General features: G+C 59.9%; 1 protein-coding gene and 1 non-coding gene across 4 annotated transcripts; both read left to right on the top strand.

Moving 5' to 3' along the window:
- The first annotated feature begins 21118 nt into the window (after positions 1–21118).
- On the top strand, positions 21119–69327 carry LOC119106194 (neural-cadherin). Of its 3 annotated transcripts, none has more exons than XM_037229801.1 (33): positions 21119–22279; positions 37452–37475; positions 38264–38455; positions 42535–42781; positions 43727–43943; positions 44648–44924; positions 46629–46912; positions 48067–48239; positions 48867–49005; positions 50158–50304; positions 50700–50891; positions 53579–53769; positions 55014–55203; positions 55795–55977; positions 56436–56625; positions 57575–57718; positions 58215–58330; positions 58818–58982; positions 60232–60369; positions 60783–60969; positions 61355–61588; positions 62130–62302; positions 62749–62886; positions 63273–63389; positions 63833–63994; positions 64579–64719; positions 65291–65459; positions 65959–66167; positions 66538–66756; positions 67298–67453; positions 67827–67991; positions 68728–68889; positions 69199–69327. In XM_037229801.1, the coding sequence occupies exons 1-33, from the start codon at positions 21223–21225 to the stop codon at positions 69265–69267; spliced, it is 6567 nt and encodes a 2188-aa protein (XP_037085696.1). In that variant the 5' UTR covers positions 21119–21222; the 3' UTR covers positions 69268–69327. The 3 variants fall into 3 exon arrangements, with proteins under 3 accessions (XP_037085696.1, XP_037085695.1, XP_037085697.1); XM_037229800.1 differs by lacking the exon at positions 53579–53769 and adding an exon at positions 53300–53490 and having other exon boundaries at positions 21142–22279; XM_037229802.1 differs by lacking the exons at positions 37452–37475; positions 53579–53769 and adding an exon at positions 53300–53490 and having other exon boundaries at positions 21143–22279.
- Positions 63449–63530, top strand: TRNAS-CGA (transfer RNA serine (anticodon CGA)). Its single transcript has one exon. It is a non-coding gene; the product is annotated as a tRNA-Ser (tRNA).
- Positions 69328–70031: the final 704 nt, after the last annotated feature.

The following is a 70031-nucleotide window of genomic DNA, read 5'->3' as shown; positions in this document are numbered from 1 at the left end:
ACCTTTATGTGCACCAGTTTTTATTTCGTTCAAGATCGCACAAAACCGTGACCAGTGCAAAACTGTACGGCATGCCAGGTTAGAGGGCTTCACTTCGGAAAGTTCTAAACGTTATTCTCATTAGCCTTTTCCTGTCATTTAGATTAACGTGTGTTCATGGTAACAGCAGGGCCAGCTTAAAAAGATGAATGTAGCTTTTCATCTCGTTCCGACATTTCCTTTGGGTCAAGGGCGCAACCAGGGCTTTGCTAAAGAGATATCATTTGCCAGTCTGTGGCGCCGCAAGCGGACGGAGTCTCCAACGGGCTCCGACAAGACTTCGTACCCGAAACGCTGAAGGGTGCTGATTATGGTAAAAAGCCGCACCCATGGAGATTATGGCACCGTTTCCTTTTAAACCTGGTCTGCATGTCCGTTTATTGCATACGGATGTAAATCTAGTACTTGAACCGAATCATGTTTGCCAAATCCATTTACTTGTTCTTCTCTAACACAATAGATATCAAGAAACCAAGTGCACAGAAGGCGAAGTCTGCCATTAAAAGATTCCGTCTCCGCGCCCGCAAAACCACAGGGTACCGCATTACAGGCTTCACGTAATCCCAGGCCCAAGCATGCGGCGCACCGAGGCACAGGCTGGAGCGTCAAAATGAGTTAATCTTCTCGTGTCCCCAAAGTCATTATGTTTCTTGTGTTGATGCTCCCGTTGGTGTCAGTATCTCCGCCGCTGTTTTGTCATAAGTGTAAAATGGACGACGGATGTTGAAATGCACTTCTTGTTGTTTATTGGACTTATCTGTGAGCATGTGTCTTCAAAGTACCCCCAGAACCTAGATATCTGTGCTGAGAAAAAGGTCGCACGACCATTTAAGGTCAGTGGCTGTTTGACTTTTCGAAGGTCATGGTGACCAAAATCATACTAGACTACTCTGAGTTTTGCATTTGAATAAGCAGCAACGACCACGCTAAGCAGTATGTTCCTGAAAAAAGGCTTTGGTTATTTTGGGTCAATGACCTTTTCTGATCTTTGGAAAGTGCATGAAAGATATATGATGCGGTTTCTGTTACCAATAAATTCTAAATTAGCACCAGAAGCTACCCCCACAGCAAGCCCTGAATAAAAAGACAGGCTGGTTTTTACCTTGTTCTGACCTTCAAAAGACTCAATGGAATTCGTTCACTCAATTGTTGCGTTACCTAAGAAAGTATCTCAGAGATGCATGGTCTCGTCTAACACTCCGTTGTTGCATCAGATTGAACGATTCCCGAGACATTGACTTCGCAGAATCCATGGCCTGACTTTTACCTAGGTCAGTAACCCCCACCCGAGCGCGTATTAATACCGACGACTGCAAAAAGAAGTGACACACGCCTCTCTAAAAAATGTTGAGGTACTCGGCCACTGAGATGCCTTCATATATCATTCAAAATAACCGATTAAAATTTTTGAGTAACGACCCAGTCGGCATGTTCAACCGGGACCCATTAGGGTTCGAGATGGACAGCGATATGGTGTCATCTGGGGTGCCCACTTCGGTCCCCATGTGGGTGTGCCATGGTAAACCGACATGGGCACGCAATGGGGAACACGTTGCGTCCCCGGCACGAAATCCGTTCTTGCGGACGGGTCTGCAGCTTTCCATAAAGCTCTAGATTGGCATAATTCACCGTATCTGGCAACCGGTTTTTAAAGGTAAGGCTAGTGCTGCCATCAGTCGGAAACAAGCGCAATGAAACCCGGAAAATGGCGGAATAGAAAGAAGCACGGCTACTAAATTTACACGTGCCGGCAGAATCGCCAAGCCAAGTTGATTGGTAGTTCGGGAGACCTCTGCCACATTTAAACCTTCACGTTTAAAGCCTCATAATGATCTCAATACATATTTGAGAAGGAAACGCAATGCCCACGGGGTTTTGCAACCACTGCAGTCACTAAAGAAGTCATTTTTTTCATGTTCCGGTAAATGCTGTCCAACGGGGTGTAGGTATAGGTCACATGCTAAAATGCCTACATTTGGGCGCATTCATGGCTCGCACCCGAGATCATGTGACTGACTGGATGCATTGATCGGCAATTTTTTGGATGCAAAGGTGAGTTTTTTCCCTCATTAGTGCTTAGTCTCGTGTTGCGACTCGAACCCATTGTTAAAAGTAGGAAATGAAACTGATTCCTTATGTGCAATACATGTTCGTCATTGAGGGCATCTCCAGAACACCGTTTGTTAAAAAGAGTTGTCCCGATTTGTTTGGAGTTTTGAAATGGAAAAGTCATCTTAAAGCTCATTCAATGCGGTGCGCAGCCGTACCCTTCTTAAGATCTAAGCTCCTTTAATTTCTGAGCTACACGCCCTCAAAGATGTGTAGAGTATTTCGCACGGACTATTTTAAGGTCAACCAGGTATCCATGATATCATAATAACATCAGTCAAATCCTGCCACTTCATTGGTCATCCGGTGATCAAGGCCAAAAAAATTATAATTCTCAAGTCGTCCACATTTGACGTTTGTGAGCACGATTTCCAGATATAACGGCAGTCAGTCAGCTCTCAATCAATGTTGTGCTAGCTATGATGACGCAATTAAGCAATGACGTATTGAGAAGCATATTTATTTAACAGAGAAATTGTGTTCCTTTGAGCAGTCTTTTCCACTTAAAGTACGCCAAGAGTTAAGTGAGTTGATTTCATCATATCTGATGCTTGCTTCAAAACCTTTAATCGTGAAGCATTTCCGATGTCCTACAGCTGTTCTCTGTTGAGTGCATGTTCAGTACGTAATAGGAAGAAACATTCGAACCACCGGAAAATAAGAAACGCTTCGGCCAAAATGGCGCATCGTAGTGATACATTAGTGCGTGCATTCAGCAAAATCCGCCGCATTTATGCGGATCAATACTTCAGTGAAGCATGTACCAGTTGTACCACTGGTTTAAAGAGCTGCTGATATGGACGAAAAATGCAGTTTCGAGCTACAGCCAAATTCATTCCAAGATTTAAGGTTGACGGCGTCACACATGCCTGAACTTAAACAACAAAACATCAAAACGTCGAAAAATTTAAATGGACATAATCGCTTTTTATTTCGATCATGCTGCCTGGACGCCGGCGTGTCGTTCGTATGCCAACCGCCAGCTGATCCGGTGCAGCTTTGGTTCTTATATTACCTAATCCCATTGCAATGATAAGAAAAAGTGGACTAGCTTTGTGCTCCGTTACGCTTTCCATTAGCAAATGTTAAGCACATGACGCAGCAGCGCAGCAAAACCAGACAGAACTTTCGCGCTCGAAACAAACATTCAGCAGTGAAATCTGACTGCTAGCCAATTCGAGGAGCGCCACCTTCCGAGGACCTTTTGTACCGCATCAGTACGAACACGAATGCATGAGCGGTCATGCTGTTCTACGACAATAAACAGGAAACAGCATGAGAGACGACGGCGTTCGTGTGACTTTTCTATGGCGTCATGCATGCCCAGGTGACCCTGGAATAGTCTGCAGAAAATCGTCTGCGCATCTTTGCGTCTTTCAAGGTCAGGAACCAGGGAGTTTCAGGTATTAAAGGGAGTATTTTTGGGAGTGCCTTTGGTGCATATTTCAAAACAACTTAAGTTAAACTCCAGACCAGTTAGTCTATTAACAGCACTGAGAAATGCCACTGCAGCACCTTCGAGACCAAATAAGGAAATTAATTTAATCATTTTCGAGTCCAAATTACTCTGTCTGCGCTGTGTAACAGCATTTCGCTTCTTTCATGTGCTCGTCGTAATCCCCGTTGTCACGAAAACCGCCGTGGTATCTCTGCCGGTGTGAATAGCAGAATGTTTGTGTTAAGCCCGGCGGGCGGCGAGAGCCTGTTACCGAGGAGCGCATCGTTTGAGGTTTGAACCAGTGCGTCACTGTGGAAAATGTGCCACTTTTGTTCCCAAAGTCAAAGTGCGCCTCAAAAAGAGTCACCGTGGTAAACACCGAAGGAGATCAAAACATAGTGTAACGTTTTGTTGAATTCGTGATAAAAATACTCGCCTTTTTTGTTTAGACAGAGTGTTTCAAGCTTTTTTAAAACACAAAAAATTTGTCAACTGGTGTGCTGGAAACATTACAAGACACATCCTACATTGGAAAAGCAATGCAAATGAAATGTTTTTGCTTCCATTGTGTTGAGCAGGGAGTCCAATAAGATTTCTCCCGCATGAGCGGCTACTTCAGATATAAATCCTGAGCTTTTTAGAAAATTTTCAGAAATCCGGTCTTTCTGATCAAACCGCACGTGTCTGATCTAAAAGTCAGTGGAAAGTACGGAACAGGTGGCACGCTCCCTTTGAAAAGTGCATGGCCGTGAACTGCATCGCGTAATATGCGTTATGGCTACTTCTTTTCAAAACCCCACACAATTGTAGAACACTCTCTTTCGTGAATATTTATTGGACGTCTGTTGGTATGTCTGATGAAACCACATTGAATGAAACGAATCCATGGATCGATACAAAAGAGAGTGCCGGAGGAAACCTGGGCACTTCTCGTATGAAATGCAGAGCTCATGAATTTTGACGCCACCTTGTGTCGTTAGCAGCAACTATCGCTTTAAATCAGGGGTCAGATGGCGCCACATATCTGCATTGGGCTTTTGGCGAACTGCCTCCAAGGGGAGCAGTCGCCCCCCCCCCCCCCCCCTCGTGCGTTCCACCCGCTAAATCGTGAAATTCCGTGTTAACCACAATTGATTACCTGTGGAACCTTTACGTACCGCATTACTCGGCACGGTCTGTCCCACCCTCTGACGTCAAATCACCTTGAAATACATCGCTATCGGTGCTTGGAGTGTGCAGCCAAATACATTTGATCCCGCTTTGGTGGGACCGTTAACTGACACCGCAACGTCGTGCTCGGCCGAGGGCATTTGTGCTTTTAGGGTGACGCCATTGCAGAGCATAAATGAATGCGAGTGGAGCTTGGTAGCGACATTGCGACAGACAATCAGACTATGTTTATGCGTGTGCGGATTGTAGGACGGCATCGTGTTCGTACCATTCTATAGATATGGTCCTCTGACAGCGCATTGCTGAATGGGGCGACATGCCGAAACGTGCTAGGGACACCGTCCGTGCAATCCACCTCTGGCACACGATACAGATAATTATACAGATGTTTTGATGTCTGCCGTATTTTCGCCACTTTGCAGCAGGGGTTCATGCCAATAAAAATATGTGCAAAGGTGCCTCTGGCTGAGCAATTTGTTACGAGGGCAGTTGAGGGCCCTCCCACAGTTTCCTTTTTTGCACACAGTCGCACCTACCTTGTGCGACAACACATAACACACATCCCTTTTTTAACAGCTGACATAATTTCACACCATGCTCCTGCCGGCCACCCACACGGAGTAATGCGCTTTCACCGTATCATGACAATCAAATTACAAATGCGACCGCGTGACATTTTACGGCGCCAGTTGATGGTCCCCCGCAGTACTGTCAAATGCACCCTCCTTGCACAAGTTAAAGATGCAACTTACCCTCGCCCTCATGGGGGAAGGTGTGGGAGCGATTTTCTGAGGATATCTCTCAAAATCTCGTGAAATCGCTCCCAAATTTCCATTAGCCAACAGGGCATTCACGACACATGCTTTGACACCACAACCGTGTCTCTAGTATATTATTTTAGCGTCTGAGAGGCGATGGTTTATTTCAGAACACTTCACGACCATCCACGGCCGGCACGGGCGACGTCCAACAACCGACGAATCCTCCGCGCACGAGCGACGGGGACGACAGTGGCAGGCTAACGAAGCACTCCAAAATAAATACTTGCTCAAAGCACACAAGAACTATTAATGTGCTCAAAATTGCCGAGTTTGATATCGATATAAATAGAAATAAACTACAGCAGTATTTCATACAACATGAAGACCTAAACAATACACATGACGTACTTGTAAGTTTCATACTGTTACGTAGCGATGCTTCGTATACAGTGATATGCTCCGCGGCGATAGCACCTTTATTAATGGTAGACACATTGACGCCGCATTACTGAATGAGGTCTTCCGGGCGGTGTTCGGCGGCGAAGTTATGACAGCTTTTTACAAATGGCAGCTTGTACTGAGTGCTTTGCCTGCTGTTTGCTCTTTGCTGATGTAGGTGTAGTGTTTTTTTTTATTCCTATGTGTGCGAAGATATGAGCCAGTCTGCTGGTGCAAAATGAACTGCATCATTCTTTTCATCGAAATAGTCATAATCGTGCACGGAGGATGTGACTGCGTGCATTTCATACCACCATAGGATAGCTGTTCACTTGCTTCGTGAAGTGACCCTCGCCTGACGCTACCCCCACCTCACCCCCCCCCCCCCTCCCACTTTATTGACACATGATCCGCTGACGGCGCATCACCAAGTGCAGGTGGCCGACTAGGACGTGTGTTTGCTAGCTTGAGCCTGCATTAAAAAACACAAATATTGATCAGTGTGCACGGAGAGTTTAACCATGCGGATTCAAAAGCATTTTGGAAGATCTTTCATTTGGCCCCGTAGCATCCTCCTCCACCCAGAGCACCGTTCCATTGTTATGGTTCCCAGAAAGCACACCACGGAATGCGAGCGGCCGTCCAAAGCGTGTATTGGCTAAGCTGCGGTCGATTTTAAGAAAATTATAGTAATCGTGCGGGGACGGTGTGCCCACCTGCATTTGATGACATTGTGGGGCGGCTATCAGCTGGTTTCCTAAGAAGCGGACGATGTGCCCACCTGCATTTGATGACACTGTGGGGCGGCTATCAGCTGGTTTCCTCAGAAGTGGACGATGTGCCCACCTGCATTTGATGACACTGTGGGACGGCTATCGGCTGGTTCCCTAAGAAGCGGACGGTGTGCCCACCTGCATTTGGTGACACTGTAGGACAACTATCCGCTGGCTCCCCAAGAAAGTTGCTTATCAACATTCCTGATCTTATTGGTATGTCCTCAGAGCACATTACTAAGTGCAGACGCCAAACCAAAGCATGACCTTGCCAAATTACGGTAGCCTTTTCAAGATATATGAAATCTCCCAACTGCGCAGCCGCGTTCTACTGTGCAAGGGCTTTCTAACTGCACCGTAACACCATGGTCGTGTGAAAACACCTAATTATCAGTCCGATCCTTGCAGCAGCGCATTACCACATGCTGGCGGCCGGTTGGAGCATGTATTTGCAGAAAAACGGCAGCCTTTTAACATTATTTGTACTCGTGCGCAGAGATTCTAAACGTGTGCTGCTGCTACCATCATGGGTCGGCCAACAAAATGCAGCGTAACATGGTTCTCGGTTAACGGCACCTATCTTATTGGTGTGATCATGTACATCAGGTTACAGAGTTTTGGTAGGCAGGTGGCGTATGGTGGCGAATCCACGGCAGCCACTTAAAGACATTACAATCGTGTGGATACGGGGTGACCGTACGCCTCTGTTAGCGCTATAGGAGGACGTTCAACTGGCGCGATGGCATGGTGCTCGGCTGCGGGCACCTATAGCATTCGTATAACCTCAGGACAGCATATTTGTATTAATCCTGTGTGCCACCCGGAGCGTGGATTTGCTAAGTTACGGTAGACTTAAGCAAATACATATGGGCAGAGGCTGCAAAGGCGTACATTTGTTACCTTTGAGAAAAGCCGACTACCAACTGGCAATCGCACATGCTCTTCAGCCGAAGGCACCTATTTTGCGTGATGACCCCTGACATCGCAGTATCGAATCCGGCCGGTGGCATGCCGCGTCACTGCCGACAGACGACACGTCCGCCGGAGGTCCGCAACCACGCCCCGGCCTGCCACGCGCGTTCGGTAAGCCTTGCCAGACGGTCACACCCGTGAAGTAGGCACCTTCGGCCGTGCACGATGTCACATTGTAGTTGACAACCACCCTACATTTCTACAGATGTGCACGGTCGCACCGCTCACACACGAATATAAATATTCAAAAAGGCTCCAGCAGCGCACCAAATCCACATCCTAGTCGCCGAACGAATTCAATCATGCAATCATACCAAATCGCTTTCGGTTGAACACGATTTTATTGTGCGAGTTAAAAGACTTCCCACAGTGCCACCAAACTTACACGATTGCAAATTCTGCAAACGATTACCAATAAACTTAAATATTTCCTGCATTTTTCCCATCAAGTTCCGGCTGCCATGTCGAGTAATGCGCTGTCAGGCGCCTACACCAAAAAAGCGAGGGGAGTTTACCGAGCATACGGTACCGTCGTGTGCTGGTCGATAGCCCTCGCAGAGTGCTAACAAATGCACATGGTCACAGCCTCCGCGTGCGGCTATTAATACTGTTTAATGGCTGCTGTCTTTTCACCTCAAAGGTCTGTCAGAACGCATGCCTTCAGCGATGCGCTTTCAGGAAGTCATTCTCATAAGGTATGTGTCCTCGGGTGAGTACTACTGTACGATGTTTGCTGCTGATAGTTCTCTCACTGTGCTGTCAAATTGCACACGGGTGCATCCTATTTGCACAATTGTCATTACATTTAAGTAGCAGCCGTATTTCGCTACCAGCCTCCGCTGTGCCCTGGCACCCAACCATGCGCTGTCAAGCGGCCGTACCAGAAGCATAGGTGCGGTCGGCCACGCAACATGTTACGGTGTCAGTCAACAGCCCTCTCACAGGATTGTCAGCTGCATACGACCACATGCTTTGTGTGAGATCACAACTATTGACGCCGCATTAGTTAAAAGATTAGCCGTCCGTAAAAGATAGCCTCCTGTTTGCATAACGCTTTCTCTTGAAAGAATGTTCCAAACTTGTTTAGCATTCACTACACGAGCGTTCTTAGAAATTAGTTAGGGGCAAACATTTCAAAACACACACTGAAAAACCAAAACAAATCAAATGTTTTACCTGCATAGTGTTGAGCAGGGAATCCAGTGATATTTTTCTCGCATGGGCGGCTAAAAATCATGCTCAAACTCAAACATAGCTCAACTCAACTCAAAATGGTCATCTGTTCAGACGGATTTCGAGAAAACTGGCATAATCGATCAAATCGGAGGTGTCTGATCTAACAATGAGTGACCCATAAAAAATAGGTGGTATGCTCCCTGTAAAGGGTGCACTTCTGCCGAGCAAATCCATCCCTGGGCTGCTTGCCGCAATCGGTAATGCCCTGTCAGGAAGTCATACCAATAAAGTAGGTACTTTCGGGCAGGGCAAGATGTTACGGTGTGTGTTGGTAGCCCTACCATTGTGCTGCCAGCAAAGAGTCAGTCATAGTCAGATGGTTATTCCAATAAAGTAGGTGCCGTCGGTCGAGTAGATGAAAGTTGAACCAGTTGAAAGCCCTCCCACAGTACTACCAAGTGCACACGGGTACACCACACGTGCATGATTGCAAAAATTTGGAAAGGCTTCTGCTGTAGAGAAAACCCCATGCCGGCCGGCCACTCACATTTGGTAATCCGCTGTCAAGGGCTCATACCAATAAACAGGTGCTCTCGGACGATGACCACAACACACACACACACACACGCACACACACACACACACACACGCACACACACGCACACACACACACACACACACACACACACACACACACACACACACACACACACACACACACACGCACGCACACACGCACACACACACACACACACACACACACACACACACACACACACACACACACACACACACACACACACCACACACACACACACACACACACACACTGACGTAGCGCTGACGTAGTCTTGCAAATCTGCTCTCCAGAAGGCTGGCCGCATTCGGTAATGCGCTGTGACGTGGTCAAACAAACAGATACTTCCGGCTTAGCAGGATGTTAGGGTGCCAGTCGATTGTCATACCACAGTAATATGGAATTCTCACGGCCGCATCCTCAACACGGGATGATATTTTTATTTAGATGGCTGCCGTAATTTAACAAATTCACGCTCCACGCCCGGCCGGATTCGGTAATGTGCTCTCAGGAATCATGCCAATAACTCAGTGACTTCACTTCCAATGCAATTCCCACGGGTCTATTCGCACAAACTTTCTGTGTAGTGGACTGCGCCACGAATCGATGCAAATTTTACAAAAAGATGCAACACGTTACAGATTGTTGCGTGGGAAAAACCCTCACTTGGCGTTCTTATGCTGTCCGCCCATGCACCACGACATGTGTGGGAATTTTAATGGTTTTGATGTGTAGCTATTAAAGGCAGAAAGCTTTTCAAAGTGAGGTCAGAAGCAGACCAGGTCTATGTTTTTGAAGGGCATGCGCAGTTCATATACACCAGATTTGAAAGTAGCACACTCAGGTACCAACAATGAATATTTGTAAGAGTACTTATATTCAACATCGCAAATAAACTTGCATAGTATTTATGCGATATTAACAAGGCATCACACTCATCATTCATCATGGCGTTATCGCCGAAAGTAGACAAAACAAAAATACATTCCAATCAGCCCATTTAGTCTATCCTGAAACTCTTAAGGTTTTTTGTCCGAATTTGTGGCAGAAATAAGGACCTGTGCATGACATCCCTTGCAATACAGCCATTGATAGTGTTTTGCGTACGCCCAGCGGCAGCCGGACGGTGGTAGACAGCACAATGTCGCATGCAGGGGAAGTTGGGAACGTCCCCTGCAGCCATATCTGCCATGCAGCTCTGAGAAGTACGCAAGCCTGCTGTACTGCTGAAAGTGTTCCAGTCTGTTGTGCCGCTGGAAGACGTGTATTGCCTGTTGCGTGGTTCGTAGGTGTCCTGGCCTGCCTCGAGGCTTGTAGATTTGTTTCGCACTATCGCACTACGGAGTTATATCCTGATCTACCGTGTTTTGAGAGTCATCCCAGTCAGCCCCATCGTCGTCGCACCACGCCGTATTAAGCAATGTGAGAACCAGCCACTGCCTGTCTACGACTCAAAATGACACGACACACTCGCCCTTCCAATGCATTATTGCTTCCCAAGCATTAAATTAAAGTATGTCATGCAGCCCGACAGTGCGTTTATTGGGAGCACAAATACAAGATATATGTGCACATATATAGCCATATATATAGATATACATATTTATATATGTATATACATATAACAGGATGTTTGAGAGCTGAGAGCCAGGTCACCCATTCATGCCAATGGTGGACCGCTGAAAGGGTGGCTCCCAGTGACGTCATACGTCAGCGGCTGGCGTCGGTTGTAAGCAAATCACTTCGTAACTTCTCCGTAAAAAGGGCACCCTGGGTCATTGTGCGTTGGATCTTTGGTGGGGCGGGAGCGTGCTGACGAGGTAACGTACCCATGTAGTCTGAGGCGGGAGAAGGCAGGTACGCAGCCAAGATATTCTAGGCGGTACCCACTGACATGTGCCGTCTTTTAGAGGACAGCTGTTTATATATGTCTGAAGCATCCCAGCTGCCGTGTTAGACTGTGGCATGAAGAATGGTGTAAGATCGAAACAATGTGTTGAAATTGGTTGTGATTAGGAGGGCTGACAGGATTTGCAACTGAGCTGTGTCTTTTTGGATCAAGTTTCGGCCTGATTCACAGTGCCAATGTAATGCGAATTGACTACAGATCCTCCAAAGAGACTTGGTATAGTACCCAGTATATCGATGTTCATTTACATAGTAAACAAAACAAATAAAATAGCAAAGTGTACATGTGGTGCAGAGGGCTTTTTTTTACTTGGGTACCTGTATTGCCGACGGTGGGGAGAGCTACGCTGGCTGCAGGGTTCCTGTACTGCCGTGATGGAGAAATGCTGTCAGGTATCAGCCGACGTAGTGACGTCACTGAAAATGGGTTTCCATCGATCGGGGTTCTTTTGGGCCAACTGAATGCTACAAGGCATTTGCTAGCGATATGATGTCACTGGTATTCGACTGGATGTGTGACGTCACTGGTTGTGAGGCTTTAGGGATCTTTTGGGTGTAATGAATGCCGTAAAGCATCACCTGACGATATGTCGTCGCTGGCATTCAATGAAACATCAGGCGCAACAGGCCTTATTCCATCTTTACCTTTCGTACCTGTCTGCTGCAAGCATTTGCGTGTCGAATAAAAGCTTGACCGAATCACCTGAATGCGTGACGTCACTAATCATCACTTGATACGAGTGCACTTAGGCCCCACGGCCGCGGTGTATCATGTTCCGTGAAATATCACCAGGTATCGTGACGTCACTGATATTCGACTAAATGTTGGTCGCAACAGGTCATGCTTCATTTTTACCTTCGTACCTGTCTACCGCAAGCACTGGCGTGATGAATAAAAGCTACCAAATCACGTGAGTGTGTGACGTCACTGGTCATGCATTTTTATGGATCTTTGGGGGCCAACTGAGAGCCGTAAAGCATGACCTAATGATGTGACGTCACTGGCATTCGACTGTGTGTGATGTCACTTGTGATCAGATTTTACGGCCTCTTTTGGGCCGACGAAAGGTCATACGACATTAACTGAAGATGTGACGTCACTGGTATCCGAATAAAATTCAGGCGGGACAGGCCATGCTTCATCTTTACCTTTGGTACCTGTCCATTGCAAGCATTTGAATGCTGAAGGAAGGCTCTGCCGAACTACCTGAGTGTGTAACGTCACTAACCATTAATTTATATAGACTGCTTTGAACCTACCGTAAGCCACACCACATCAGCTGACCATATGACGTCACCGGTTTTCGTCTAGATGTCATGCGCAACAGGCCATGCTCTATCTTTGCCTTTCGTACCTGTTCACTGCAAGCATTCGCGCGCTATATCGAGGTGGTGCCGAACCATCTGAGTGCGTGACGTCGCTGGTCATGAGTTCATACAGGCTCACTTGGGCACCCCAATGCAACAAAGCATCATATCCTGTGAAGCATCGCGGGATGATATGACGTCACTGGTATTCGACTCAACATCAAGCGCAACAGGCCATGTTCCATCTTTACCTTTCGTACCTGCCTACTGCAAGCATTCGCGTGTTATATGACGTCAATGGTCGAGAGCTCTTACGGGCTCTTTTCAACCCCCTATATGGTATAATGCTTCAGCTGACGATATGATGTCACTGGTGTTCGACTTAACATCAGGCACAACATGTCATGTTCCATCTTTGCCTTTCGCACCTGTTAAAGTATCGGCGAGCCTAATGATGGCTCTGTCGAATCACCTGAGTGCGTCGTCATGAGTTTTTACAGGCTATTGTTGGCCGAGTGAAAGCCATAAGGCATCATCTAATGATGTGTCGTCACTGGTAATCCACTAAGTGTGTGACGCCATTGGTCATGAGTTTTCCCGGGCCTTTTTCGGCCGACTTAAGGCCATTAGGCATCAGGCAACGATATGGCGTCATTGGTATTCAATTAAGCATCAGGTACAATATGTCAAGTTTCATCTTTACCTTCAGCACCTATCTACTGCAAGTATTCGCGCGCCACATAAAGGCTCTGCCCAATCACCTGAGCGTGTGGCGTGACTGGTTATGAGTTTACGCGGGTTTACTCGGGCTGACTGATGGACATCAAGCATCATCTGGCGATGTGACGTCACTGGTATTCAACTTAAGACCAGGCGCGACAGACCATGTTCGTCTTTATCTTTCGTACCTGTCTATTGTAAGCATTGACATGCGTAAGGAAAGCTCTGTGAAATCTCCTGAGTGTGTAATGTCACTGGTCATGAGTCCTTTATGGGCCGCTTTTTTGTACCTATAGGGTACAAGACATCAGTTGACGATATGACGTCACTGGTGTTTGACTTAATCTCAGGCGCAACAGGCCATGTTCCATCTTTGCCTTTCGCACCTCTATACTGCAAGTATTCGCGCGCTACATAAAGGCTCTGCCGAATCACCTGAGCATGTGGTGTAACTGGTCATGAGTTTACGCGGGCTTACTCGGACTGACGGAAGGACATCAAGCATCATCTGACCATATGACGTCACTGATATTCGGTCTGTGGCCCAGACTTATGACCGCTAGGCGGCGCCCTTTATTATTTAGCCATCAGGGCATTCCGGACCGTAGCTGCTCAGGGGCGCATCCTGTGATGTCGGGCGGAATAGCTTTGCATATACGTCGGTTTGTGGGCTGGGATCACCTTTGTTTTGTGTTTACGTTTGTTCAAAATTTTAGTCGTTGAAACAGCCCGTTGCGTTTGAAGCTGCTACTTAATGGTGCGCACAATAAAATTAGTGTGCTTAACTATGGTGCATCTCCCGCCTCTGCTGCGGAATTTCGTAGCCATAGGTGGCCAAGTGACCTCCTACCAACTGATGATCAGTGACGTCACGTACTCGGTGATTCGGCGGAGCCTTCATATAGCACGCGAATATTTGCAGCAGCCAGGTACGAAAGGCAAATATGGAACATGACCTGTTGCGCCTGATGTTTAGTCGAGCACCAGTAACGTCATGCCGTCAGCCGATGCATTACAACCTATAATGGGTTCAAAAGAGCCCATAAAAACTCGTGACCAGTGACGTCACAAACTCAGGAGATTCGACGGAGCCTTTATTCAGCACGTCAATACCTTTAATAGACAGGTACGAAAGGTAAAGAAAGTACGTGGCATGTTGGACCTGATGTTAAGTCGAATAACAGTGACGACATATCATCCTGTGATGCTTCACGGGAGGTGTTGCTTTGTGGCCTTGGGCGGCCCAAGTGAATCCGTATAAACTCATGACCAGCGACGTCACCCACTCAGATGATTCGTCTGGAGTTTAGTCGATTACCAGTGACGTCATATCGTCAGCTGATGCTTGATGTCCTTCAGTCTGCCCGAGTAAACCTGCACAAACTCATGACCAGTTACACCACACGCTCAGGCGAATCGACAGAGCCTTTTTGTAGCGCACGAATACCTGCAGTAGGCAGATGCGAAAGGTAAAGATGAAACATGGCTTATTGCAATTGATGTTAATTCGAATACAAGTGACGCCATAACGTTATCTGATGCCTAATGGCCTGAACTCGGCCAAAAAAGGCCCGTAAAAGCTCATGACCAGTGACGTCACACACTCAGTGGACTACCAGTGAAGTCATTTCGTTAGCTGATGCCTTATGGCTTTCGCTCAGCCAAAAATAGTCGTAAAAATTCATGACCAGTGACGTCGCACACTCAAGTGACTCGGCAGAGCCATCATTTAAGGCACCAATACTTTACAGGTACGAAAGGCAAAGATGGAACATGACCTGTTACGCCTCATGTTAAGTCAAACACCATTGGCATCACGTCGTCAACTGATGCATTTTTCCCTATAGAGGGTTCCAAGGAGCCAGAAAAAACTCATGACCAGTAACGTTACACACCCAGGAGACTCGACAGAGCCTTCATTCAGCACGTCAGTACTTGTAAAAGACGGGTACGAAAGGTAAAGATAGAACATGGCCTGTCGCGCCTGATGTTAAGTCGGACATCAGTGACGTCATATCGTCAGCTGATACATTATACCGTTTGGGGGTACAAAAGGTCCCGTAAAAAGCTCTTGACCAGTGACGTTACTTACTCAGGAGACTCGACAGAGCCTTCATTCAGCACGCCAATACTTCCAAGAGACAGGTACGAAAGGTAGAGATGGAACATGGCCTGTCGCGCCTGGAGTATAGTCGAATACCAGTGACGTCATATCGTCAGCTGATGCTTGATGTCCTTCGGTCAGCCAGAGTAAACCCGCGTAAACTCATGACTAGTTACACCACACGCTCAGGTAATTCGGCAGAGCCCCTATGTGTCGCGCGAATACTTGCAGTAGATAGGTGCGAAAGGTACAGACGAAACATGGCTTAGATAGAGCATGGCCTGTTGCGCATGATGTCTAGTCGAGACCTAGTGTCATCATATCGTCAGCTGATGCTTTGTGGCCTATAGTAGGTTCAGAAGAGTATACAAATTAATGGTCAGTGACGTACACACTCAGGTAATTTGGCAGAGCCTTCCACGGCAATGCTTGCAATGGACAGGTACCAAAGATAAAGGTGGAACATGGCCTGTCGCGCCCGAAGTTCATTCGAATACCAGTGACGTCACATCGTCAGTCAGTGCCGTATGACCTTTCGTCGGCCCAAAAGAGGCCGTAAAATCTCATGACCAGCGACACGCACGGTCGAATGCCAGTGACGTCACATCGCTAGCTGATGCTTTATGGCCTTCAGTTGGCCGCAAAAATCCGCCAATACTTGCAGCAGACATGTACGAAAGGTATAAATGGAGCATGACCTGTTGGCTGATGTTCAGCCAAATACCAGTGACGTCATATCGCCAGCTGATGCCTTACGGCATTTCGTCGGTCCTAGAGGACACGTGGAAACCCACGACCATTGACGTCTTACAATCGGTCGTATAGCAGTGACGTCGTTAGCTGACACCTTGTGGTCTTCAGTTGGCCGAAAGGCACCGGTGAAACTCGTGACCAGTGACGTCACACACTCAGGTGGTTCGGCAGCTTTCATCCAGCACGCCAATGCTTGCAGTAGTCAGATACAAAGGTAAAAATAAAGCACGGCCTGTTGCGCTCAGTATTTATTCGAATACCAGTGGCGTCACGCTATCCGGTGATACTTCGTAGACCATGACACACCGTGGTCGTGGGGCCTAAGTGCACCCGTATGAAGTGATGATTAGGGACGTCACACATTGAGGTGATTCGGTCAAACCTTTATGCGGCACGCAAATGCTTGCAGCAGTCAGGTACGAAAAGTAAAGATGGAACGAGGCCGGTCGCCGAGGTCGGTCGAGGCCTGATGTTTAATCGAATAACAGTGACGACACATGGCCAGCTGATGCATTACGGCATTCGGTGGACCCAAAAGAGCCTTGCAAACTCACGACCCGTGACGTCACATACCCAGCCGAATACCAGTGACATGTCACATTCAAAAGCCTTATGGCCTTCAGTCGGCCCGAAAGGACCCCCATCCCGATCGATGCAAAACCATTTTCAGTGACGTCACAATGTCAGCCGATGCCTCACAGCTTTTCCCCCGGACGACAATACTCGAAACCCTGCAGCTAGCGTAGCTCTTCCCTCCGTCGGCCATACAGGTACCAAAGTAAAAAATTACCAACTAAGCTTAGTGCTCTGGATGTTGTGCTCTGAGTAGAGCTTTGCGTCTCTGGAGCCTTGGGTACCTTACGGGGTGCATCGTATATGCGTCGTTGAGGCTCCCAAAAGATCCCATGATCCCATTAACATGGAACCTTAGGGGATCCTGGATCCACCATTGGGATCCGGGCACATGTCCTGCTGGTATCGTTTGATTCTGATCATGTGGACTCAGTTCTCAACCTGAACTTTCATTTGTGGAGTTGATTCAGATTCTGACTGAATATCATGGCACAAGTTGATGTCAACTGTAGCTCTGACTGAAGTGCTATCCAATTCTGGGGCCAGTTTTTCAGAGACAAACATATATCATGGGCTTCATAAGAGCCTCACAAACAGGATTGCTCTTGCATGAATGTGTTACATCACATACACCCACCAACCATCAGACCACAAATACACTTTGCAGCAATTGTGCTGGTGTCAATTTTTATGCTTGTGTGTTGCTTAATTGGTTTAATTCATAGCTCCACCTGAAGAGCTATGGATAACCACCACCGGAGTTCGTGAGGTCTGAAGCACCCAAAGGAATATTCAGGGATATTGGACTAGGTATATCTTTTCTACATGGGATTACATCATATCAGAATTGGACCACAGCAACTTTTTAGGTAACCTTTGCCCATAGAGCTATGTATGGCATACCAAATTTGGTACACATAAGCTATGAGGGTATGTATATATTCTGTTGGTTTGAGTTAGTTTGCTCATTGTTTGGTGGTCCCTGCTCTGACTAGCTGAAAACCTGAAATTTTAAAGGAATTTTGTCCTGACCTAATGCAATTTTAGTGATTTCTGAATTGATTCAGACTCTCCCAGGAGATGGGTACAGGTCTGCAAGTATGTGGATGCTACATGCATGAAACTGCTGCTGTGTATCATACCAATATCTCCATGTTTATAGTGAGGTATGATTTTGCAGGGGCAGTGGAAATCCTTAGAGGGGTGGGATGGTCATGTTTCCTAGATTTCTTTTCAGTTAATACCAGTGCATTTTGTTGTTGTAGAAAGCTGAGAGAGATGTGCCCCCATGGCAGAAGATATAAGTATTAAGCAGCTATATTGTCATGCTTTCCAATTTCCTGCAGGGGCATCTAGAAGCATGAATGCAGGTTATCAGAAATTGATGCAATGATGCTTTTTATTAAAAGGCATTTTCTTGCTATGAAATTCTCTACTTCCATGCATGCTACTTGCCCATGAAAATGCAACATGCAAAGCAGTGCTTGACTTCTTTGAAAATATATTTTGGAATGACTCCGCCATGCTTCTTATTGTCAATGCCCGAGTAATTACATGCTGTGTGCAAAGGAGGACAATTCATAGACCTAACTTGCTAAAACAATTTTTTTTCTGACACTTGAGGCAAATAAAGCTGTCTGCACGCAACATAAATAGTAAGCTGCGGTAATATCACCTTATTCTCAGCAACTATCACTTGCATATGCTTTAACCTTCTAGACTCCCCATCATGAATTTGTGTGGTACACTTCCTGTTTCTGCAGTTATCACCCATAGACAGGTGACTGTGAACCAAACTGGGAACACCTATACAGGATCTAGGAACAGAAACTGTACTAGGAACACCTTTAACATTGGTGTTCACCATGACATATAAGTGGGGCCGTAGTCAGGACTTCATATTTTTTTTTTACACAAAGTGGAATCAGAAGTCAGCAGCTACATGGTTTGCACTTGTGAAGCTGAAGCCAGGGGCTCCTACTTAAGAAACCTGAACCCAAAGTCAAATGATAATCAGTTCAAAACCGCGAGGCTGAGATTGAATCTAGTGCCCAATGTTGTTTCCCATATTCAAGTCTATAAGGCTTACATTAATTACAATCGTCATTCTTGATTAATTACAAGGCTGTCGCAGATTGATGAGCAGGTGATTGGACTACAAATAATTTTTTGGTGGCTAGCATCCTCGTCATTGGGTTTTACGACGCACTCAACGGCTGTGGCCATACGGTGTCACCTGTCCGAGCACCGAGGGAATCGAACCCCGTACCCCTGGCGTCCTAAATGCGCAGCTTATCCACTACGCTACCGGTAACCCAAGCTATCGACCTCGTTTTCCGTTCCGTGTTAGTATGCGCACAACTTTTCGGGCAGCTCTCCGGCCCTCGCTGGTAGTTTATTGGTATCAAGAATGACCGACTCAGTGACTGGTTTTGGTTTTCAGTCACAGATACGTTGCCATCTTGAAAAGTTGTGTCGTATATTGAGGTAACGGGAGAGGCAGTGCTGTTGCGTACTTAAACGGCAACTGCGGTGAAAAATAATGACAAACCTAATGCAGTTTAAGTTGGCTCGGTACCGAAGATAGAGCCATAGCGGAAAACTTGATGCCGAAGCCGAAGCCGAAAACAGCTGCTAAAAATGTGAAGTTGAAGCCGAATCCTACCTTTGAGAATGCTACGATGCTGAAGTCGAAGTCAGAGTCGGTCGTGGAAAAAGGGGTCACAGCCGAATCCGAACCCGAAGTCATTGGGGAAGATTACAGCTTCGCGAAGCCGAAGCCGGTTTCAGAACTGAACAGAACTTCAGAACAGAACAAACAGAAGACTGTTCCAAATGCTTAAGATAATATGGTGACAACCCGCAACTAGTGATCGCTTGAAGAGCCTGCTACACCGGGAAATGCATTGAAGCCGTGAACACCGGCCGTGTTTTCAGCACCGAGGATTACGCGGTCCGTAGGGGTACCGCTAAGCACCTCAGCCACCGGGGGGGGGGGGGGGGGGGGGGGGGCGGCGGCGGGGCTCCTGGTGACATGCCGCCCAGCCGAGTATCTGGCGCTGAGGTGACCGGAGAGTGTGCTCTCAGATACCGCGGAATGCGTTTGTCTTGGCACGGCGACAGCGCGACGGTGGGTGGGGGAGGGAGGGGGCGGGGTCGGACGACACCGCCTCCGCTCCGGAAGCTCAGCTCACATGGCGACGCGCTGGGGCCGGTTGGTCGTCACGGGCCGACGGCGGGCCTGCTGCGGACGCCGGCTGGCGGAGCCGACAGCGCCCATTGGATGACTCGGTTAAAGTTTGTGACGTCGATGTTCCGAGACCATCGACAGGCGACGAAGATGTGTTTGGTTCACGACGCTGCGGTGACAGCAGAAGGACGTGTCAGTCATGTGTCGGTGTGCTGTGTGTGGCGTCCCTGGGATCTGTTTTGGACGATGCTCCAGTTTCAGCCACTACTCACCTCAGCCGGCCTGCAGCGTGGTCCTTAAAATTAACTCAAGATAAACGACATAGCCCATGAGGCATTTGCTACATAGGAACATTACTGACGACATAACCTGTATTCTGCCCCTAATGGTTTCTTCAAAACGCCTGAAACAACGTACTTTTTTGTTCGTAACCGTTTCTCAAGGACACGATGGAAGCTCATTGACCTGCCAAAGAAAACTTTTAGTTAAGTGCGTGGAAAGCTGCGACACGCTCTTGTGATCCATTTGTTATCCGCCTGTGGCCATTTTACTCATAACGTTTTATAATCCTGCGAAGTTTCTGCCTTGGCTCAGACCCTACGGGCGCAGCGCAGGCGGGAATGGTGCTCATATTATGTCGGTGTCAGTCCATAGCGCTACAGTCGACGGCAAGACCTACGAGTGACGATATATCTACACGTCGGACTTTGCTAGGGTTGAAATATATTGTGTCTAGGAGAATGTATTGTTCGTTCCCCGGACAATGTAAGACTTGTATAACAGACTCAGTCCCAGTAGCCAGCGGGGTTACTGATTTAATGGAAGAACACCAACAGCGTGACCCAGGTCATGGTGCCCGCCGCCTGTGACGGCGATGCCTGCGATAGCACCGGCCGCCTGACTGACTCTGGCCCATTCGCAGGACTGTTTGACGCGTGACCAGCGCTAGCTAGCGACATTGCCGGTGCCGGTCGGGAGGGCCGCGCCGCCGCCACTGCCAGCCATGGCCGCGCTGCGCCTGGCGGCCGCGCGCCTGCTGCTCTGCTGCTGCTGCCTGTGGCAGCCGGCGCCGCTGTGGGCGCGCGCCGCGCAGCACCTCTACGCGCCGGCCGACGCGCTGGCCGGACACGTGGTGGCGGAGCTGGGCGACAACGCCCGCCTGCTGCCGTCCGAGCTGAGTGACCGGTTCGCGCTGACAAGCAGCGGCCAGCTGATGGCGCTGGCGCCGCTGCGCCCGCTGGCCGGCCGCGCGCTCCAGCTGGATGTGGAGCTGGGCGGCGAGCGGCAGACGCTGCAGCTGCACGTGGGCAGGCCGGACGGGCCGCTCCGCTGCGAGCGCGAGCGCTACGAGGGCCGCGTGGTGGAGAACGCGCCGGCCGGCACGGCCGTGGGCGGCGCCGACGCCATCCTGGCGGCCGGCGCTGGGGCGTACGGACTGGTAGCCGGGAACGAGGCGGGCGCCTTCCGGCTGGAGCCGCGGCCGGGCGGCGCGCCCGGCGTGCGACTTGTCACGACGACGCCGCTCGACCGCGAGCGCCGCGCGCGCCACCACCTCGTGCTCGAGGCCGTGGCGCCGGCCGGCCACGAGCGCGCCCTGTGCCACGTGCACGTGCTCGTGCGCGACGAGAACGACAACGCGCCGGCGTTCGCGCGGCCGCTGTTCACGTTCGCGGCGCCGCTCGCTCTGCCGCACATGGCGGCCGTCGGCCAGCTGGAGGCGGCGGACGCGGACGGCGACCGGCTCAGCTTCCAGCTGGCCTCGCCCAGTGACGTGTTCGTCGTGGAGCCGCTGACGGGCCGCGTGCTGCTGGCCGGCGCGCCGCAGGCCAAGGCCTACGAGATCCTGGTGTCGGTCAGCGACGTGCGGGACGGCAAGCGGCGGCGCGCAGCGGCCGCGCCTGCGCGCGTCCACGTCGAGTTCGGCGGCCCGGCGGTGGTGTTCCCGCCGCGGCGGCCGGTCGGCGGCGGCGGCGAGGTGGATGACCACCACATCGCCAAGCGTCGCGTGCGCCGCGCCGTGCGCCCCACCAAGCGGCTCGAGTTCCGCGAGCGCGAGGGCAACCAGGAGGGCAAGGCCATGTTTCTGCTGGAGAAGGAGCTGGAGACGGAGACGTTCAAGATCCGCGACGAGAACCCTTGGGTGACGGTCGAGCCGAACGGCCAGGTCAGCGTTAAGAAGCCCTGGGACTATGAGGAGCTGGGCCACGAGAGGAGCATCGACTTCTGGGTGACGGTCAAGAACGTGCACGGACTGTCGGGCGGACAGGGAGGTGAGTTCAACCTCGGCACCGGCTCGGCCGGCCTCCGGTCTCTGTAGGCACGCTGTGACTGTACTGAACACGTGATTGAGCGGCGCGTTGTTGATTGTGGTGCTGTCTGAGCTGCACACCGTGACTGGACGGTGCGTTGTGGGTTGTGGTGGTGTCTGAGCGGGTCTCAGTTGCGGATGTCGGGCTGTGTCGTCGTGATTGGACAGCGCGCTGTCGATTGTGGTGCTGTCTGAGCTGCACACCGTGATTGGACGGTGCGTTGTCGGTTGTGGCGGTGTCTTAGCGGGTTTCAGTTGCGGATGTCGGGCTGTGCCGCCGTGACCGGGCGGCGCATGATGATTGTGGTGCTGTCTGGGCGGGTCTCAGATGCGGCTATCGGGCTGTGTCGCCGTGGTCGGGCGGCGCGTGATGATTGTGCTGCTGTCTGAGCTGCACACCGTGATTGGACGGTGCGTTGATGATTGTGGTGCTGTCTGAGCGGGTCTCAGTTGCGGATGTCTGGCTGTGTCGCGTGGCCCACGACCTGCCTAGCGGGACCGGCGGTACTGCACTTAACCCGACACATATCGGTGACAAACACGTCCGTCGTGAGGTTCGGTCACTTGTGTTGTCGCGCTGCTCTGTGTGCAAGCTGCTTAGGCTGCCAGCTTCTTCAGTATTACCCAGTGCAATGTTGGTGGACATTGCGCACGTCATGCTGTTGCAAACCTTGCCATGTTGAGACACCGAAATCGGTTCGGATATTTAATTTTTCACGATTGGAACTTTTTCCTGTTGTTGGTTTTGGTTTTGGTTTTGGTTTTGGTTTTGGTTTTGGTTTTGTTTTTGTTTGTTGGTTTTCCGATCTCTGTACCTCTCGAGACGGTGCGAAAGTGGTGGAGTCACCTTTGGCTGTAGCGGCGTTTGGCGTCTTTGGAACAGCACGTTGCGTCGCTGTTCGCCCTGGAATGGCGCAGGGCCTGCCGATTGTGCCGGGGTGCGGTGCGAGCGCACCGACCGGCGCCGCTCGACTCCGACCTGCACACTCTTTGACCGCCGGGAGGCCGGGCGGAACGGCTGCTGACGCAGCGACCGGACAGTGTCCCCTTCCCCCAGACCGTGTCCCCTCTCCACGGGCCGTGTTCCCTCTCCCCAGACGGTGTGCCTTCCCCGGACCGTGTCCCCTCCCCGAACCGTGGCCCTATTCCTGGACCATGTTCCTTCCCCCCGGATCGTGTCCCTACCCGCGGAACGCGTTCCTCCCCCCCGGAACACGTTCCTCCCCCCGGAACGCGTTCCCTCCTCCGGACCGTGTTCCTTCCCCGGACCGCGTTCCTCCCCCGGAACGGGTTCTTTCCCCCAGAACGCGTTCCCTCCCCCCAGGACGCGTTCCCTACCCAGGACCGTGTCTCCTCCCCGGACCGTGTTTCCTCCCCCGACCGTGTCCTCTCCCCTGGAACGTGTTCCCTCCCCCGACCGTGTTCCCCCCTACTGTGTTCCCTCCCCACCCCATCCCCTAACCCTGAGCGCGCCGCCCCTCCCTCCCTGGTCGCATCAGCTGGCTCAGTTTTTGCATGAGGCACATGGGGACTCATGGGCGGTATCGATCTTTTTTTTTTGTCTGCGATAGTACGCAAGTGTTGGATACATACGTTACCAGCTGGTGGTCCCATCTGCCACGGCCAATCGAAATGGAGGAGACGGGCGTGGCTGGATGCGGGCTGGAGCGGCGCGGAGAGCGATTCGAACCCGCTCTCACGGCAACAGGGTCATGCGGGCGGTATCCAGACTAGGAATCTCTCTGCCTCGGGTTGCGGCAGGCGACTCGCAACGGTCAGCCCCGTGCTGTGGCTTTCCTCGAAGCGCGACTCATTCCTCGTCAGTTCGTCGTTTGTCGTTTGTCCGTCGCTCCTCCGCCCCGTGTCCGGGTCCCGCTGCGGGTCGTCATTGACTCCGCCCTCCGTTGGTTGGCCGTCGTCTGTCCGCTTTTGTCCGTCACTTCCCTCTCCATTTCCAAATGGACGCGGCCATTGTTCCGTGCCGGCCGTCGGCCTGTCGCCCGTCTCGTGGGTCGTGTCTGTCTGTCGGCGGGCCGGCCGCGCCCCGTCCTCAGTCCTGGCCGCCGCCGTTGCCGGCCGGCGGCACGGCGGGCGCGTCTCATCCGCGGCCGGTCCGCGACTGCGGCGGTTGGCGGTTGGCGGTTAGCGGGCGGGGCGCCGATGTCCGCACGATAGCCGCCGATCAGACCCGGCTCGTCGCTCACGGCGCGTGGCCAGCGCGGGTGCCGCGCCACCGGAGTGCGACCGCGGCGCGACACGGGACTGGAGGCGGCCTGTGGGGAGGTCTTTTCGACGGGAATGGCGACGCTGGCGGCTGTTTGGAGCGCGCAGCGCCGTGGAGGGAAGCCGAACGGCTGCAGGAGTCGGCGGGATCTGTGCTGCTGGCCGACTGGGCTCGGCCGGCTGGCCGGCGGCGGTGCGGCCCGCACCCGCACCCGCACCCGCATCGGTGGCCGGGGCGCAGCCGGCGCACCCACGCCAGGCCGCCATCAGCGCTCGCCGTCGCCGGGCCGGACTGCGACCGTGACGGGCCCGCGAGCTGTCGCCGAGCACCTGTCCGGCGCCTGGCCGCGCTGGCAGCACCTGCCCGCGCACGCGGCAGGCGGCGCGCCGCGTCTGAAACGGCTCGTCGCCGCCGCCGGCGCCGACCGGTTAAATCATGAGCGGGCGGCGGTGTGGCGCGCCGCGGTGCCGCCCGATCCGCCGCCGCGCGCCGGAGAGGTATCGATCGGGCCGAGATGACGAATGCAGCGCGGCCCGGGTCACGTGCGCCGGCCGGCCGGACGATGACCTCCGGCCGGCGGCGGGCCGGGGCGGACGCCGCGCTCACCTCGGCGCCGCGGCCGCGAGCTGCGGGCCGAGTGCGGGTGATTTGTGGACGGTCGCGCCCGCGGTCGTGTCGCGTTCGCCTCACGTTGCCTCGCGCGCGATGGGCGCCGTAACTCACGCGGTGAGATGTCCCCCGGGTGGCAGCGGTGGACGCCGTCCTCGAGTCGGCGCGCGCGCGCGGCGCGAGAGCCGTGTGTCATCTCCGTCGAGCGGCCCGTCGACCGTTCAGTCGGGCCCATCTGTCATGGCCGGCATACCGCCGTTTGCGCGTCCCACCCAGTCCGTCTGTCGCCGCCTGGCGACGGTGCGGCGCCGCCGGGGTCGCTCCGCCGTGTCCGGGCCGGTGGGCGGGCGCGGGGTGCCGCTCGGACGGTGGCCGGTGCAGCCGGCCGGGCCGGGCCGGGCCGTGACCTCGCCCGGCTGGCGGCCCGGCGCCCGGCGTCAGCTGTCAGGCGCCGGCCGCGCGCTGTGGCCTCGTCCGGTGCAGGTCGCACGGCCCGGCCGACCCCAGCGACGCCGCCGACGTCGGCGACGGACCGCGGGGGGCCGGCCGACCGTGAGAGGTGCGCAGCAGCCCGGCGGCCGGCGGCGCGAAGGATCGAAGGATCGGTGACCTGCCCGGTGCTCGTGCCGCTCGAGCGTTCCGGATGGCGGCTCCTTTGTGACGGCCGGCCGGCCCGGTACGGCGCCGAACCGTTCGTCGGGAATGTGACGGCCGTCGCCGCCGGCTGCGCCGCTGAGGGCCGGGCTGACGGCGGAGATGGACCGCTCCCCACTGTGGGCAGGTCGGCTGGCTGTTGGCCGCTGGCCGCTGGCCGCTGGCTGCAGGCTGCTGGCCGGACGCAGTCGGGCCCAGCGACGGCTGCGAGAGCTTAGCCCGTGTGGGGACCGCGCGGCCTGGACCGAGGAGCGCAGACCGTGTGTCGGGATACGGCCGGAGTCTGGCGGCCCGGGACGACAGACAAACCACGGACCAGCCAGTCGTCCGGGACGCCCTCCTTTCATCACAACCCCATGGCGGCGCCGTCGGTCGCTGTCCCGTCTCCGCCGCTAAATGACCGCCGCAACCGGTCATCATCTGAGGCCTTTGTCCCGGGAGTTCCCGCGCAGCGATTAAACCTGTCTGTGGCCGGTTTAACGTCGCGTCCTTGGAAAGCCGCGGCGGGAATGAGCAAGCTTTTTGTCTCTGAGCGCTTCATTTGGCATGAGCCTGTGGATTCGGATTAACCTAAGTGGACAGGCCTGCCAGCGTTCACACGGCGCCCTTGATGAAATAACAGCCGCAGTGTGGGGCGGCAGGCTGCCGCCACTGTCACGGAAACATCGCCACCGCGACCACCGGCGTGTAAACGCTGTGGTTGCGAGCGGCGGCGTGTAAACGGCGTAACGACAGCGAGCGGCTGCCCTGCGCTCTCCTGCAAGCGGACCGGAGCGGCATGCGGCCGCCGCTAATGGCACGCCGCAGTCGACCGCGGCAGACAGCGGCCGACGGCTGTGGGAGCCGACGCGACCGGCGACCGCGCCCCGCCCTGGCATGACCCGCGGCCGCGGGCGCTGGGACGGGCGCGGTGGCGGCGTGACGGCGGCGCGGCCGCCGCGGCGCGATCGTCGACCGCCGATCGGCGGCGCCGGCCGCCGGGCCGTGGCCTGCTCCGCCTGTGGAGCGATGGAGTCGGTGGCGGCCCGGCGGCGAGGCAGGCGGGCTCTCTCCCCCGCCGGCCGGCGGGCGCGCCGAGGCCGTCGGCCGGCGGATTTGCATGCAGAATCGGCTGTTATGGCGCCTTGTGCGAGCGTAAACGGCGTGTTTACGGGAGGGTCCTGAAAAGATGTAACGGACCGTTCGCCAACCGCAGACGATGTGGGAATTGTGCGGAGGATCTGTTCGTGCACGCAAGCTGCTTACGCGATGTCGCGGCGGGGAGGCTGGGCGGAGGGCTGCGTCGGCTCTGTAGACAGATGGGCGGTAACTTGGGGCCGGTGATTTCCCAAGGGATTTAGTGGAGCTCTCCCGAAGCCTCGCTGCCGAGTTGGTAAATTAACGTACTCGTCCTGGGCGCCGGCCAAACTGTTCGGCAATCGGGCTCTGAGAGGCCCAGCTGCTCGGTGAGTGAGTGCCGGGAATGGTCAGGGCCTACACACTAAAAGCATCCAATGGGGATTGCGTTGTTGAAACGCCTCGCTCTCCGGTCTCAGTTCACTGGCAGCCATCCCGCTCTTATTTTCGCCCTATCTCTCACGACGCCCGGCCCGTCTCCCCTCCCCACGCGCGCTCCGCCACATCGCCTGGGCTCTCCTCGCGCGGATTAGCGGGCCGACGGGCCCGCCCTCCTCTGGCGGCCGCCTTCAGAGCCAGCGTGGAATGCGGCGGTGCGGCGGCGCGGCGGCGCGGCGGCGGCCGGAAGGTGCCCGCACGAGCCCGCACCGACCGCAGTAACGGCCGCCCGCGACTGGGCGAGTGCCGGCCCGGTGGCGGCGCCGGCTCTGGAGCGGCGCGGCCGGGCTCGTCGACTTGTTAATGCTCGTCGTGCATGCAGCAGCGCGGCGCGGATGTGTGTTTGGTGCCGGAAGTTGTGCGATTTTGAGGCCAGGCACCTCCGCGGCCCGAATTGAATGAGTGCTGCTTGTTTTAAGGGTTGTCGCGTCACGCCTTATGAAGTCCCAGCGTGCGGCTTTAGTACGGCTTCGGTGTGGCAGAACACGGCCGTCAGCTGCCCCTCGGCCCTGCCCTAAGGTGTCTGGCCGGCCACTGTAGGGTCAGGCGATGCTCGCGTCCAGAAGGGGTCGCGCTCCCCTCTCCGGAACGCCGGCGGAGGGGACTGGCAGCGGTGCTCCTCCCTCCCGGCGGCGGTCCCCGCTCTCTCACGGGCGGCGAACAAAGGGGTGCATCTGGCGACCGCGCACGGCGCCGCGGCCGGGCGGGCTCGCCGCACCAGGGGTCCTCCCGAACCGACAGCGCGCCGGCCTGGCCGGTGCGGGCCGCCGCCGCCGCGGACGCCGACTCCTCGCTTCCACCCGCTCGTCATCGGTCGGCAGCAGGTGAAGCCGTAGCCGACGGGTCGAGGTCAGCTCGGCTGCATGGCCGCCGCGTCCGGCGCCGGCGCCGGCGGCGCTGGTGTCGGCCTGTCAGCAGGCGAATCTGTTTATAAACGCCGTCTTGTTTGCGTCCGGGCCGGCTCGATCAGCGTTTGTCGCGACCGGTGACGGGCGCTCCGCGGACCGAACGGACCCGGTGGCGCGGCGGCGTCACCCGCGCCACACCCCGCCCCGCCGCGCTGCGTGCTGACGCGGCTGTCCGGGCGGTCGGCAGCCTCGCTGCAGGCAGCAGCGTTTCGTCATGTCAGCGCCTTCGTCTGCAGCCGGTCGGCAGCCGGCCCTTGTTGGGAGGCCACCGCGGTGTCTCCGTCCGCCCGCAGCGGCGCCGGCCCGGGCCCCGGGCCCGGCCCCCTTCCCGCCCGTGTGTGGATGTGGACCCGCTTACGGCGGCCAGCCGTGCCGGCTAGGATGGCGGCGCGGCTGTGACCGCAGCGGCGCCGTGGGGTTGTCCCGAGCGGCGCGGCTCGCCGCTGCAGTCCCTCTGCAGCCCCGCTGCGGATGATAAACAGCCGGAGCGGGAGCTTGCCGGCGGCGGGCGCGGTCTGTGGCCTCGCCGCCAGCTCGCGCGGCCGTATCCCCGTGAGCGCCGCCCCGACTGCCGGCGCGCTGCACGCATCGCAGCGAATGGATGGATGTGGGGATGTGTACTCAACCCATGGGAGTCGAATTTATGTACGTTGCATGCACAGCTGAAGTTTAGGGATGCTGGTGATGTCTGTCGGCGCTGGAATGCTTATTAGTGCAATCTTCATTGTTCTCATTATTCCCATTACCCTTGTGGCCTGCGAGCTTTCTCTGAGATGACGGCTTCATGAACAGTCACTGTGCCTTGCTGTACAACCTCTTCCCCAATTCCTCCAACCCAGAGCTGCGAGCAGCCGATAAGGAACTGCCCGCCGACTCTTCCCTGCGTTGTGACGTGCTATCGCCTTGCGGGGCTGAGCATCGGCCTCTGTGCACAGCCCGGCTCCAGCCGTCGCCGGAGCGGCGCCGGTGCTGACAGGCGCGCGCCGTTGTCTGAACGAGGCCGTGTCGGGGCACAGCGGGCCCGGCCAGGCCCGGCCCGGCTCATCTCTCAATCGATAGCCGGCGACGGCTGCGCGCGCGCGCGTCCCGCCGCCGCCGCCGCCGCCGCCCGCACGGTCACGTGACCCGCGCCGCCGGCCGGCCGCCGCATCACGTGACCACGCCGGCGGCCGGCTGAGGAGTGGTGGATGGCGGCACAGCCGCGGCGGGCCCGGCCGAGAGCTCGTGGTGCAAACAGCCTGCGCCGGCTGTCTACTCTCGCCAACAACGCGCCAGCTCTCTCGAAGTCGGGCGGCGGCATTGTTTCGACTTGGTAACAATTTGAAACCAATTCGCGACCGTGCAAAGCGACGGGTAAATGCCGTCTTGTTTTAACTGGGGAGTTAGCCGCCCATGCCCTCTCGCTCTGCCCTCTCCCCCTCTCCCCGGTTCGTGGCCCCTGGATATCGCAGTCCTCGACCGTGTGCCGCCGTTCCTTCCTCGTACGCGCTGGGACACTGATCGCTGCGTTTCTCGCGAGTCTTCCCGCCCGCCGTTTGCGCCAGGCGTGCTGTGTCGTCGCATCGCTGGTGACGTGTCTGACGAGACGACCGGGCTTTCTCAGCACCCCCAGCGGCGCCGCTGGCAGCCGCGAGCCTTCCTCACGCCGCGACCCTTCCTCACGCCCCAGCAGCTTTACAGAGACGAGCAGCTCCGCCTCGGCGTCCCAGCGGGGGCTATCGGGACCGGCGACCCTTCCTCGCACCCGCTGCTGTCGTGGGACCCACGGCCCTTCCTCGCATCCCAGCCGCGGCGCAAAGACGAGCATCTCCACCTCGGCGTCCTTGCGGCTCTCGGGGGCCGGCGACCCTTCCTCGCACCCCGCTGCTCTCGAGGGACCCACGGCCCTTCCTCACACCCGCTGCTCTCGTGGGACCCACGGCCCCTCCTCACGTCCCAGCCGCGGTGCGCGCCCGTCCGCCCGTCGTCGCTAACGTCGTTAGCGCGGCCGCCTCTCGTCTCGGTGGGGCGCGCGCGTCCCGTGAGTCACCGGCCGGCCGGCGAGACGCGCCCCCTGGCCGCTTAATTGGCGGCCGGCTGGCCATTGTTCGCGAGCGTCGAGCCGGCCGGGTCGCGTGACGCCGCGCCGCCAAAACGGCCCGAGCGGCGCGGCGCCGCGGGGCGCGCCGGCGGCGCCGCGCCGCTCGCCTGCCGGCCGGCCGCGGCGCGGCAGGCGAGACCGCGAGGCGCAGCGAGACGGGAGGCGGGCGTGCCGGCGGGCGGGACGCGCCGAGACGCCGCCAGCGACGCCGCCAGCGACGCCGGCTGACCTGACGATGGGGATGCTGGACGTGCGCGGGTCGGTATTGGAGTGACCGGTGCCGGTCTGCGGGGGCGTGACGGCTGCGATCGACACCGCCGCGTGCCCGTGCAGCGGCGAGCGCTCTCAAAGGGGCGACGGTCTGGTCCGCGCAAACCCGGCGGTCGGCTGGGTTGCCGCTGTGTTCTGCGAGGCACGGAGGCTCCGTTCATGCGAACTTCCTGACTCCCGTCCGTCCGAACGACGTAGCTTTTGGCTCATGGCTGAGTTGTGGGCCGATGTGGGCAGGGTTAAGACACGTGCGGGCAGTGTGACCTAGGGACACGCGCTACCACCTCGGGGAGGCAGCGGCAAACGAATGAGAGGCTGCTTTGATGGAACGCCGACGTGTCGAAGATGTCCAGAGGCTCGGCTGGGAACGAAATATCTTATCATATCTACTGAATGGTGCTTCGTGACCTTCTGTGACGAATCGGGTCTGGTTTAGTTATGCACGCTTTTTTTGCTTTTGGTTTTGCTTTTGGTTATATCGCGCAAAGTCTGTAGTCTTTTGAAGCCCTTTGTCCTCCGGCCATCCTATACATATCAACCACCCTTTCCGTTGAAAATATGTGGAGTGCATTCGACCGTTCCTTAGGAGCTGAGTCCGCGCTGTTCAAACCATCGTCCAATTTGCCGACACGACTACCTAGTGCTCCATTGAAATAACAATGAGGTAGACACAGGTACCTGCAATCTGTCTGACTCGGGAAATAGGAGATTATTTATTCGCTGGTGAAGCTTGCAAGGATGGCTTGGTCGGTCGCTGGCTGACAGCAAGCATTCGCGCTCCACGAATATGCATGAGGCCAAAACACTTAAGCCGATTACCAGGCGGATGTTTCCTCTTCTGCAGTGTGCCGTTTTCATGAAACCTTGCGGTGCTGCCAGGGATACAATGCAATTTATGCCGCATTGCTTGCACCACTGTGCATTACGCTTGCTAGTGGGTAGTTGGTCGCATTATTTCATTGGCCATTTAACAAGCCCGTTCATTGGCACTCGGGCTTTGCTGGTCTGCGTACCGAACCGCGGTAATCGCGTTACGGCCGCTGTGCAGATCAGTGCGGGAAGCGTGCACCGATCGGAGGTCCGTTGAGACTGACCGATGCCCTGGCGGCTGTCCGGGGGTGGGGGAGGGGGACGGGGCACAGCTCTCGCTGTCATTTAGCGCTTGGTGAACCTTCTTATCAACACGCGCGTGCCCGAACGGCAGTGACCGTGCCTTTTGCGCCGTGTGCGGAGCTTCAGCTTGAAACGCAGCAACGACTCGATCAGAGCGGGACCTCGCTGCCGCTGCCCAACACTCGCTGTCCGGCCAGCCCTCCCCTCATCCCTTAGTGCCGCGCCCTCGGCCGTGCCGCCGCTCCCCTGGCCGGCGCCGCCCGCCGCGCCGGCCCTCCGTCTCGCCGGCTGGCTCACCGCAGCGGCTTGGCCCGTCGCGCCCGGCGGCATCGATCGGACCGAGAGGGCCCGCCTGCCGATCGATCCGACCCGGCCGGGTCACACCTGGGCCCGCGGAGGAACGGGGGGCGGGGAAGGGCACGTACGCACACCTCGCGGCGAACTCGGCGGCGCCCGGCCCGGGTCGGCAGCGGTCAGGGGCGCGACGGCGCGGCGGACGATGAGGGTGCGGGGCGGGTGTTCCGTCGGGGCTGCCACCGGGGTCGACTGGTGGAACGGATAACGCGCTGGCGCGGCTGGCGCGGCTCGCTCTCAGCCTGTACCCTCTCCTCCCTTTCGTTTCAAGTGGCGGAAAACCAACGGCAGCGGTTCTCGTGGTCAGGGCCGTCACACGCCTCGTTAATTTAACAGAGTGACATGACATTCAGTGTGCTATTTCACGGAAGGCTTGAGGAGCGCCCGCCCTTTTGTTCGTGTGGCTGAGTAGGTCTCACGGGCGCCACCGTCTGCCACTTTGGGAAGGTGTTCCCACCGGCTGAACCCGAGGCCAAGGCCAACCGGGACACGAGCGCCGACGCGGCGAAACCCAACCGGCGTCTGGAAAATGTTCACCTCCGCAGCCGAAAGGACCTGCAGGGGGCGCTTTCCCACGTCAGAGGGGCGCGCAAGAAACCGCAACGCGCGATGGACGAGCCGCTCTGAAAAATCAAATGCCCGATGTTGGTGGCGGCGGGCACTACAACACGCACAGCGCTGGTCGCCTGCGTGCGCTTCTGGCGGGCGGACTGCAAGGTCGCCTGTCGCCCACAGCACTGCACGCAAGATGTGCGCGCCGGCGGCAGTCAGAGCCCTGGCACCACAACATGGAAAAATGGCCTGCTGTTGAACCCTCCGTCCAGAAGAATATGCTCGCCATTCGTTCACACCAAGACCTTACGCTCCACTTGCCGTGGCAGTATACGAAATGTTAATCCGAACGCTGAACGGTGGGGCGAGATGAGAGATGATAGGTGCGGTCTAAAGAAAATTTGAATTGTATGTAGCCGCTGCTGATACAGATGAGACGTTCTCACAATTTTGATTTCTCCATTTCTACACTCCAACTCTGGCACATTTCCGCCCTGCCGTCAAGCAGCCCAATCCAACTGTCCAACGCTCGCCGGTGTCCCGATCCAGCGGAGAGCACCTGCCGCCGTTAACAGGTGCTGAGCTGGGCGTGATGCCTGACCGCGCAGGCCACGCGCCGCCGGCGGCTGTGCTCCTCCCCTCCCCCCTCGCGCTTCCCGTACAGCGACCCTCGCGCCTCGCCGGCCGAAAAAGGCCACGTTCTATCCGATCATGTGCATGGCCGCCCGCTTTCTGGAGCCGCGTGCCACCGGCGGGCCGGTGGCAACTGGCCGGCGCCGGCAGCGAGAGGCGGCGGCGGCGCGCTCCGCCGCCCGGCCGGAGCTCAGCGTCGCCCGCCGGCCGGCGACGGCCGCCCCTCCGCGGCAGGGGCGGCTCCAGGAGTGCGCCAGGGAGGGCGCCGCCGACCGGACGACCGGCCGGCCCGGGGCGTCCCGGGGCTGTCCCGGCGGCGGCGAGGCACTGTCAAGGCCTGGCGCTGCACGTTGACGCTGTGACGTGGCGTGTGGACATCTGACGGGGACAGGTGTAGGCCTGCTGACGCGCCTGCCAGCGTGGCCACGCTCATTGACGCTGAGTAATGGCTCTGAGCGTGATGAAGTTCCGATCGGAGGGAGTCGGGCTGGCGGCGCGCGTGTGTGGAGGCTCGGCCGCGGCCCGGCGGGGGTCGGCGCCGCGGCTGGCCGTGCCGGGCCGACCCTGTCCGGGTGACAATGGGGCCGGCCCGGACGCCGCCCACAGGGTGATGGAATGCCGCCCCGCGGCCCAGCCGACGTCAGCCGGCCGTGATGTCCGACCGTCGGATGAGTGACCCTGTGATGTCGGGACGCCCGATGTCGGATCCTCTGATGTCGGGGCGCCTGATGCAGTAGCCTTCGGGCCAGTGACGCCGGCTCGGGGCGATGTGGCCCCGCTGACGTCGGCTCCGTCCGATATCGCTCCGCTGCCGCCGCCCTGCCGCGACTTCGGCTGGCTGACTGGCCAGCTCACCGTGACGTCGGCCGCCATCCGCAGCCGGCCGGAGCAGAGGCGCAGTCGCCGCTCGGGCCGCGGTGACGGCGTCCGCGGGCCTCCGCGGGTGTCCGCGGGCCTCGGCGGGCGTCCGCGGGCGTCCGCGGGCCTCCGCGGGCGTGGCCTCGAGCGCCGCTGACGTGACCCGCAGCCGAACGCGGGCGGATGGGACGCGAATCGCGGACCAAGGGATGTGCCGGACACAGCCCGGCACCGGCCAGATGGGCACAACAGCCCGGTCGTCTGGCCGACTGGAGGCGCGGGGGCGAGACCGGCAGGCGTTAGGGCGGCGATATTTGTGGATATTATTACCATCTAGCCTGCTCAGTGCACTCTGAACCCACTAACTAGCAAAGATGTACCACCCAGTTAAACGGACAATCATCCACCCTTTCATCAGACAGAACTGCGGAGGGCTTTACGCCACACCTTGTGGCGGCACGGCCGGTCCGGGCTTGGGCTGACCACCGGCCCGTCGCCAGCTGGACTTCCCACGTCAGTCAGGCCAAACAATGCACCCGCCCCGGCGCTCGTACCCAGCGCCGCTGGATGGCGAGTCGAGCATCTTTCTTCCAGACAACGGAGGCGACAAAGACACGTACGTGATTCCGGGAAATGCTTTTGCGCTCCACACCCTTCACTTTGAGGTGACACAAAAAAGGGCACAATTTCCAACTCATGCACCCGGAACCTGTCCAAGTACCATGTTTGACATGCACCCTGATAAGGCGCAAAGACAGTTGTGGGTCGGAATGCCCACTTCAGCACGTCTATGCTCAGAAAGCTTACGTAGATTTATGCTGGTATCAAGGTTTTAAGACCTTGGATGATCTGTTTTTTGTAATGAAAATTTGGAAGTGATGGGGTTGACAACATGGGCTCTTACTGTTCTCAAAGTTTAATCAAATCAAGCTTCTGCCATAGCTGCAAGACAATCCGATTCGACTCTAGTCGGATATCCGTTGCGGTTGACCGCCAGCGGACGCTCAGCGGACGGTCAATGGTCAACAGCGGAGTACGTGTGCTCATTGATTTCGCGATGTTTCGAAAAGACGTGCCAAAATCGGAAGATTTGGATGTTTTCACACTGAAAGTGTTCCACATGTGTGTGAGATTTTAAACTGAAGTGGCCAATTTGAATATCAATTCACATATCACATATGGGTTCACTTCAACAATAATTCACAGCCCTGTCCTTATTTAGACCTAAGACCCGCCAGTTTCTTAGCTGCACTCCACGACAACGTCGTTCAAATATCCTGCCAGCCCATAGGCCATGCGGCGTTCAAGGCCAGTAATTATAGTATCGTGGAGCCGCTTAGGTCAGGCCTCCGTGTGCGCGATTTCCTAATGTTGCGGACGTCCATTGGCTCTCCATGAATGTTGAACCAGTTGCACAGGGCTCAGTCACGATTGGTTGTTTGGATTAGCCCGTCTTGCACCGGGAATGACCATTTCAAGGTTGTGGGAGGAGAGGAAATGGCGGTAGGGCAGGACTAGACACGCCTGGGTCTAACCTCGAGCCCCGGGTCGCGCATGAACCCACCGGAGTGTGCGCTGGGGCCTCGTTTGGGGCCCCCCGAGGCGCGTCTCGGCCCGGATCGCGTGTTGCGCTACATTTTGTAAGAAGTTGGAGATTATGACTTGTTATTACGGAAGTAAGACTTGTAATCGAATAACTTCGAAAAATGCCATAAGCAAGTATGTCAATGCAAGTAAACTCTGTAGACTCACGGGATAATATACAAGAACACCACGGGGGTGCCAAACACGAGCACTTAACGATATGTGGCTCAGTGAACACTTGCAGCACCGTACTATCATCTCTCGGCAAATTCGAAGTACTTCAAGTGATAGCGTAGGGTGGCAATTTCGCATGTCTAGTTTGGCAGCGACTCTATGTCATACAAAGGTTCCATGACGCGCCCAAACAATGACAGGCAGCAGAAGAGCATATTGAGGAGCAGAAAAAGCTCTTGTCTGGAGTAGCCCTTTTCACTTTAAAGTATGCCAATAGCTATAAGCGAGCTTATTTCATCATATCTGATGCTTGGTTCAACATCGATAAATTTGTGTTTAGAACTGTCCTTTCCATGTGTTGAAACGCTCGGTCTAAGACTGGTGTCCGATTGCAATAACCTGTCCATACAGTTACAGTTGCAGGGTGCAGTTGAGTAAATTCCATTTCATTGAAATGTATGCACTTTTGCTTGTGCTATGGACATTAATGTAGATGTTTTCAGTTTTATTGCGATTATTCTGCATGTTTTATTGGGTACAAATATGATTTTTTCGTAATATTTTTTTGTCAACGTCGGGTCCCGAAACCTTAACTCAAATCATGTTTAGGCCTTCATGTTTCTGACCGTAGGCCTTCCGACTGATGTGCTCTTCATGCAGGCGTCATGTGCGCACGCCTTATGAAAGGGGACGTTCTGATAAAGGACACCAAAAATAGACCTCCTAAAAATAGACATCCTGGGCTAGTCCGGCGTCCACTCGGCCGTCTGCGGGCTGGCGTGTCCGGTCTCGGGTGGTCACAGCACGCCGCGCCACCGCCACTGGGCGACGGGTCGCTCGGACGTGACCAGCGAAGCGGACTACCGTCGTAGCCGGCACTGTCGGGGACAGACTCCCAGCGTCGCAGCCGGCACTGTCGGGGACAGACTCCCAGCGGGGCCGGCGCTGGGCGGGGATGACCCGCCGACGGCCCGCCCCGGACGTGCCCGGCTGGAGCCCAGCGGGCGCCGCGGCCGGCCGGCCCCCCCGTCCTTCCCCGCGTGCCGCAGCGGCAAAAACATGGCCGCACCGCGCCGGACGGCCACCGCCGCCGACATATTGCGCGTTCTCGTTGGGACGTGAGGCGCGCCCGGTCGGCTGGTGTTAATTACTCGGGCCAGGAATGTGCTGCCGCCTGGGGTCAGGGCTCAATTAGCGGCGGCCGGTCACTGGGCTCGCTCCGGTCACTGGGCTCACTCAATGACCGGAGGTCACGGGATTTGGCGGTTTGACGTTGGCGTGCTCGGCGGCCGGCGGTGCTGGCAGTTTTAATTATTTCCCTGGCCCGTGTGTTGCCGTGCTGAATGAAGTTTGTACTGGATCGAGTGGGCATGCGTTGTGGCGGGGTTCGCAGGACGTCGAGCTGTTAGCGGGACATCGTGTTCGTGAGATGTTATGTGCCGTCCGTGCATCTACGCACCGTGTCACTGGACTTACCACTTAAACGACTGACCTCTGACCTCACCTCATAACTGACCTCACCCCGTTCGTGTTCACGCCCCCGACGTCAATGTTCTGTTGTTTCAAGTACTGTCGTACAAAGGAGGCACCTGTGAGTACCGTACGGGAAGCCGGACTCCTCTTGCTGTGGCCGGCCCGGGGTCCGGTCCCGACTGTAGCATGTTGCATGCGCTGCCGTTTGTCGCACCCCTTCCCGCGGCCGCGGCTCGATGGCGGCCGCGCGCCGGGGGCGGCCACACCGTCATTAGGGTCACGCGCTGTCCCGCCGCCCCGCCGGCCCGCCGGCCACCGGCCTCGGCTTAGGGCCCGCCAGGCCCGGCTTGGCGGCGATGGTGCTGTCGGCAGCCACCGGCCGACACTGGGATGCAGGCCATCGGCGTGACGTGCTCCAGCCGCACTGCTACGCGGAGAGCATGGGCAGATCACGACACATGCTCAACTGCTTTTGTAAACTGCGCACGACGCCAGCATGTGCCGTTATGTGTTGTAGTGGCTTTGTGGCGTCCGGGCAGAGTGCTTGCGCTGCTGCAGTTGCTAGATCATCAACGCGCAGGTGCTGACCACTAGCACCGTAAAAAATGTTTGCTGGTCAGAGAGCCGCATGCGTAACTTCACATGCCATTTATGTGTCCCGGCGTGCCGTCTTTAAAGCAGCGAATGTGCTAATGTTTCATCAGCGCGCGGACACGAGCTCTGCACACCCTCCCCGTGAGCGCCGTCGTCCCCGGTGTCAGCGGGCGTCTGGCTGGCCCGGGCCGGTGCCGGAGACCGCCGGAGCAGGCTCCCGTGCCGCCGTCTCGCCGCTCTGTGGTGCCGGTGTCGGCCGGCGTGCCGTCGTCCGCGCGGCCCCCGCTGACCGGCGCCCCCGCCGTGTTCCAGACCAGGACAACCAGCGCATCATCATCCGCGTGGAGGACGACAACGACGAGAACCCGTACTTCATCAACCGGCCGCTGCCCATGCAGGCGGTGGTGAAGCTAAACGCGCCGCCCAACACGCCCGTGTTCACGCTGCAGGCGCGCGACCCGGACACCCACCACAACATCCACTACTTCCTCGTCAAGGACCGGAGTGAGTGGGTTGCCGCCGCGGCCGAGGCGCGGGAGATGGCGCGGCGCCGGGTCGAGCCCGAGCCGGCGGCGACCCTCCTTCCCGCCCGGCCAGTCACTCGCAGGGGTGTCGATTGGCTCGGGAGCCGTCGGGCGCCGGCCGGTGTGCGTCGCAATCGCCTCGGGACGCGCTGTCTCCGGCCGGGAGTCGGGAGGAGCTCGGCTGGTCCGGCTCCTCCGTCGTCCGGCCTCGGCCGTGACGTGTGGCCGCCTCTGAACGCCAGCGGACACCGCGGACTCCGTGGGACTCCGCCGAGTCCGGGCCGGATCGTTATCCGCATTCCTTGTGGATTGCACGGCGTGGACGCTGGGCCATTTTCATCCGGGCCATTTCCGCCGTGCAGAGCGTGGGGCCGGCCGCCGTCGCCGGCGTCAGCTGAGTAAATCGGCGTCATTTCGGCTCATCATGCCAGTCTTCAATTAGCCGATTCGGGCCTCCTCATTTGGGGCGCGACGCGGCGCGACGGTGACGCATGGGCTCGTTAGTCGGCAGCCGGACGCCGGCGGCGGACGCGGCCGCTCGCACCGGTGGATTGTTGCCGCCGCCGGGCCGCGTTGTCATTGTTCGGGCTGGGGTGGGTCCGCGGGCCCGCGGGCGGGCGGAGCGTTTGCTCGTTGCGCGCCGGGCCGGCGACTGCGCGCGCCGGGCCGGGCCGGGTCGGCCCCGCCCGTCCGGCGGCGCCGCGCTGGCCCCAAGCGGCGCGACCGGCTGGCCGGCGCCGGCTCGCGACCCCCGTCGCCCCGGCCGTGCCCTGCGGGCGCCGGCGGAGGTCGCAGACACGCTGCCGTCGAGCACTGCGGCCGGTTTTCACTGTCGGTTCCCCGGGCGCTGCCGGCCCGTTCGCCGGTGTATTGATCGGGGCCGGCGAGCGGCCGGCGACACTCAGACAGAGCGGTTTGTGTTCGGCCGCCGCCGGAGTGCCCCCGGCGGACGGCGCTGCGGCGCCCAGCCCGGCTCAGCCGCCGCGCCGGTGTGATCGCCGACGAGAATCGCTCGGCTGCGGGATTGCGGTTCATCATGCTGAGATGGACACGGAATTGTTTCGGTTGTGGCGGCGCTCGGAAACTCCCGACCTTTGTTAGCCGGGAGCACCCCGTTGGGTTTGAATTGCTCGTATGTTTGATTTGGCCGGATGGAGTCTGCTCTTCGTTTTTTTTGAAGCCTTATACGTTTCCTTATAAGGATTCGTTTTTATTCATAGACGACATGCTTGCTTGAAGGAAATTGATGCTGGTATCTTACCCAGGCGTTATATTGCATATTGAGATGGAAACGCCGGTATTTGTCGAGGCTGCTAGAGCCTACGACCACCGGACTTCTGTTGTATGGCCACTTCAATCAGCCAGCATTCCACTCACGTACAGAGAAGATTAGACCTAACCGTACCTGGCGACTGCCCGAACGGCACGTTTGATGGCCGCAGCAGCCGATAAGCTAATTAATTAACTTGGTAATCCGCAGGCCGAGGAGAATGATCAAGTGCGGCGGAGGGCGATCAGCTCGGCTCTCGCTGTTGTAGTCTGCAGTCGTAGCGACTCGTGAGCGATGGTTCCGTCAGCAGGACGCATCTGCAGCTCCGACCCGATCTGATCGAGCAATGCTGCAGCTCTGCAGCGCGGCGGGCGTCCACGTGCGGCCTCGCCGGTCCGGGGCTCGCCGCGGCGGCCGGACCGACACCGGTGACGGAGCCGGCGACAGTGCACTGGCGCTAGCCTGGTCCGATGGGAATTGTTGTCTGGTTGGGTCTGGTCAGGACTATCGCATGGCGTGATCCGCTCCATCGTGAAGTGGTTAGGTTCATTTTGAGCCGGTGTGGTTTCGATCTGGTCTGGTCTAGTCTCTCCCGGTCCAGCCCTGGACCGGCTGCGGTCCGGTGCACCGACGCGGCGTCCGCAACGCGACAGCATGGACCGGCGGCCGCCGTCGTCCGCGGCCGGCTCTGCCAACGGCGGCGCTGGAGAGGTGGTCCGAACTCGACCTCCCCCGTGATCACTGAGAGACGGAGAGGGCAGGCGGGCGCTGAGAGACTGGCGTGGCTGGGCTCGGCTCGCTCGGATGGTGGGGCTCGGCGCTGGCGAATCGGCAGGCCTCTGGCGACGGTGGCCGTGCCACTGCTGGAGTATATCGGCAGGCCTCTGGCGACGGTGCCGTGTCCACTGCTGGAGTATATCGGCAGGCCTCTGGCGACGGTGCCGTGCCACTGCTGGAGTATATCGGCAGGCCTCTGGCGACGGTGCCGTGCCACTGCTGGAGTATATCGGCAGGGCCTCTGGCGACGGTGCCGTGCCACTGCTGGAGTATATCGGCAGGCCTCTGGCAACGGTGCCGTGCCACTGCTGGAGTATATCGGCAGGCCTCTGGCGACGGTGCCGTGCCACTGCTGGAGTATATCGGCAGGCCTCTGGCGACGGTGCCGTGTCACTGCTGGAGTATATCGGCAGGCCTCTGGCGACGGTGCCGTGCCACTGCTGGAGTATATCGGCAGGCCTCTGGCAACGGTGCCGTGCCACTGCTGGAGTATATCGGCAGGCCTCTGGCGACGGTGCCGTGCCACTGCTGGAGTATAATCGGCAGGCCTCTGGCGACGGTGCCGTGCCACGCTGGAGTATATCGGCAGGCCTCTGGCGACGGTGCCGTGCCACTGCTGGAGTATATCGGCAGGCCTCTGGCGACGGTGCCGTGCCACTGCTGGAGTATATCGGCAGGCCTCTGGCGACGGTGCCGTGCCACTGCTGGAGTATATCGGCAGGCCTCTGGCGACGGTGCCGTGCCACTGCTGGAGTATAGCGGCAAGGGCCTCTGGCGACGGTGCCGTGCCACTGCTGGAGTAATGTCGGCAGGCCTCTGGCGACGGTGCCGGGCCACTGCTGGGAGTATGTCGGCAAGTGCCTGCCCCTAGTCGACGGTGCCGTGCCCACTGCTGGAGTAAGAGGTATTCGGCAGGCCTTCTGGCAAACGGGCCGTGCCACTGCTGGAGTATATCGGCAGGGCCTCTCTGGCAACGGGTGCCGTGGCCACTGCTGGAGTATATCGGCAGGGCCCTCTTGGCAAGGGCGGTGGCCGTGCCCACTGACTGGAGTAATATCGGCCAGGCCTCTGGGCGGACGGTGCCGTGCCACATTAGCCTGGAGTATATCGGCAGGCCTCTGGCGACGGTGCCGTGCCACTGCTGGAGTATATCGGCAGGCCTCTGGCGACGGTGCCGTGCCACTGCTGGAGTATATCGGCGAGGCCTCTGGCAACGGTGCCGTGCCAACTGCTGAGTATATCGCAGGCCTCTGGCGACGGTGCCGTGCCACTGCTGGAGTATATCGGCAGGCCTCTGGCAACGGTGCCGTGCCACTGCTGGAGTATATCGGCAGGCCTCTGGCGACGGTGCCGTGCCACTGCTGGAGTATATCGGCAGGCCTCTGGCGACGGTGCCGTGCCACTGCTGGAGTATATCGGCAGGCCTCTGGCAACGGTGCCGTGCCACTGCTGGAGTATATCGGCAGGCCTCTGGCGACGGTGCCGTGCCACTGCTGGAATGTATCGGCGTGCCATCACTGGATACCCGATTATCAAGTGGTACAGGATAATGGTTAATCGTGTGAATGAATGACCCGATCTGTCAGCCGATAAATCAATCAAGGCGATGTAATCGAGACCGGTTAACGTGTATCAGTCAATCTTAACAACGCGTCATTTCACCTATGCTCGGCCTTTTACGTCGCCTGAATGTGGCGGCGCGGGCCAATTCTCGGCGCGCGTGACCCGCGTCTACTGCCCCCAGATGAGACGGATGAACCCGTGACGATCAGCGTGCGTGTGCCCGTGTGCCTCGTGCCGTACCTCGAGCGGCCGTCTCGAACGCTGACCGGCGCTCGTCCGTCGCGTCCCCAGCCGTGTGTGTGCCTGCCTCGTGCCGTACCTCGAGCGGCCGTCTCGGACGCTGACCAGCGCTCGTCCGTCGCGTCCCCAGCCGTGTGTGTGCCTGCCTCGTGCCGTACCTCGATCGGCCGTCTCGGACGCTGACCAGCGCTCGTCTGTCGCGTCCCCAGCCGGCGGCCGTTTCCAGGTGGACGAGCGTTCGGGTGTGGTGCGCACGCGCGGCGCCGAGCCCTTCCAGCTGGACATGGAGTACGTGCTGTACGTGAAGGCCGAGGACCAGAACGGCCGCGACGCGCTCGGCAAGTTCCAGGCAACCGAGGAGGAACGGCTCAGCATCGTGGGTGGCAAGCGGCAGCCGCAGTTCTACATGCCCGGCTACGAGGCCAAGATCTTCGAAAACCACCAGAAGGACACCAAGTTAGTGCCGCTGGCCGGAGCGCCGCGCGGGGTGTTCTGGGAGGAAATGTTTGTTTGTGTCCGCCGCTGGCGGGAGCATTCGGTGCTGAGGCTGCAAGATGGACACGATCTGCATGTTGGACACGATCTGACGCCAAGGTCACATGTCTGCACCGTAGGTCATGTCGAGATGGTGGGACGCAAACCGCTGTATCCGATGGGCGAAGGTCTTATTCATATGCATACCCCCAGACGGCCAGTGATTGCTCTTCCGGTAGCTGTAATGACCGGTGCAATTGCGCTATCATCGTTTTGCGTACAAGCCCGGCCGTGGCGCTTTGATTATTGTTCCTGTCGGAACGGTCGCGCCCGGTGTTTGCTGTTACAACACGCCGGGCGGCGGTTCATCATACTGGCGGCGTGTGGCCGACGCCGGGAGCGGCTGCAGGTCGCTCGCCGGGGCGTGGCCCAGATCACCGCGGCCGGCCGCGCCGCCTCATGATGTAAATCAGACCTGGCAGTTTTTGCCGGCTGCGGGTGGCGCGGGCGTCGCAGGAATCGGCGCCGGGGGCCGAAAAACGGCCCACCTATGCCTCGTGATTCTCCCCGCCGCTTTTTACGGCAGGCGCCGGCGATCCGGTGCGCTCCGGCGGCTTTTGATGGCGGTGGCGTCTGTTCCAGGCGGTCGGGGACTGAATAACGCCTCATTTGACCGGGTTGATTGCAGCCGGTGGGGTTTTTGCCGGGCGTGCGCGGCGAAGCTTGGGGCGCAGGCAGCCGGCGCTGCCCGGGCGCCGGCTGACCCAGTCTGGAGTGTATTCATCAGCGCGGCCGCCGTCACCGGTCGTGGCGCCGTGATCTACGGCGCCCGGCCGGGGTGGCCGAAGGTCGGCGGTGACGTGGCGCCGGTCGCCCCGCGGCGGTCACGTGACGCGACGCTCACCCCTCCGGCGCTGCCTGTCGCAGTGTCATCGCCGTCAAGGCCAAGTCGTTCGCCGACCGCGAGATTCGCTACACGCTGAAGGCGCAAGGCCTGGGCGCCGGCACGTTCAACATCGGCCCCACTTCCGGCATCGTCAAGCTGGCCAAGGAGCTGGACTTCGAGGACGTGCGGCAGCCGCACATCTACTCGCTGGTGGTGACGGCCACCGAGGACTCGGGCGGCTTCTCCACGAGCGTCGAGGTGAGAGAGGCCGCTGACGCTGTCGGCGCCGCTGCCGCTGCTGCTGCCTGCGCCGGGGCGACCGGGAAAAGCGGCGTGAAATGCCGGTCATTTTGATGCTGGGCGGATGGTGAATGGAAACTGACTTGCGCATATTGCGTGACGCACGTTATCCTGATGAACTTTCGAGGCTTTCGCAACTGTTCGCCGAAGTCAGCAGATAATGGACCAGGGTGACACTAACAGCATATTATTACGTCTGATGTTTTCATGCACGCCACAGGCAGGCTGTCGGAACGGAAGCAGCGCCGTCAACGTACACTGTCGGCGTTAGTGACACATACACCAGATCTCTCAGGTCAACGCTGCTCTTCGGCTGGCTGGGCTGTACCCACCCGCCGCCGCTGCTCTGGCGCCCACCTCCCCCGCTCCGGCCGGCCTGCCGCGGTCCCCATCCGCCGCTGCTCCTCTGGCGCCCACCTCCCTCGCTCCGACCGGCGTGCCGCGGTACCCATCCGCCGCTGCTCCTCTGGTGCCCACCTCTCCCGCTCCGTCCCGGCCTGCCGCGGTACCCATCCGCCGCTGCTCCTCTGGCGCCCACCTCCCTCGCTCCGGCCGGCGTGCCGCGGTACCCATCCGCCGCTGCTCCTCTGGTGCCCACCTCCCCCGCTCCGGCCCGGCCTGTCGCAGCATGCTCACCCCCTGACCTCCGCCTCCTCTCGCAGCTGACCATCAAGGTCATGGACGTCAACGACAACGCGCCGAAGTTCGAGCTGCCCGACTACCAGACGCACAACGTGCCGGAGGACATCCCGGTGGGCTCGGAGCTGCTGCGTGTCAAAGGCACGGACAGCGACAGCGGCACCAACGCCGACCTCTTCTACTCGGTCAGCGACGACCACTTCCGCGTCGACGACCAGGGCGCCATCTACAACAACCGCGTCCTGGACGCCGACAACAACAACGGCCTGTACCAGTTCCTGGTGACGGCCACCGACCGAGGTGTGTGCGGCGCCGCCGGCGACGGCAGCGTCGCTGGCGGACGCGTCGGCCGGCTGTAAACGGCTGGGACGCTGATGAGCAATGGTAGATGCCGCTGGCCAATGTCTGCCGTTGTTCAGGCGATGCTCGGTCGGTTTGTTTTTACCGGCAGCTCACTCGACGCTGCTGACCACGTTTTTACGCTCACGCGACACTTGTCATGTTCTAGCATCATAAGCTGGCTTTGTGTAGTAAGTTCGAAACTGGTTTGACCGTCGCCTGATCCGGTCTGAAATGAGTGTTCTGTGACGTATGGCAGAAAACGTGTTTGACATTTTTATCGTCATACCAGCCTCAGCCCACTTCCGCCGGCTCCCCATGCCAGGCGAGCCTCGCGTCCGAACCGTGCCCGCGGAGACGGCGCGGTCGCCGGACCCCACCTGCGCGCCTCGACCGGCCTGGTCCGGCCGACCGGCCGCCTGGCCGGCCGTCCCCACACTGTCCATTATTCACCGTTCGTCGGCCCGGCCGGCGGAACCGATCGGTGCCGCCGGAGCACGCGCGCCGCGACTCGTCCGGTCCAGCCCGGCCGCCGCCGCCGCCGCCGCCGCTGCCGTCGGCGGCGGCGATGACCGAGGTGTCGTCGATTGATCGGCGGGCGCGCGCGCCGCCGGCCGCGGGAGCGGTCCGCCCGGCGGCGGCGGCGGCGCGCACCGGGCGGACGCTGCCCGCCGCCACGCCGCAGGCCGGCCGGCTGCCGCCCGGGCCGGTTTAATTAGCGGCGGTCGGCGGGCCGATCGCGGGCGCCGATACTGCGCACGTGGCGCGGCGCTCGTTGGTGTTTAAACGCGAGATGTGATGTGGGAGTCAATGCGCCGGGGTGGGTCGAAATGAGCGGGTGGCGCTTGTTATGACGCAGAGGACGTTGTTATGCCCGTGACGTCCTTGTGGGTAAATTATTGAGGGTCATTGATCGAAGTCAGATCATTACCAGGGCAGTGAAACCATAATCGGCGACCGGCGGCGGTCTTTGACGTATTTGGATTTTGCAGCGCAAGGGGGTGGGGACGGCGCGCGGCACCAGTCAGGGCGGCGGGGATCGATGCAGTGTGGCGGGTGCGTGGGTGGCACGCAGTGCAAGGTAGCTCCCGACCTTCGCCGTAGAACATGGCCGTTTCGGACCGAAACACGGTTCTATTGATCTTTTCGTAAGCGAGCATTCCTGGGAGGCCCAGGCCCACCCGAGCTGTCTGTTCGGTAATGGCTGAGCTGGGACCGCGCCGCGCTGAGCATGTTTGCACTTGGTGTGGTCCAGACGGCCCGAGAACCCAGCGCTCCGCCGGGTACGGGTCCCGCACCCTCGTGGGAGCACTTGGCGCGGGAACCCAGCGGCCCCGCTTGGACCCAACGAGCCCGCCGGTCAGGCCAGCCCAGCCGCTGCCCTCTGACCGTCCGACCCGCTGTTGGCCCCCACCGCTGGTGACGTTCTCAACCGCTTACTAAACCGAGCTCCGCCCGCGTGCTTCGAGCCCAGCCCTCCGCCGGACTTGACGATCCCATTCCCCCCGCCAGATGCGAGCACTTGTCCTCTCCGCCGAACGTAACTCGCTGGCCCACCGTACCTTGCATCCCCCTCCAGCCGGGAGCGTCTCCGCTCTGCAGCGGGCGGCGCCCTCTCGCTACCCTGACGCCCGCCATGACACCCGCTCTGTCCGGCCGCGGCAGGTGAGCCGGCCAAGACGGGCACGGCCACGGTGCGCGTCTACACCAAGAACAAGAACGACGAGGAGCCGCGCTTCACACAGCAGGTGTACACGCCGAACGTGGACGAGAACGCCGGCCCAAACGCGCTGGTCACCACCGTGGTGGCGTCGGACAAGGACGGCGACCGCGTCAAGTACGGCTTCGCCAACGGCGCCAACACTTACGGCCAGTTCATGATCGAGGAGAACACGGGAGTCATCCGGCTGCGCAACGGCGCTATCGAGCTCGACCGCGACAAGTACGAGGTGAGCAACGGCGCTATCGAGCTCGACCGCGACAAGTACGAGGTGAGCAACGACGTTCGACCGCGACAGGCGTCAGATGGAGGGCGATGTTGTGATGTGAGGTGAGTAGCGAGACTGGAGGGGGAGGGGGAGGGGAGAGATTGCGGAGAGGAGCGAGTCTGGTGTGGAGAGCCGTCTGGCGTGAGAAGCGCAGGGCTGGCCCTGTGGTGAGGCTGGACCGCGCCGAGCACGCCCGTTGGCACCGGATGCGTGCCCTGGCCTGCCGGGGGGGGGGGGGGGGGGGGGGATGAGACGGCCGTGTTTGAGTCCAGCCCCTTCCCCCGCCCTCGGAAGCGTCCCACGGCAGCCGCGGCAGCCGCACGCTGCGACGGCCCGGCCATCGACCGAGCCTCGCCAGCCATAATACCTGCCGTGAGGCCGGCTCCGTCGGCCCCCTCCCCCCCCCTTCCCCCGCTTTAGTGTGCTCCGAGCCGCGTCCCGCCGGCCTCGTCTGGACCGACCCCGTCCCGCCGGCGGCGGCCGGCCGGCCCTCGTTTCGGGTCGCTGCCAGCGGTGCCCGGTTATGAACTGCCGCCGCCGTCGCGGACTCTTGCCGCTGCTCTGCGGGCGCGGCCGGGGACGCTGCACGACGGCGTCGCCGGTCGATGCGGCTGGGACACACGGGGAGTGGCGTTACGTGATCGCCGCAGCGGGCGCGCTGAAGCCCCGCGGCGCGGCGCCAGGCGGACCTGGCGGCGACGTGCAACACTGGATATGCTCACTGGATGAGGTGGGGGAGGGGAGGGGAGGGAGTGCAGCTGGAAGCCGGCACCTGACTAACTCAATTAAGGTTGAGCAACTTCGCAGATGGCACTGGGCGCAGCATTGGTGTGGGCCGGAAGGCGAGTGGACTGAGAACTGCGGCTTCCAAGGGCGCTCCTGCTGCCAGCACCGGCTTGTCGCAAACTAGCTTAACTGCAACACTGATTTACGCCAAAGTACATTTGTGTTACGGCTAAGCCAGTGTCACTCACCTGACCTGACGGAACCATACGTGCCCTGCCATACCCTGATCTGCCCTTATATGACATTATGTGACCTGCTATGACCTTATCTGACCTGATCTGACTTGAAGTGGTCTGACCTGACCTGACCTGACCTGTGGTATCCGTCAGGTGAACGTGACGGCCACGGACGACGGCTCGTGCTGCGAAGGTGGCGGACGCACCATCCACACCAGCACCGCCGTGGTGGTTGTCTTCATCACCGACGTCAACGACAACAAGCCCGTGTTCAAGGAGTGCAAGACGTACCGGCCGCGCGTCGAGGAGTCGGCCTCCAACGGACGGTGAGTGACGTTCGCGCCGCCGCCGCCGCCGCCGCCGCCACCCCCGCAGCGGCGAGAGCGCCGGCGACGTCACAGATCAGACATGGCCCTGCTGACCTTTGGAAACTCGGGCGGCGTGGGCTGCCTTGTCACTGCACGTCGTCATCTTGTCGGAGTCCAATGTCGGGACGGCCTCGCGTCTGTGACGTCGGCGTGGATTCTGCGACCTGCCGTCGGCGGCGTTGGCGGAATGGCGTCTCCCGCCGGGTCCCTGCTGCCGGCGGCCGCGGCGGGGAGGCGGCTGTAGATGGCGTCCTCCGACGGCTAACTGCCGTCGGCGGCGGGTGAGGGGGCGGTACGCCGCGGCGGCAGACACCACGTCGCCTTCTCCGTCCTCGGTCATCAGCAGTGTGCCGTGGAGCGCGCGCGCTGCCCGCGCAGTGTCTGCTCTTCAAGGATGTGCGATGTGTGTCGTTTTTTTTCGTGCGTGTCTGTAAAGGGTTTGAATTGTCCACACGTGTCGGCTGGGGGCTATTTGCCTGGGTCGGCTGCGCGCCCCGGAGAGGGCTTCCGCGACCGCTGCCTCGCACGCAAACTGTCGGTTCGAACCCGCGAGACTTGGCCCTTATGCGAGACCCTCCGTGCCAGGTTCGTGCTGGAAGTGAAAGCCACCGACGCCGACAAGGGTATCAACGGCCAGGTCAAGTACAGCATCGTGCAGCAGCCCAACCAGAAGGGCACCAAGTTCACCGTCGACGACGACACCGGCAAGATCTACACCAACAAGGTGGGACGGCTGACGTGCTGCGGGCGGGGGCTGGCAATGGACGTATGGGAAGGCGGCAGACGAAGGGTGTTGGTGTTGTGTTAGTATTCGGATTTGTTCAATGGACTAGGCTAAGCCACACGGTGAAAAAAATCGTTTTTGAGGAACATTTTATCGCTCCCGAAAGCGGAGTGGATGGCTGGGACGTATGGTGAGAACTGCTGACTCCGGGCGTCTGGAACCGATAAATCGCCTGGATTTGAACGCGCCGCTCGATGCGCGGCCGGCAGCCGGCCGCTGTCGGCGGCAGCCGTCGACCAATCAGCGCGACGACAGCCGGCCGACGCGGCCCCAACTCGCCGTCAGTCGCGCCGTCGTCGCCGACGGCCGGCGTCGGTCAGACTGACTGGCCGCATCGTCGGTGCCGGCGGCGGACCTTGCCCGGGGATCTTGCCGCAGCCCGGCAGCACTCCAAAATTCGTCCCGCTGGGTGTCGGGGATGTCAATGTGCACTTATGCTACCGGATGTATGGCTCCTCGGCGGCCTCCGCACTGACAGCATTTCGTCGGCTCCCCATCCGTTGCCCCTTGACCTCGAAGCGGCGTTTCGACCTGCCCACCCGATTTGCCGAGCCCGAGGCGGCCAGGCGCTGCTTTCTCGACCGTCCGGCTCCATCCGGATTGGTCGATCCTGAGCGAGGGGAGGAGCGACAGACTGCGAACGCTGAGCGTTGGGTGCCGGTCACCGGCCAGCTACCGGCTGCCGGTCAGCAATGGCGCGTCGGTGGAGGCGGCGTCGGTCCGCACTGCGCGCGGTCCGTGGCCCCGTGCCGCGCCTCGCGGCCGGGATTGATGCCTGTATTTAAGGGACGCGTTTCTGTGCAAGCGCTCCTTGACACCAGTATTCATGACTGTAGCATCCGACGCGCGCCAAATTGTTACCATGGGAGAAGATACGGGCCTGAGGCTCATTTGGTTTGAAACATGGCGCCGTTTGTCGGAATAACATCGCCTCTCCACGGACCCGCGCTAACTGCTGCCCCGTCCTGCCCCGTCCTGCCCCGTCCTGCCCCGCCCTGCCCCGCCCTGCCTCGCCCTGCCCTGCCGTGGCCTGAGCTGACCTGACCTGCTTACCTTACCTGACCCGAAGTGACGCGGCGTCCACACCCGCAGGTGTTTGACCGCGAGGGCGACGACGGCAAGTTCGTCTCCGTGACGGTGAAGGCGATGGACAAGGGCAAGCCATCGCTGGAGGGCGTCTGCAGCTTCACGGTCGAGATCCTAGACGTCAACGACAACCCGCCACTGTTCGATCGACAGGTGCGACGCCGGAGGGCATGGGTGCCGCTTAAGCGGAATAACTCCACTGAAAATGGTCACGGGTGATTAGGGAGACGCCATCACGGCACCCATCATTTGCCGTCTACATGGCAGATACTGGGTTCGTGGGTTAAACAAAAGTCGTGCAGTAAAGATGTATATTGCCGTCGTTGGATGCTGTTTTTCTTGGGGGGGGGGGGTCTGAGTGATGGGCAAGGGGGGAGTAGGTCTGAGTGATGAACAAAAGGGGGGGGGGGGCTGGGCGATGAACACCGCCGACGTGACCTCCAGGTGACGCACCTCACCGGCGGCCTGTCGCCTCGAGCCGTGTCGAGTGCCGCTGGTCGCTGGCCGAGTCGGGTCAGGCTGACGCACGCCGCTGTGTCACGCGACAGAAATACGTGGAGAACGTCAAGCAGGACACGCACATCGGCTTCAACATCCTACGCGTGTCGGCGTCGGACGAGGACGCCGACAACAACGGCGTCATCGTGTACAACCTGACGGCGCCCTACAACCCCAGCGACCTCGAGTACTTCTCCATCCAGCCCGACAGCGGCTGGATCACCCTGCAGAAACCGCTGGACGTAAGTGAAGCGGACGGCGGCGGGATGGGCCTCGGACGCTGGTGCGCCCAGGCGTCACCACGGCCCGGATGGGCCCCGCTTCCCCTTCCACGCTCCTTCCCAGCTCGCTGCTGACCTGTCCGTGCTCTTGTTTGACTATGCCCGAGTCCCTCCCTCTTTCCGCTCTCTTCGTTCTTGTCAGTGTCCAGAAACGGAAGCCTTGTAAGTTGAGGCAGCTTTCACACCTCACCGTTGTCGGTGTAGTTTCCAAGTTCCACCTCCGCGGTCCCCGTTGATCAAGTCTGGGACTCCTTTCCTGCTCTTATCCGTTGGCTTTTCTGGGGCAGAGCCATTGTCCCTCCCATCTCCAGTGGCATGTGTGCTATGTCATGTTTGAGGCGTACTGTTAACACAATGTCTGGTTGGTGTATTTGGTCCGATGCATAATGCGTAGTACACGCTAAGGCTTTGATAATCGGGTCGCCGGACCAGCCGTGGGTTTAACGACACAATTTCTGGTCCGTGCGCGTCTGGTGTTGTGAACGGTAACAGCCATTAATACGCGGTTCTGGGACAGTAACAGCCAGTAATGCACGGCTCTGGGGCGGTCCATCCCTCCGCGGCCGCTGAAGCCCGACACTCGCTAGCGTTCAGACGGCGGCCGCGGCCTTGTCTAGCCGGCACCACTCGGGTGACCTGAGCCGTCGGTGGCGGCGGGGGGTGGGCCGCCCCCGAGCGTGGCCGCCCGTCTGGACGCCGTAACCGTCGTTGTCGCCGCCGCCCGCCCCGGAGCGGCGCGTCGCCGCCGCCGGCGCGGCGGGACCCGTGGCGCCGCCCTGGCGGCCGGCATGGCATGGCATGCTTCGCCCATTTCGGCGCCGCTCGATCGTCGCGCGGCGCGCGCTCTTGCCTGCGCCTGGCTCGGTCGCTCGGCATCGGCCGACCGGGCGCCGGTCAGCTGGACTGGCTGGTTGATTGGTTGGCTGCCTGTCGGTGGTTGGCTGGTTGGTTGACGCGAGGCGCTGCTCCCCCCGGCCGGCGGCAGGGCTGCGTGAGTGCCGCGGCTCTGAGGCGCCCCCTGTAGGTACCGCACACGGATCCCGGCCGCACGTCCACCTCTGCTCCGCATGACGTCAGGAGCAGCGCCACAGCCGTCACAGAAGCGGCCGCGTGTATAGGAACCGCCGCTTGGTCGCTTTGGCTTGATGCATGGAGTGCTTGGCATGGGCTCGTGGTTTCGTTACTAACGCCGGGTATCACTTCTTTGATGGATACATGTACACTGTCGATGCGTATGGAGATGTTGGCTTGTAGTACTCATTAGGCTTTTCCGCTATGTCTCGATGTAGAAATGTGAACTGGTAGACGGCTATTTCACTTCTTTTTGCTAGCATAGATGATTTCCTCACTGTATGTGCACACCCTTCGGCACGTTTGCGATACCTATCCCATCTCCCATGTAGTGACGCTCCCTGGGTTGCGATCGTCGGAGAATTTCTGAAACCTGGTTTATTGGTCGCCATGCAACTTCAGAATGGGTTAGCGTAGATGATGCTCTTCAAAGAACTTTAAACACATTGAAGCTCCTTTCACGTGGCTTACAACTTAGATAAAGAAAGCCCCGCCTTCATTCCGATTGCGCCTTGAGGCTCCTGTATAGTTTTCGCTGTACTCGGCCTGCGATGAGCTGGTGCCCCTACGGGCGGAGATTCCAGCGTTGCATACCGCCCCCCCCCCGCGCTGAACATTGCTTGTTTCAACGTAAGCACCCTCCTGAGAATGTTACCAGCCCGACCGATCCTAGGTGGCTCGCTGGCGGTCCGAGTGCGGGGCGAGTGGGCCAGAGCACCGTAACGACTTTCAGCTTGTTTTCCAAATGGGCCATCAGAGAAGCCGGAATTACTGGGACCTTTTACGATTGCTCGCTGGCCAACTTTTGTCATTGGAACATGCCTCCAGCTGTCCGTCACTTTATGACCGGTTTATCAAAGCAGCTGGGTGTTTTCCTAAACGAGCAGAAACCTCAAATTCAGAAGAACCTCACCAACTGCTTCCACCTACTTGACTCGGAAAGAGCCCGTGCTGAGGCCAAAATTGCGCTCAAAACGGAAACTCCTGGCGAAAAGACGGATGTAAAGTGATTTGGATGAGTATGCCACCGCTTTCTGCTAGGTGCACAAAAGATCGTTCTACGGCACGCCCAATCCGTGTAAAGCCCAACCGTCGTCACGACAGTCGTTACGTCACAAATGGAATCTACCTGCTCGGCCTGAAAAGGGGCGTGGCCGGTCAACCCCGCCTCGGTCCGACAGCCGCCCCCTCCCCCCCGCCCCGCCTGTGTCTGCCGCATGTCCGTCAGCCGGTGTCTGTGTGCGCGAGAGCCGGCCGGTGTGCGCATGCGCGGCGGACTGACGCCGGGCCGCCTGCAGCGGAGTCAGCACAGGCTGCGCGTGACGGCCACCGACCGCGGCTTCCCGCCGCTCGCGTCCGAGGCCGAGGTGCAGCTGGACGTGGTCGACCGCACCAACAACGCGCCCGTCTGGCCCGAGGACGTGTTTGGACCGATCCACGTGCCCGAGAACGTGACGGCCGGCCAGCGGGTGTACACCGTGAGCGCCAGGTGGGTGGTGAGGGTGCCGGCGGCGGCGGGCTGCGGCGCGCCCGTCCACTAACGCGCCGCCGCCGCCCTGTGCGTGTCGTCCGGGCAGCGCGAGACGTACCGGCTGACGGCGACGGCCGAGGACCGCGGCTACCCGCCGCTCTCGCGCACCGTCGACGTCCAGATCGACGTGGTGGACCGGGCCAACAACCCGCCCAAGTGGGACCAGATCGTCTACGGGCCCATCTTCATCCCCGAGGACAAGCCGGTCGGCTCGAGGGTCGCGCTGGTCAAGGCCAGGTCGGGCTGAGCGAGTGACGCCGGCACGTGCATGCCCCGCAGCGGCGCACTAACGCACGCGCCGCCGCGCCGCATGTCACCGTGTGCACCCCGGCCACTGCGGCTGCTCGCTGGGATGGAGGAGCGAGGACACCGCGGCTCGGTCGGTGCCCGCGCCCTCGGTGTTGTCGGTGCTCAAAATTGGCCTGGCGGTAGTTTCGGTTTCGTGTGTTTGGGTCCCGGTCTGAAGGTACGCTGCTGCGAGTTGGCGGGCTTTGTTCGGTGTTTTTTCATGTCGGCGATATTTTTGTTTGTGCAATTTGGCGCATATCTTGTTTGAGTACAATGTCGCAGTGAACGTTTTGGGAATGCTCCCGGTCCCGCCAGTCCCGGAGACCGTCCCGTGACTGCCCCCGTTATTCGTCCTCTCGTGTTGTCGGAGCTAGACTCGGTCGGCTTTTCCCTGCGTTTTTCTCGGTGTGGCCTGCCCGCTGCAGTGCGTCGTGCCGCTCGGTCGGCCGGTGGGGCGGCAGCCTAGTGTCGACTCCGCCGGTGGTCGAGCCGCCCGTCTGTCCCGCGCCGACGCGATCGACAGTCGTCGCTCGTGTCGGCATCCGGACGGGGCGGTCGGTCGAGTCCGGCGATCGAGGGACCCGGTCTCACGACCCGTCTCAGACGCTCTCGCGGGACCGAGCGGCCGAGACGAGGCCGCCCGGTCCGCGGTACACGCTCTGACGCGGCGCCGGCCCTCACGACACGGCAGCACGCCGCCCCAGGCACGGCATGGGCCCGCCCGCCTCTGATATGACGCGCCCCGCGAGCGCACGCCTCCGATTCACAGGTGCACCTGTTGACGGCGCGTCTGCATGGTGTAGCTCGGCATCAGTGCATGAACAGAGGGCGACCCGACCGGCACCGCGCCTGCGTGCCGGACTCTTGCTCGTCCCACCTGCCCGCCTGGTGTTCTGTTGCCTGCCGGTGGTGTGACGTGCATTTTGCCAAGTGTTGGTGTTGCTGTTCGTTGTTGTAGAGTGGCAGATTTGAGTGCGATGCGCCCGCACGGGCTGCGCAGCTAAGAACGTACGTGCTGTCTGTATTCTCTCCTCCGCGTGGTGTGTTTCGACCAGTCATTTCGGCAGAACGCGGCCGTGTTCGCAAGGCGGCGCGTTCATGACCATGCTGCGCTGTCGCTTACGGTGCGTGCTGCGCGCGGGACCGCGCCGTCCGCTCCTCCCCGCTGACTCTGCCGCCGGCGCCGCCCTCAGCTCCGGCATCGCCAACAACCCGACCGTCTTCTACCAGCTGATCCGCGGCAGCACGGCCCAGACGAACAAGTACGACACGTTCTACCTGCAGGAGCGCTCGATGAACGGCGAGACGTTCGCTGACATTCAGGTCAACCAGCCGCTCGACTACGAGACCATCAAGGAGTACAACCTCACCATCCGCGTGGAGGTGAGCGGCCAGGGCGGCTGCGCCGCCGCACGGGGCGCCGCAATGCTGGGTCGGGATGGCAGCCGGATGACGTGGGTGGGGGATAAGGTCGCGGGCGTGACCCGGGTTTGCGGCTGGCGCTACGGCCAGGGTTGGTCGGATAGGCCGGCAGGGATCAGGCGTTCAAGGCATGGCATTGGCGCTCTGTTGGAGCTGGGGTTGACGAGCACGTGTCCGTTTCTTGTGTCCATTTGAGGAAGGCAACCCATTGCTTTGGACCGACCAGTTTGCCGTGAGCGACCGTCGTCTCCCGGGGATCAGTCGCCACGTCGTCGTCGTTGGCGGCGGCGGCTGCCCGCGGTGACTCGTCATCGGCGACGGTCGCCGTGATGGTCTCAGCGGCCGCCAGCCAGCTGTGGCCGCGGCGCGGCTGGTGCGGCCGGCCATAGCCGCTGCCGTGACCTGACCGTGCTGCTGTCGCCGCTGCCGTGACCTGACCGTGCCGGCTGTCGCCGCTGCCGTGACCTGACCGTGCCGCTGTCGCCGCTGCCGTGACCTGACCGTGCCGGCTGTCGCCGCTGCCGTGACCTGACCGTGCCCGTGCGTCGGCAGAACAACGGAGCGCAGCAGCTGGCATCTGAGGCCACCATCTACATCGTGCTGGACGACGTGAACGACGAGATCCCGCTGTTCACGGAGCGCGAGCAGGAGACGGTGCTGGAGGGCGAGCCGGCCGGCACCAAGGTCACCCAGGTCAACGCCATCGACAAGGACGGAACGTTCCCCAACAAACAGGTGGGAAGAAGGCGTGCCCACGACAGCTATTGCTGGGAGAGGGTGGTGACCATCTCTTTACCAACTGGCCTTTGACGTACCTAATCATTTTGATAATCTGACGCCTGTGGGGGCTCTGCTACTGTAATCTCAGCTAGGAGAGGGTCCCTACCATTACCATGCGACGGTTTCATCGTCGGCCACGCATTGCCAAACTCGATGGCGCGAAGTGCCAGCAGGGCCACGTCAGTGCCAGCAGGGCCACGTCAGTGCCAGCAGGGCCACGTCAGGGTCACGTCGGGAAGGCTCACGGCGAGCCGATCCTTGTCGCTTCATGTTCTCGACGCTGCGGTGATGTTCTCCGGCGACGGCTCCTGGTGAGGTGCCGCGGCGAGCGAGCGGTGTCGATGGCTCGGCGCGAGGCGAGCCGCCCGCCCGCCGAGCCCCGCTGACCTCCGCCGGTGATGTCCGGCGCGCAGGTCTACTACGCCATCATTGACTCGCCGCGCAACGAGGGCAAGGACTTCTTCGAGATCAACGAGCACACGGGCGAGGTGTTCACCAAGGTGACGTTCGACCGCGAGGAGAAGCAGGCGTACGCGCTGGAGGTGGCGGCCCGCGACGGCGCGCCCTCTTCGCGCCGCCACTCGGACGGCAAGCCTAACACAGGTTAGTCGGTCACTCGGCGCAGGTCAGAACACAGGTCAGTCGGTCAGTCGGCGCAGGTCAGAACACAGGTCAGTCGGTCAGTCGGCGCAGGTCAGAACACAGGTCAGTCGGTCAGCCGGCGCAGGCCAGAACACAGGTCAGTCGGTGGGGCGCGGCGGCCGTGCGCAGCGGGTCGGGACTGGGCTCCGTACTGGCACGCTAGCACACTGTGTGTGCGGCTGCCTACGGCGGGGCTGGCTGTCCCCACGTGTCGTGGCAGCTGACGAGTGGTAGCTGACAGGGTGGTTGTGTTTGAGGTCGGTGTTAGTCCGGTTGCCCGGCGGGAGCTGGGGGCGCGAGAGGTCGTCTCCACAGTGAGGTCAGGTGGCGGCTGTGTGGCAGGATGTGTTCACGATTAGCGGGATGTGTCAGTGGCCTGTGCCTGTGGGCGTAACGTGTCCGTGCCCATCTCCCGAAGCACCACTTGTGACGTGTCCGGACTGTGGAGCTGTTCCAGTGTGCCACAGAACAGACCCGGCCAACGCGGCGCGAGCCCCGCTGTGCTGACCCGGCTGAACCCTGCTGAGCTAACTGTGCTGACTGTACTGACCCGGCAGCGTTCTACCGAGCTGACTAGGCTGAGCCCACTGTGCTGACCCGTCTGAACCCTGCTGTGCTGACTTTGCTGACCGGGCAGCGTTCTACCGAGCTGACTAGGTTGAGCCCACTGCGCTGACCCGTCTGAGCCCTGCTGAGCTGACTGTGCCGACTGCGCTTACTTTGCTGACCGGCAGCATTCTACCGAGCTGACTCAGCCGAGCCCACTATGCTGACCCGTCTGAGCCCTGCCGAGCTGACTGTGCCGACTGTGCTGACCCGGCGGCGTCCTACCGAGCTGACTAGGCTGATCCCACTGTGCTGACCTGGCTGAACCCTGCTGAGCTGACTGTGCTGACCCGTCGCCCCGCAGTGACCAAGTTCATTCGGATCGGCATCTCGGACAAGAACGACAACCCGCCGTACTTCGACAAGCGGCTGTACGAGGCCGAGGTGGACGAGAACGAGGACATCCAGCACATCGTGCTCACCGTCGTCGCCAAGGACATAGACGAGTGTGAGTGGGGCGCGCTGCTCTGGCACGCGGCAGGCGAGCCGGCCGCGGCGCGCCCTCCCAGCGTCGGCAGATCCCGGCTGTCGGCTTCGTCTTGCTCCAGCTAGGAGATACAGTCCTCCACTCGCCGCTCTGTGCTGGCAGGATGGAGGAAAAATGTCAGCTCAGATGTGGCTCGTGACGTCAATGAATGAAATGAAGTCGGCAGTGAGGTAGCGCTCCCGTCCCCCGCCCCCCCCCCCCCCCCCCCCCGCCCGCTCCCACTGAGTTTCACCACAATAGCAAGTGCTACAACTGGAGCATCTTTTGCAGTGATTAAGCCTCAAATGTTTGCTTTTCTGACGACTTGCGAGTCGTCGACACCAACTGTTGACCCAAACAAGCCATCCCTCGCCCGCCCAGCACACCCCCTGGACGCCGCGCGACCGGCCGCTGTCGGCTCGAGCCTGGTGTGTGCTGCACCCGTGCGGCAGCGTTAACTCGCGCGCCCGTGCCGCAGCCTCGCGGATCCGGTACGAGCTGACGCGGGGCAACGTGGGCGGGGCGTTCGGCGTCAAGAACAGCACCGGCGCCATCTTCGTGGCCGGCCCGCTCGACTACGAGACCAGGAACCGGGTGAGGCGCGCGGAACGGCGCCTCGGGTCGCTCACGGCCCCGCCCGGCCCCGCCCGGGCAGGGGCGGGGAGGCTCCGCGCGGCGCCGGCGGCTGGAGAGTGCGGCATGCAGTCGCTTGGAGAGCCAGGCGTTGTGCCGGTGACTTCTCACGGTTACGTTGCGATCCGACTGTTCTCTTGTGGGATCTACGCACGGCGTCGGCAGTCAGCCTGCTTCATGCGAGCGTATGGCGCTATGCTTTCTTGGCTAATACGTAAGCGAACTCCAGCAAACTGCGACTTATTGTCTCGTTGTTTGTCAAACAGCCGGCTGCCGCAGAGCATTCTCACCCACCTGTCTTGTTTCCTTGCTGGTGGCGGATGAGAACCACTACGTGCTCGACCCGCGTGGACGACTCCCCCTACATAGTTCGCCTGCCAAGGCGCGCCTGCCAGCGCCGCATCGGCAGTGAACAGAGCGTCTGACGCGCCTTCCGCCCCGCCCGCAGTACGAGCTACGGCTGGTGGCGTCCGACAACCTGAACGAGAACTTCACGGACGTGGTGATCCACGTGCGGGACGTGAACGACAACCCGCCGCAGTTCGACAAGCCCGTGTATCAGGCGCAGATCACCGAGGAGGACGACCGCGGCCTGCCCAAGCTCATCCTGCAGGTGAGGCGGCGCCACCGGCGTCAGACGCGCGGGGACGGGGCGGTCAGTCGCCGTGGCGGTCAGACGCGGTGGAGGACGGGGCGGTTAGTCGCCGTGGGGATCAGACGCGGTGGAGGACGGGGCGGTCAGTCGCCGCGGGGGTCAGACGCTCGGAGGACGGGGCGGTCAGTCGCCGTGGGGGTCAGACGCTCGGAGGACAGGGCGGTCAGTCGCCGCGGGGGTCAGACGCTCGGAGGACCGGGCGGTCAGTCGCCGCGGGGATCAGACGCTCGGAGGACGGGGCGGTCAGTCGCCGCGGGGGTCAGACGCTCGGAGGACCGGGCGGTCAGTCGCCGCGGGGGTCAGACGCTCGGAGGACCGGGCGGTCAATCGCCGTGGGGATCAGACGCGGTGGAGGACGGGGCGGTCAGTCGCCGCGGGGGTCAGACGCTCGTAGGACGGGGCGGTCAGTCGCCGTGGGGATCAGACGCGGTGGAGGACGAGGCGGTCAGTCGCCGCGGGGGTCAGACGCTCGGAGGACCGGGCGGTCAGTCGCCGTGGGGATCATACGCGGTGGAGGACGGGGCGGTCAGTCGCCGTGGGGATCAGACGCGGTGGAGGACGGGGCGGTCAGTCGCCGTGGCGGTCAGACGCTCGTAGGACGGGGCGGTCAGTCGCCGTGGGGATCAGACGCGGTGGAGGACGGGGCGGTCAGTCGCCGTGGCGGTCAGACGCTCGTAGGACGGGGCGGTCAGTCGCCGTGGGGATCAGACGCGGTGGAGGACGGGGCGGTCAGTCGCCGTGGGGATCAGACGCGGTGGAGGACGGGGCGGTCAGTCGCCGTGGGGATCAGACGCGGTGGAGGACGGGGCGGTCAGTCGCCGTGGGGATCAGACGCGGTGGAGGACGGGGCGGTCAGTCGCCGTTAGGATCAGACGCGGCGGACGGAGGCTCGAGAGGGGTCGCCGCGACCTCGCGCGGGGCGTGTGCTGCGCGCGGCGCGGTCCCGCGCTGAGGGTCAGGGCAAATGGGAGCTTCACCGTTGAAGGTCCGGTGATCAGACCCGCTGACGCACGTAACGGTGACGGTCGGACCGGGCGCTTGTTTGTGTGCGATCTCAGCCGGCCGGCAGCGGCAATGTGTGTGCGTGTGCGTGTGCGTGTGTTTGCGTGTGCGTGTGCGTGTGCGTGTGTGTGTGTGTACGTGTGCGTGTGCCCGCCCCTCCCTGCGCGGTTCGGCTGACGGTACCCTCCCCCCCCCGCTCGTGCAGGTGACGGCGAAGGACAAGGACGTGGAGCGGCCTGCCGACATCGTCTACTTCCTGACGGGCCAGGGCATTGACCAGCACCACCCGCGCAACTCCATGTTCACCGTCAACAAGACGTCCGGCGAGATATTCGTCACGAAGGTGAGCGGGCGGGGCTGGGGACCGCGCCGAGGTGCTGACCTCGAGCGCGATGGTCGGCCGAGGGCGCGCCTGGATAGGCCCGGTCACGTGACCGAGACGGGGATGGTGTCCCCTGGCGCTCGCTGTTGTTCGTATGGTTCCATCGTTCCGTCGCAGTTATCTAGGCTGCCGCGACCTCACGCGGTGCTGTTGTGTTTGGTCACCGGGTTATTTGCTGTTTTCACCAAGCACTGGTCTTGCGTCACCGGTGCGCCAAATAGCCAAAGTATTCCGCTCGTTCCAAAGCTCCGAAAGTTTTCAAGCCCCCCTTCCCCCCTCCCGTTTTACGTTGTTCGCGCGGTTAGCTTTTGACCGTTCCCGCCTTCGCTGCGTCTCTGTGACCTGACCTGACCTGACCTGATCTGCGTCCGCAGCCGCTGGACCGGGACATGCCCAACGGCCGGCCCAAGTGGCGCTTCACCGTGTTCGCCCAGGACGAGGGCGGTGACGGGCTGGTGGGGTACGCCGAGGTCCAGGTCAACCTCAAGGACATCAACGACAACGCGCCCATCTTCCCCAAGGGCATCTACCGCGGCAACGTGACCGAGAACGGCACCAAAGGTCGGCACGTGCGACGGGCGCCGGGAGGGAGGAACGGGAGGGGCGGCGGGACTGGCGGGAGGCAGGAGCGGGAGGACGCGGGAGCGGCGAGACTGGGTGCGGTGCAGGATTTGCGTTGATAGTGGCTTCATGTCGGGGAGCGGATTCAGTGGAGTGGTTCAGCTCGTGGTGGAAAAGAGCGACGGACACTGCGATGATTCGTGGGCCGGCAATAGTCGGGGACTGTATGTGAGGAAACAGGTGCCGGAGGAGGCTCGTCTGCCTGCGAGGAGTCGGGGTCATGACGTGACCATGGGAGGGGGGGGGGGGGGTTCGAACCCTCCCCGCCCACCGTCCGGGTGTCGGAGAGCGTCTCCAAACCGCACCGCCTCCGTGTCACCGACAGAGATGATGGTGATGACCATGACGGCCGAGGACTACGACGATCCGGAGGAGGGCAGCAACGCCAAGCTAGCCTACAGCATCGAGAAGAACGTGGTGGACGAGTCGTTCGGCAAGCCGATCTTCGCCATCGAGCCGGACACGGGCGTGATTCGGACCAACGTGTGCTGTCTGGACCGCGAGAAGACGCCAGAGTACAGCATCCAGGTGGTGGCCATGGACGGAGGCGGCCTCAAGGGTGAGTGCGCCCGCTGGCCTGCGGAGCGCGGCGGCCGCGGCGCGAGCAGGTCCGGGGGCCGCGGAGTGGAGGGATAAGTGCGTGGGGAAGGCGAAGGAGGCCGCGGGGAGCGGCGCGCGCCGGAAGTTGATCTGTTTACAGGAATGTTTGGCGCGGGGGATTTAAGAGGTTATGCGCTCACCAATCGACCGTGTGGTCGATTGGTCGCGGACCGTGTGGACCTTGGGTCGCGGGTCGCTGCTGTGTCATTCTGCACGGATGGCCGTCTGCGGAGTGGGCCAGCGCGAGCCCAAGCCCCTGCGACTCTGCGCAGCCGACGGTCGCTGCTACGCAAGCGGCCGACCGTCGGCGGAGAGGACCGGCGTGAGCCCGAGCCCCTGCGGCTCGGCGCTGCCGACGGTCGCTGCTACGCAAGCGGCCGGCCGTCGGCGGAGAGGCCCAGCGCGAGCCCGAGCCCACCGCAGCTCGGCACTGCCAACAGCCGCTTGCGTGGGCGGCCGGCCGTCGCGAATCGTCGGCTGACCTTGACCTGCTCCCGTAGGCACGGGCACGGCGGTGATCCACGTGCGTGACATCAACGACATGCCGCCGCGGTTCAGCAAGTCGGTCTGGAACACGACCGTCGACGAGACGGACGGCGACGACCTGCCGGACAAGGCCATCCTCACCGTGACCGTGCTGGACGAGGACGAGACCAACAAGTTCCACTACCGGGTGAGCGCCAACGCCGTGCCGGTGCACCGCGCGTGGTGGGGGTCTGGGCTGTGGGGGATACGCTACGTTAACGCTAGGCCGTACTTCGTGGCTGCGGGCAGCGTAGAGAATACACCACTGGATGGGGCTGAGCCGTAGTGGATAGCGGGTGAGCACTACTGGTTTGTGGGATACTTTACGTTGGCGGGTGAATACACTACGGGTAGTGCACCGGGCGAGCCGTCGTGCGTGTGAACAACCGCGACATTACCAGCCTGCAGCCCGCTGCAACGATTACAATGTTCAGCCATCTCTGAATACATCTGGGTGTCGGAGAGGGCGCCCAGTCTCGTCGGGGGCCCTCTCTGGTGCCATACCGGCGCCAGTGGCGGGCTTGGGAGAGCCCGTGAACCCTGACGTCGGCGTAGGGCCGGCCGGGCCCTGACCTGTCGGCATCCGCCCGCCAGGTTCTGGAGAAGACCGGCTACGGTGCCGACAAGTTCACCATGGTCCGCAACAGCGACGACACGGGCTCCCTCAAGATCGTGCAGCCGCTCGACTACGAGAATGACAACGACCGCAGGGGCTTTACCTTCGAGATCCAGGTGCGATGGGGCTCCGGCCCGGCCGTCGGGCGCTGCTCCTTGCAGTGCCCTGTGACCGGTGGCGGGACGCCGGTTGAGTTTTGGGTGGTGGCGTGGCGACGGGGCTGGTCACCTGTGGTCGACGGGGCTGGTCACCTGCGGTCGGTTTCGTGCCGCGTTTTCCGCTCAAGGCTGTGTGTGTGAACCTGATTTGGTCGGTCGTCAGAGAACCGCCCAGCATCTGTGCCGGGAGGTGGGATCAGGTAAGCAATAAGAGGGTGTCAGAAGGGCTGGAGCAGCAGTCGTCTTCTCAGCACCAAGTGCCGAATGGCATGGGCAGTCCCCTAAAAACACTCAGCCGGCCGATGAGAAGCGGGGTGGGTCTGACACAGCGCCCGATGCGCCAGGTGAACGACAAGGGCGAGGACCAGGGCGACGCCAACCACGTGGCGCGCGCGACCGTGCACGTCAAACTGCGCGACATCAATGACAACCGGCCCATCTTCGACCGGCCCAACATTGAGGTAGGCGGAAGGCGGCCTTCTTCAGGGCGTGACGACTTCTGGCAGGTTGAGGCCCGGCGGCAGTCGTGGCCGAGTGGTTAAGGCGTTGGACTCGAAATCCAATGGGGTCTCCCCGCACAGGTTCGAATCCTGTCGGCTGCGAAACTTTATGTCCTCCGTCACTTCGGAGCTTTTTCCAGTTGTTCAGACGAGTTTGTTAGCGCACATCCACAGAACACAGTGGGCTTCTCAACGCATCCCACTCTGTTTAATGCTTACGCGTTCCTTTCTTTTTAATACTCACGCGTCCCTTGAGCCCTCTTCGTGAATCTGCTGATCACCCCACTGACTTGGTGTCCCCCCCCCCCCCGCTGTTCCATTTGCGTTCTGTCGGCTTGTTCGGTACTCTCGCTGCCGTCCGTGCATTATCGACTGACGTTCCCCCCACCCCCACCCCCACGCAGGTGCACGTCAAGGAGGACACCACCGTTGGCACGAGCTTGGAGACGTTCCACGCCACGGACCCCGACCAGGGCGGCCGCAGCAAGGTGTCGTACGCCATCGACCGCGAGTCGGACCGCAAGCGCCAGTTCACCATCAACGGCGCCGGCACCGTCTCCATCCAGGTGAGCCGCCTCGGCGGCCGCGGACTGGTGGTGTGGCGTGACCGGCGGTCGCGCCGCCGCCGGTTTGTTTGTGTCCCGGATGCTGCTGAGGCGGACAAATAGCCTGGCTCGTGGAGTCGCCATCTGAAAGGTCCTTTGTGCACCAATCGCTGCGAATCATCTCATAGGGCGTATTAGTAGCCACTGTGCCGTCGCTTTGCGTCTGAGAACCTTTGCACTACGGACTGTCCTCTGAGAACCTTTGCACAACGGACTGTCCTCTGAGAACCTTTGCACAACGGACTGTCATCTGAGAACCTTTGCACTACGGACTGTCCTCTGAGAACCTTTGCACTACGGACTGTCCTCTGAGAACCTTTGCACTACGGACTGTCCTCTGAGAACCTTCGCACTACGGACTATCCTTTGAGAACCTTTGCACTACGGACTGTCCTCTGAGAACCTTTGCATTACGGACTGTCCTCTGAGAACCTTTGCACTGCGCATTGTCCCATAACTGCCCACCAGCGCGCGTCCGCGCGCCCTGAGTTCCCCGCCACGGCGCCAGCCGCGCGGCGTCGCTGACCGCCGCGCCGCCGTTGCAGCGTGGCCTGGACCGCGAGGAGGTGCCGCGGCACCATGTCAAGATCCTGGCCATCGACGACGGCGCGCCGCCCAAGACAGCCACCGCCACACTCACCGTCATAGTGGACGACGTCAATGATAACGCGCCCACCTTCCTGGACGTAAGCCCGCCGGCGGAAGCCACGCGACGGTCGGGGGTGGGGTGGAGCGGCACGCGGGCAGAAGTCCCCGAGGCATTGTTCCTGTTCGGTTGGCTTGCCGATGGTGGAGCCCCGGGAGAGGAGGATTCGTTCTGTTATCCTTGATTGGTACTTACCTGGGTGTGTTGTTCATGCTGAATGTTCTGCGGTTTCGGAAGCGCTGGTAGGCATGCACCGCCCAAAGGGCTCCTGTCGGCGTCTTGGTTTGAGTGGGCAACGGCATAGCCAAAACCAGAATGTGTTGTTTACTGATTGCTTTAATAGTATTCTACTGTCATCACAATTTCCCTGGAATGTGGCCTTTTCCCTCCGTGGCAGAGGCATGGTTCTGTGTGAACACTAAGGCAGTATTGTGACCTGACGGCCAGCGCAGCTCATCCGAGCCGGCCGGCGGCGGCGGCGTGACCCGACGCTGACCCGTGTGACCGTGTGTGACCCCGTGTGACCGCGTGGGACCCCGTGGGACCGCGTGGGACCCCGTGGGACCCCGTGGGACCGCGTGGGACCCCGTGTGACCGCGTGTGACCGGCAGGACTACCGGCCCGTGCTGATGGAGAACGTGGCGCCGCGGGAGGTGGCCGAAATCATGGCGGCCGACGCCGACGACCGCAGCAGTCGCAACGGGCCGCCGTTTACGTTCAAGATGGACCCGCGCGCCGACGACATCATTCGCTCCGGCTTCCGCGTCGAGCACGACCCCAGTGAGTCGGCCCCCGGACTCGAGTCAGCCCCTCGACTCGAGTCAGTCCTCCAGGTCCGGCTTGAAACGCGGCTCCAGTGAGTCCGCGGCCTTAGCTTTGAAACGCGGTCCAGTGTACCAGCGTGAGACGCATGGCGCCGTGTTTCGGGACGCTGGTTTTCCTCGAAGGAGGTAAGTGGGCCTGGTATTCATTAAGCGCATCACCCGCCGGCGCCCGCCGTATTCTCTGCAGGTTGAGCGGCATGTTTCAGTCCCGGCTCCAACCGCGCTCCTGTGCGGTTCGCTGCCGCCCGGGCGCGGCCGGACGCGGCGAGACGGACCGGGTCCGTGTGCAGCGGGACTGGGCAAGACGGGCCGTGCCCGTGTGCAGCGGGGCTCGGCGAGACGGACCGGACCCGTGTGCAGCGGGGCTCGGCGAGACGGACCGGACCCGTGTGCAGCGGGGCTCGGCAAGACGGCCGGAGCTCGACCGACTGACAGTCGCCGCCTCTCTCCCGCAGCGGGCAACAACGGCGACGGCATGGCCGTAGTGCGCTCGCTCAAGTCCTTCGACCGCGAGGAGCGCGAGGAGTACCACGTGCCGATCGTGATCAGAGACGCCGGCGCGCCGCCGCTGTCCGGCACCTCAACCCTCACCGTCATCATCGGGGACGTCAACGACAACAAGATGTACCCCGGCAGCAAGGAGGTGTTCGTCTATAACTATAAGGTGAGTTGGTAGCCGGTGGGCTCGCGCTGCACGCCGGTGTCGCCGCTGACGCGTCGCTAGACGCGGTTGTAGTGCAGCGAGAGGCCATGTCTGGCACACTGGGAGTCATGACCGCATCACGATTGCTAACGGCCAAGCAGTGTCGGTGGCAGGGCAAACTTGTTACAACGTGTTACAACGTGCTACAACGTGTTGTTGCAACGTGAGCCCGGCAGCTTCGTGGGTGTCAGGGTGTGTCGATGCCCTCGCCGCTCCCCTGACGAAGGAGAGACGGGCCGTCCCTCTCCGCGCCGCCCTCGGACGCCCGCGGCGCGTCGCGTCTCGCCCGTCCCCGACCTCCGTCCGCCCTCTGACCCGGCGGCCGCCGCAGGGCATGAACCCGGACGTGGCCGTCGGCCGGGTGCACGTGACCGACAAGGACGACTGGGACCTGCCCGACAAGACGTTCTTCTGGGCCGGTGAAGAGCACCGCTCGTTCCGGCTGGACGAGGAGACGGGCATGATCACCATGCTGCGCGGCACACTCGAGGGACGCTACTTCCTGCGCTTCCACGTGTTCGACCGCAAGCACACGCAGCGTGACATTGACGTGAGTCGGCCGCCCGGCGAGGGCCGGCGTGTGGGCGTGTGTGGTGTGTGCGTGCGCCTTATTGGCTGAGATGCGAACGAGGGAGGGGCTTATCATCCGCATGGCCCACTATGCCTGTCAGTGTGTAAGAGACACAAATTGTGCTGATCAGACCAGACCACGAAAATCGTAGATTGTTAAGGGAGTACAGTGGCTGACAGCACTGCCCAATGGGATGACCTGGGTCGGTACGTGGAGCTCATCGCGAATTTGGTTAAGTTGCCGAACCCGGCGCCGCCTTCGAAGCGCGACCTTACCCGAGCGCTGACGCGGAGCGTGCCGAGTCTGCTCGGGCCTGTGGCCTGGCGCCAATCGGCGGTGGCGGCCGTCAGTGGGCCTGGCCGGCTGAGGGAGCCAGCTGCGGCGCCGGGCCTCAGCCCGTTCCAGCGCGCTGACAGCCGGTGCTGCCGCTCTGGCCTCTAAAGGGAGAGGGGGCGGCCGGCAGCGGCGGCAGGCGGCCGCCGCGCGCTGACAGCCGCTCGGCGCGCGCTGCTGTCCGCAGGCGAACGTGACGGTGGTGGTGCAGAACCTGCCGGAGGAGGCCGTGCTGAACTCGGGCTCGGTGCGCATCGCCGGCCTCTCCGACGAGGACTTCATCCGCATATTGGACGAACAGACGGGCACCGTCAAGAAGAGCCGCCTGGAGATGTTCAGAGAGGTGGGACAGGCGCGGCGCCGCGCGGGTCGGGCGCTGGATGGGCACCGACCGGCTTTGTCGTGGCGGGAGTTGCGCTAGTATGACGTCATCCTGAGCTCGCCAGCTCCTTTGGCGCCATTCAGCGCTCTGTCTGCCTATCACCCGCGCGCGGGCTTGCTGCCAGTGGTACGTCGACGGTTTCGGTGTTTTGAGCTGTATCTCATACTCGCGAGCATCCTTTGACCGGGTTGTACGAAGCCTGAACTGAACTGAAACGGTATATGAGCTGGTGACGCGGCCTGACGACCGCCGGCGTCACCTGGGGTGGCCGGTGTGCTGTCCGACTGCCCGACCTGACCTGACCTGGCCTGACCTGGCCCCGCCTCCCCGTCAGGTGGTGGCCGGTCTGGTGGGCACGGCGGTGGAGAACGTGGACGTGTTCTCGGTGCAGCTGAAGCGGGAGCGCCCGCCCATCATCGACGTCCGCTACTCGGCGCACGGCTCGCCCTACTACAAGGCGGTCATGCTCGACGGCATACTGTTCACCAACCGGCAGAAGGTGGGCTCCGGGGGACGCGCCGACCGGCCACGGGCAGAAGGTGGGCTACGGGGGACGCGCCGATCGGCCACGGGCAGAAGATGGGCTCCGGGGGACTCGCCGACCGGCCAAGGGCAGAAGGTGGGGCCGGCGCCGTCCGGCAGAAGGTGGGCTCCGGGGGACGCGCCGATCGGCCATGGGCAGAAGGTGGGCTCCGGGGAACGCGCCGGTCGGCCACGGGCAGGAGGTGGGGCCGGCGCCGTCGCCCAGGTCGTCACCGGTGGTGTGGGTGCTGCCTCGGACGGCGATCTGTGGCGAGGATCAGCTGGCGGAGCGTCGCGCCGACCAGGGGTGACGGCGTGAGCGCCGCGCCGATCAGGGGTGACGGCGTGAGCGCCGCGTCGACCAGGGGGACGGCGTGAGCGCCGCGCCAACCGGGGGTGACGGCGTGAGCGCCGCGCCGATCAGGGGTGACGGCGTGAGCGCCACGCCGACCAGGGGTGACGGCGTGAGCGCCGCGCCGACCAGGGGTGACGGCGTGAGCGCCGCGCCGATCAGGGGTGACGGCGTGAGCGCCGCACCGACCAGGGGTGACGGCGTGAGCGCCGCGCCGATCAGGGGTGACGGCGTGAGCGCCGCGCCGACCAGGGGGGACGGCGTGGGCGCCGCGTGACGACCCCGGCCGTCCTGTCGCGGCTCAGCCGTGGTGCGGCCGCTCCGCTGGTCGGCGTTCTCTGAGTGGCCGCTCCTGCCTCAGGTGGAGGAGGAGGTGGGCATCAACATCACCATGATTGGGATCGATGAGTGCCTCTACGAGAACGTCAACTGTGAGGGAAGCTGCACCAACAACCTCGTCATCTCCAGCGTACCGTACCTGATCAACGCCAACAAGACGTCGATGGTCGGCGTGCGCACGGAGGTCAGTCCGCGGAGCGAGGAGCTGCGTGGGCTGAACTAACTCCTTCAACTCGGATTTCCAAGCTGTTCCTCCACTCCTGAAAAACCCACGTGTTTACTCCGTTGTAGCTGTTTAGGTCGACGATGTGACGCATTCTTTTACATCCTAACCCTTGCACCTTCGCCAAATCCTCGATTCACCTCAGCGTGCTGTTGGGATGCGTGGTGTGATTCTAGCTTGTGCGAATGCGATGCCTCGAATGCGGTTATTTGCGGGCGGTATGTTCCGCGGCTGCGGTGGTCCGCTGAGCAGACGTTGGTGCCCCTCCAGACCACGTGCAGCTGCAGTCAGACGCCGTGCGATGTGCGACGGTGCGCCGTCGTGCCAGCGTTCTTGTGACTGGCCCTGTGCCTGCTGCCACGGCCCCCGGCCGGCCGTGCTGACCGGAGCCGGCGTGTCGCGCAGGTGGTGCCCGAGTGTACGTGCCAGGCGCGTACCCTCTGCAAAATACATGCTGTGCACAGAATGGGCCGTTTTATTTGGTGATTTAGGACGCAGAATTCGAATATTGAACTGAAAACATGTCATGTCATTCTTATGCAAGATGAGGCCACAATAGGTCACGAAAAGACATGCAAGGTAATATGAGGTCGTCCCAGGTCAATGACTTCTCTTTCCAGTGGCAGAGAGACTAAATGAACGAGTTCAATACGTGCAACCGCCTCCTTATCGCGCTTGTGAAGCCGATGACGCATAATTTCAGGTACCAACGTACCTGTTCTCCGCCTGCTACAAATACCTTGCAAAGCATCGAAGAAACTATGTACACTGAAGATAACAGCTATGCGATGTTGAGTACATGTAGATGTGCAATACACTATTTCTGATCACAGAAAAAACATTGTACTGGTCACATAGACCCGGTTAGTACTTTAATCTTTTATTCGGTTGGATAGTTATGAATCTGAACTAAGCTGAACCCAGATGACCTTAAGGTGAACCTAATATGGCACTTTTGTGTCTGGAATGCTTTTGCTCCACAGCTGCACCTGATAAAATAAACTTGGCCAGGAGCGCCTCGTGAAAAAGCATCTTACTTGTAGGCTACTGGAAGACCAATTTTGAGCGGTGACTTGATCTGACCTGACCCATGAGGGGGAACA

Source organism: Pollicipes pollicipes, unplaced genomic scaffold (genome assembly GCF_011947565.3).
Source record: "Pollicipes pollicipes isolate AB1234 unplaced genomic scaffold, Ppol_2.1 Scaffold_6138;HRSCAF=7277_pilon_pilon_pilon, whole genome shotgun sequence".
Classification (NCBI taxonomy): domain Eukaryota; kingdom Metazoa; phylum Arthropoda; class Thecostraca; order Pollicipedomorpha; family Pollicipedidae; genus Pollicipes; species Pollicipes pollicipes.
The sequence above is the reverse complement of the archived record's forward strand: the minus strand, read 5'-3'. Positions and strand labels throughout refer to the sequence as shown.

What these genes read in the sequence shown, in the direction of transcription:
- LOC119106194 (XM_037229801.1), top strand. Translation starts at nt 21,223, where the DNA reads ATGGCGCTGGCGCCGCTGCGCCCGCTGGCCGGCCGCGCGCTCCAGCTG. An exon ending in GGACGGCAAGCCTAACACAG is followed by an intron (nt 56,626 to 57,574) that starts GTTAGTCGGTCA and finishes GTCGCCCCGCAG; the next exon opens with TGACCAAGTTCATTCGGATC. An exon ending in CCAACAAGTTCCACTACCGG is followed by an intron (nt 62,303 to 62,748) that starts GTGAGCGCCAAC and finishes TCCGCCCGCCAG; the next exon opens with GTTCTGGAGAAGACCGGCTA.